Source organism: Mirounga leonina, unplaced genomic scaffold (genome assembly GCF_011800145.1).
Source record: "Mirounga leonina isolate KUSES-001 unplaced genomic scaffold, KU_Mleo_1.0 Mir_108, whole genome shotgun sequence".
NCBI lineage: Eukaryota > Metazoa > Chordata > Mammalia > Carnivora > Phocidae > Mirounga > Mirounga leonina.
Window position 1 is genome coordinate 1,658,871 of NW_023270237.1, and position 72,089 is coordinate 1,730,959.

At 40.6% G+C, this 72,089-nt stretch overlaps 2 protein-coding genes across 7 annotated transcripts in view; both read right to left on the reverse strand.

Moving 5' to 3' along the window:
* Positions 1–1,129: 1,129 nt before the first annotated feature.
* On the reverse strand, positions 1,130–52,802 carry LOC118019473 (monocarboxylate transporter 9). 6 transcript variants are annotated; one of them, XM_035018683.1, is made up of 6 exons: positions 52,432–52,802; positions 29,586–29,818; positions 18,070–18,213; positions 7,026–7,121; positions 3,596–4,513; positions 1,130–3,182 (listed from the first exon to the last, which is right to left on the reverse strand). In XM_035018683.1, the coding sequence occupies exons 2-6, from the start codon at positions 29,779–29,781 to the stop codon at positions 3,004–3,006; spliced, it is 1,533 nt and encodes a 510-aa protein (XP_034874574.1). In that variant the 5' UTR covers positions 29,782–29,818; positions 52,432–52,802; the 3' UTR covers positions 1,130–3,003. The 6 variants fall into 6 exon arrangements, with proteins under 6 accessions (XP_034874574.1, XP_034874583.1, XP_034874617.1 ...); XM_035018692.1 differs by lacking the exon at positions 52,432–52,802 and adding an exon at positions 40,115–40,227; XM_035018726.1 differs by lacking the exon at positions 52,432–52,802 and having other exon boundaries at positions 3,899–4,513; positions 29,586–32,261.
* A 16,565-nt stretch (positions 52,803–69,367) lies between these two features.
* LOC118019292 (myoregulin-like) overlaps positions 69,368–72,089 on the reverse strand; it is an 11,906-nt gene continuing 9,184 nt past the window's right edge. The window contains exon 2 of the mRNA XM_035018311.1: positions 69,368–69,559. Coding sequence (XP_034874202.1) covers positions 69,399–69,539 — 141 coding nt within the window. The 5' untranslated portion in view covers positions 69,540–69,559 and the 3' untranslated portion in view covers positions 69,368–69,398. The remainder of the gene's footprint in view (positions 69,560–72,089) is intronic.

Below are 72,089 nucleotides of genomic sequence, written 5' to 3' on the forward strand. Positions count from 1 at the left end.
AGAGAAAAAATGAGGCATTCTTTCCTTCAAAAGAGAGCTCTCCTTTATTTCCCAGAACGTTGCGAGTTAAGATAATCCCAGATTGATTGCTAGAAGTTGAGGCTCTCTGAGGTCAGGGGACTTTTCCAGCCAGCACAACATAACTGACAGCCCCCACGGTCATGACCTCCCAGTGCTGCGACTCCTGGTTCCTGGGAACGGTTCCTCACGGGGCTTTTAAAAGGTGGTGGCTGAAACTTCTCTCCTGATGACATGGTCACCCTAGAGAAAATTAATTCAGCAACTGGCTCCTGGGAGGCTTATCAGAGACAGAGTGAAGGAGAAGGCTGAAAGGAGGAAGCAGGGGCGCTAACAAAGTCCCAGGCACTTGGAAGGTTACAAAATACCATTTGAGTCGCAAAAGAAAGATTATGTTCTAGTCAATTATAATTTCAGTAAGTGTGTTTTTAAATGTTAATTCTTGGGTGCCTGGCAGGCTCAGTCGGAAGAGCAGGTGACTCTTGATCCCGGGTTCATGAGTTCAACCCCTGACACAGATACATAAACTTTTTTTAAAAAATGTTAATTCTTAGGAAATGGGCAAATCTTGAATAATTATTTACATAAACATGCCTTGTCTATTCACTAAAGGATTGGCTTTATAGCAGCCCTCCCACCCAAGCCCCATTTCCTAGCCATGTTAGAAATCAGAGGGTTTACTAGAAACTTTCTTCATTTTGCTTTTGGAAGCTACTTATATATGTTGTCCATATCATGACAATTATGTTTTGTACCATACAATGAAGACTATAATCCTCACCTCACAGGGCTATAATGAAAGATATATAATATAATGTGCCTAGAACATATTAAGAATTCCATTAATGACTGCCAACATCATTATTAAAAATCTCAAAGAGAAACCTATCCCCTTTTCCTCAAAAGGATTCTCTAGGATTGACATGTTAGCTTTTTGGAAGGCAATGGTCAAAATAGTTTAGCAGACTGACTTGAATATGTTGAGGTCCAGTCACCAAATTCTGGGGTCTGAAGTGAACATGTGGTAATTAAATTTTTTTACATTCAAGTGAAATGTCACTGCAATTTGGGGGCGGAGGATGGCTAAGAAGAGAAAAAGCAACCAAACCAGTGCAAAACAAACCAAAAAAATATTTTATTGTAACATAAAATTCATTCCCTAGACAACGGAAAATGCACACACTGGATGACATTAGTAGACAGAGTGAAGATGCATTTGGACAATTATCAACATTGACGAATGTGGGGATGTTGTAAAGTTAAATTTTTCAGGTTATAGGATTTCCTGAATATAATATTGGCAAAAAGGAACTTTCAACACAAAAACATTTAGTTTAAATTTTTAAAATGTCACTTCTTTTATTTACTAACCTTGACAGTAACTAAAGAATGAGGTACAGAAAACTTTCCAGAAGTCTGAGTATGGAGTAGAAGTCCAAGGCACTTTGAGCCCCATTATTGCATTATTGAGTAGGATTAACTCCGTTATGAAATTCCCCCACACTCCAGGTTTACTCCATAGAAAAATAGTACTTAACCTACTTCACTGAGGTGTGGTGGGGCTTCATGCTTATAAAGTGCTTTAGGCGCCTTCCAAGAAAGGCAACATAGAAGTATAAAATCTTACATATTTCAAAAGAAATGAAAAGAAAATTTTGGCACAATAAGAGTGCGTCCTATTTAAAGAACCACAGTTGGCTATTTCTAAAAACACCTCACCTCAATGGTTTATTGCTTTTTTGTTTTTTATTTAAGAGAATGACTCTTTCTCTATTGCCAGTCTTATAACAGCCATTCTCGACGGCTCTGTTGTCAGAATTCCTTGAAGAGCTCACTAAAAATATTGAGGCTTGGCCCACAGCCTACACCTACAGAATTAAAATCTCTAAGAGTAGTGCTCAGGCAACTATATTTTTTAAAAGATCTAGCGGATTCTATCATAGAGCAAAGTCAAAAAATATTTCTTTAGGAAAATGTCCATTTATTAAACATTGATTTTCTTCCAAAAATTTTTATAAGATTGAATAAACTTGGATCAGGGTATGAATTTCTTATTGCCTTTTTCTCTTTCCATGTCCCACACAGACTTGGAGTACACACACACACGTTTTAGTTCTACCCTTGAATTAAAATTTGATAGTGGTAAAATCTGATAGTAGCAAATAAACGGTTCATTGAGAAGTTATGCAAGGATTTGCAATTCATTCCCACTGTGCCCGAAGCAAATGGATGTTGCCCATTTGCCAGAGCGGAATGGTTTACGCATTTCCAATTTGGAAACAGGTAAAATCAGCACTTCCTGGGAAACATCAGTTGACTGGATGCTGACAGAGAAGAGTGAGCGTGGTTATGGCAGCCGACCATGAGCAAGGCTGTGGGGAGTGCCCCCGTTTGGAGACTGCCTGCCTCTCAGCAAACAACTTAGGAAATGAAACGATTTAAGCGCAGTGGGTCCGAACATGGGGTGCTGCCTCAAGGGAAATAAAATCAAACAGTGAAAACTAGTGACTGTAATTCAAAATAGCTTTGAGAAAAAAAAGATCGGCTTGCTCCACTGCAATTCTTAAGGCCATTTTAGTAACTGTTTTCATGTACCAGCCAGTCTAACGTAGAGAAGAGAGTGATTTAGCCCCTAGTGGCCTTCACATAGAGCTCATCATGCTGCCTGCATCAGGTTTAAAATAGAAGAGCCCCCTCCGGGTGCCTTGCAGTGGAACTAATGGAGCCTACAGAGAAATTATATTTCTTTACGCAGAGAAAGCCTTCCGAGGCAGGCCAAAATTTTTACATCATCAAGAACTCATGAGTAATGAGTCCCACTTCTTGGAAAAAGAAAAAAAGGGAAAAAATATATACGGGAGATAGAAGCTACATATACAGTACATAGAGAATAGGGTTTGTTAAAAAAAAAAAAAATTTTCATTCAGAGTCAGCCACAGTGAAATTCTGCTATGAGAAAAGTCTGTAGCACCTTCCAATATTCCTCTAAACATTAGAGGTAACTTTGTACAGAAAGGTTGTTGGAGCCGGCCTGGGCAGCAGCTTGTTGCATGTGTCCCAGGAGGGCAAGGCGGCCAGCAGCAGGATGAAGCCTCCCAGCAGGACGCAGAAGCCACTGAAATAAAACGCCGTGTCATAGGTCTGGGTCCAGTCATAAAACCAACCTGAAAAGAGAGTAAGAAATAAGTGAATTTGATAGAAATTGTATGAAAGGGAAGCCCATCCTCCATTAAGTTCATCAATCTTCGATACAGTAAGGATCGGGATATATATTAATTACCCCATGTACTCTATAGCAGACCACTGGGAGTCAGCAGAGAAGAACTTCCCAAATAATTTGGACAAGGATAAACAGGCATTTTGAGTTTCTCCCAAATAAAAAATGAACACAACTCCCTGAGCAAGTATACTGGCCTTTTCAACTATATCAAAGTGATTATGAATAAATCATTACCAGGAGACATCTATGCAGATTTATTTTGTGCTAATCTGTGCTACTATTACAATCTGGATTTCTATATCCAGGGATGTTACAAAGAAGAACAGTAAAATAGACTGACTTTAAGAAACATCTTACCAACAATTGGTGGTCCAAGGCTATTTCCAAGTCCAGCAAAGAACATTAATATCCCATAGGCATGGGCTAATTTTTCAATTCCCACAGTCTTTGTGGTCACATATGGGAAGATGGACCAATTACCAGTCAGAAACCCTAGAATCCCAGAAAGTATTGCCAATGTGACATAACTTTTGGCAAATGGAATTGCACACAAGGCCAGGCCCATGATTACTAAGGTAGCCACGTAAAGATGTAAGGTATTAATCCACTTAAAGTCAGCCAGTATCCCTAAAAGGAGTTTACCCACTGCTGTCATAATACCAATAATGGAAATGAGAGGCATAATAAGCTCTTCTTCTTTCACATTTGAACTTCTTGCCACATCTTCCATAAGTAAAGAAGGTGGAAATCCCCCGATGTCAAAAAGGAAGATCGCAATGAAGAGGGCTGAGAATACTTTGTTTTTAAAAAGAGCCACAGTTTCTCCACAGTAGTCTTTATATAATTGCCACTTCCTCTTGGCAAGCTGTTTGCAAAAATATGTCTGTTCTGCGACTTTCTTTTTGTATGTTTCAGCCTCTTTTGCGTGCGCCACTGTTGCTGGGTTTTTATGAAGTAGACTCTCCTGTTTGCGGCCACCACTGGCCAAGGTGCTCTTGCGTGTTTCCTCAGCACCATAGCTCTTTCCAAGAATGTTTGTGTTCTCTTCCAGGTCCTTTCCTTTCTCACTGTAAATGGAGTATCGATCTGGTACACTTTCCAGAGCTGTTTTTTCAGGCAAAGGGCAATCAGAAGACTCAAGGGGTCTCATCAGGCTGCCACAGGCTAATATATTTAAAGCTAAGGCACCCACAATCAGCAGGCATCCATCCAGCCCATAGAACTCAATCAGCAACCTCTGCAGAGCAGCGTATATAAAAAGTCCAACACTTGAACCTAAAAAGGAAATGAGAGCTGTTCAATCTTAATCTCTTATAAATTTGGGACTCTCAGAACAACCATTATTAATATCGGCCAAATAAGATTGGTAAAGGAAGGAGCATGATTATATTCCAGTAAACCTTTATCTATGGACATTGAATTTTTAATTGCACATAATTTTCATATGCCCTGGAACATCCTTATTCTGATTTTTGTATTGACTATACAAAAATGTAAAAATCATTCTTAGCTCATGAGCTCTCCAAAAACAGGCAGTAGACCAGATCTGGCCTGTGGACATTAGTTACCAACCCCTGTTTACCAGGGAACAAGATCACTTCCCTAAAATCTTTGTTTCATGCCCATGTTCCTTTCTTTCAGTGAGGTCACATATTTCACATATTTTGATTTTGGGTTTCTTTTCAATTTTTAAAAAATTCTGCTGTGAGTTTTGTTTTGCTTGTCATCTTTCACTGAATGTGGATGCTATGGGCTGAATGTCTGTGCCCCCACCCCAATTCATATGTTGAAATCCTAACCTCTAACATGATGGTATTAGGAAGTGGGGCCTTTGGGGGGTGATGAAGTCATGAGCCCATGGAGCACTCATGAATGGGACTAGCACCCATATCAAAGAGACCCCTGAGAGACCCCCTTCCCTTCCACCATGTGAGGAAACAGCAAGAAAATGGCAATCTGCAGCCTGGAAGAGGTCTGTCACCAGAACCCCACCATGCTGGCATCCTGATGTTGGATTCCCAGGCTCCAGAACAGAGAAATACACTTCTGTTGTAGATAAGCCACCTAGTCTATGGTACTTTGTTATCACAGCCCAAAAGGACTAACTAGATCCATGATTCTACCTAATTTTGCCTCACTGAGCTCCCTGTGAGTTGAAACTAAAAACTCCTTAATTCTGCCAAATCTTAACTGTCCAGAGTCGATCCATTTTTACTTCAGTGTGCCATGGCCCAGGCCCTCATGCCCTCCTTTCTAGACTGAGTGAAAGCACACAGCATACAATTTCTGGCACCATCAGCATACATGAATTTGGACATTACGGGAAACCTAGGTCATAATTACGATAGTCCATGTTTTAGAGTCCTTGCTATGTGCCTTACACATATGTTCCTTTAATATTCCCAATAACTTGATGTGATGAGTACTATTATCCCCATTTTACAGTTCAGAAAACTGAGGCTTAACTCACAGTTAACTGAACAGAACGGTTACATAACTTGTCTGTCACCAGACAGCAAGTGAGTGACACAGGTAGGATTCAAAACCAGGTCTTCTGGGTCCGGGGTCTGTGTTTGTTGCTACATTACAATGCCTCTACCAAAATAGAGTGCACGTAAGACCTATTGTCCTTTAAGCTCATGCCCACCCTCACGCTTTCTCCCACACTTGCAGGAGATCCTGTAAGGTTCTTTGAACAAAATTCCAACTGCTTTGGGTTCTCTGTCTTCTGTTTTTGCTATTTCTTCTCCCAGTTCTGCCTCAGCCTAGCCGTGTCCTCAGACTCTGGCCCTGTCCTGTCCCCTCTTAGACCATAATTCACATTTCTCACCTGGCAATGCTTCCTTTAACCACCTTTGGTAAATATCCCGCTCCATTTAATTCAATCTGGAATCACTTTGTTGCCACTGGGTTGGCCTCAGGAATAAAACATTAGTTTGGATTCTGTTGCCAGAAAGATCATTGAACTTATTCGGTTTCTCTGGAAATCTGACCTCCCAGGACCCCGTGCTCATTAACGAGTAAGTAGCATATGTAAACGTACAACTTTTACTCAACTTGACATCTCTGTCTCCTAAGCAAACTCATAAAATATTGGCCACAGAAAATTTTGATAAGTTCCCTAAACAGCTTAGGAAAAACCAACTGAAAAGTGCAAGGCCATGTTAAAACATCAGAGGAAGTCCAGAAGGCTTTTTTATTTACATTTCCCCCCAGTGATCATCTCTTGATTATTAAAGGAAGAACAAGAGTCAACAGCTGTCATGTGGATATGCACATGGCCAGGGAGATGCATTCATAAATCAGGACTTTAGAAAAAACTGTACACTCAGCAGTAAATGGAGATGGCGAGATGTCGGCATCAAGCTTCCTGATGGAGCCCTGGGGTCCCCACTTTCCTGGCATTTTTCCTACCTCTCCCAGAGAGAAGGTGACTCACATAAGTGCACTCTGCTTCTTTAGTAAAGCTCTCACCAGCTTGTGACTCTCACTTGACTGGGCCCATAAGCTTCTCCTTCCTTTATTATATTGGTCATCAAATGCCCCAGATTTTTCGTATATGTATCCTAGGATTTTCTGGAAGCTACACCCTTATTCACAGTGGAAAATAACATTTCCTTCTCGGGCTAGTGTAAAAACTTCCTTCTGGGGCTAGAGTAAAAAACTCGAGTAAAAACTCCCTAAGTGGGAGCTGGGAAGTGGTAGGTTAAACATCTGTGTTTGGTAACTTTTGACTTTGATTAGAAGGCTGGATAGTGACAATGCTATACTTATTTTGAAAATGTACCTGTTGAAATCAGGCCAAGGGCAAGGCCTCGGTGGCTGTCAAAATACTGGCACGTAATGGTCACTGTTGCCGTGTATAATAAACCACATCCGAGTCCTAAACATAAGAAGACATTGCATAAATAAGACAGACTTAGTACTTCAATGCAAAAACGAAAAAGACTAAGTATCTCCAGTGGGCCGTTCTGTTTCTGACTGGCTAAAACTCTTCAGAGCATGGATTCCTGGATCCTTTAGATGTCAGTGGTGCAGCTCCAATGAACATATTTGGGTAGGCTCAGCTCTCACTCCACACCCATCCTAAGGTTGGGCTCAAGTCAAAAAAAAAAAGTCCAGGGCACCTGGGTGGCTCAGTCTTTAAGCGTCTGCCTTCGGCTCAGGTCATGATCCCAGGGTCCTGGGATCGAGCCCCACATCGGGCTCCCTGCTCGGCAGGAAGCCTGCTTCTCCCTCACCCACTCCCCCTGCTTGTGTTCCTGCTCTCGCTGTCTCTCTCTGTCAAATAAATAAAATCTTTAAAAAAAAAAAAGTCCAATTTCTGAAGCATGAATGAATAATGCAAATTTAAATCAAGACATTGCGGGCAGATAAAGACAATGGTTAAGTCACCAAACAGTAAAATTTAATCAAACATGCCTTTCTGTCTCTATTCCAAGTCCTTGCCCTGAACTCACTGTCCCTTCCTCCTCAAAGTGCTCTAAACAATTTGAGAAAGTTCCCTTCACTGGTCCAAGCTATTTTGTGAGAGGTTATAGTTTGCACACCCCAGTCTACAAAACAAAGGACCCCCCCCACAAGTCCTCTGGGGTTCTCAGATCATCCCATCTCAGTAAAATATAGATTTGTAAGTTTTTTTCTTTCAGAGATGCAAACTACCCTATTTAGGAGTAAAATGTCTTTAATTTAGTTTAAAATATCTACACAAAAACAAAAAAGGAAGCAAATACAATAAAATATTAACAACTGTTAAGTTTAAGTGGAACATACAGCTTTTGCTATATGATTCTCTATTTTTCTGTAGATTTGAAATTCTCTTATAATTAAAAAAAAAGGTACATTACTAAATTTCCCTTTCTTGAGACCCAAGGACAATATTTATCTCCAGATCTTCTCCAAGGCTTTTATTAGCTTAAATCTTTTCTTTCCTATTTAGCACCTGATAAACCCAGTTTGTTTTTCATAAAATTTTCCTCTGGCTTCTAAATCATGGCTTTTTGCCTTTCCTCTGCAACATTATCTGCTCTTGAGGATCATTCTATAACAAACACATAGCTATAGTTTAAAAACTGGATTTTAACCATGGTCCATTAAATGAGTTAAGATCATTTTCATTACTTTTAATTGGTACCTAAACTATGATTAGAAAGAATACATGGGCTTTACGAATATACTGCATAACTATTTTAGGAAATTAACATTTTAAACAACTTAAGACCCAGAGGATCATCTGTGATTCCATAAAAAGTCTTCTTAAAGAAATGAGATAGACTAAAACAATTACGCTTTAAGCAAACTTTTTAACATAAAGTGCCCTTTTTATATGATTTAAGGGGAAAAAATATCTCATCAACTAAAACATGAGTTGGATTGATTTATACAGTTACTATGTGTATATAGTTACTAGTATATATATGTATATAGACTATACATCAGAAAGCCTTTGGAGGACGAATGAATTTACTTTTCTGTGATTTGGTTGTCAGGGCTCTGTCAAATGTTAGGCATTAGAGACAAGAAAAAAAAAAGACATTTCGGATTGCTAAATGTCAGTGTCAGAAAAGTTGAAACAACAACTTTTAAACTTTTAGCCTGAGACCAAAAAAAAGGCATTTTTAAGAATTATTTCAAGGCCATGGGTTTCCGTTAAGTTTATTTCACTTTTTTTTAATGTCACAGAAACTTGAAATGCTTTCTCCTTAAATTTTTGAAAAAGTTAGCATGATGCCTTCCTACGTCTGTATCAGGCTGACCTTAAACTGGAAGTTATTACAGAGGGGTCCCTAGAATCTCCAAGATCTTTCCTAGAGTCCATAAAGTCACAACTATTTTCCTCATAGTCTTAACTAGTCTCCCACTTATCCGCAGTTTTGCTTTCCATCGTTTCAGTTACCTGCAGTCAACTGCAGTCCAGAAGCAGATGATACTCCTGACATATGGTCCGAAGGTCAGTAGTAGCCTAACGTTAGGTCACAGCGCCTACGTCGTTCACCTCACTTTGTGTCATCACTCAGGCATTTTACCATCTTGCATCATCACAAGAAGGGTGAGTACGGTACAACAAGGTATTCTGAGAGAGAGACCACTTCACTAAACTTTTATTACAGTATATTGTTATAATTGTTCTATTTTATTATTAACTATTGTTGTTAATCTCTTACTGTGCCTAATTTATAAATTAAACTTTATCATAGGTGTGTACATATAGGAGAAAACATAGGGTTCATTACTATGCATGTTCAGACATTCATTGGACTTGGACTGTATCTCCCATGGGTAAGGGGGGACTACTGTAACACTAACATGATCTCTGCTTTTTTTCACTGTGTTTACATTTACACTGAGGGAGCAAAAGAGATGGTGAGTAAAACCACAAGGGCCTTAGCACAAATCAAGGTATTGGTACCAAACTTTGGTATCAAGTTATGCTACATAACCACCTACTCACAATAAAAACAAAATTTTTTAAAAATGCTTCATTTGGATGACAACAATTGTTACAAGGAAAAGCCCTTATGCAATTGTTTTAGTAGCCAGCTCAAATAGCCCCTCTTCTCCTGTGTAACCCTGTTTGTATTTGAAAGAATATCAGACAAACTACAGTTACTCAGACTTGGGTATTAGGCAGACATCTTTTTGAAAACAAACTAAGAAGGGAGACAACTGGCAATAATTGTTACCAATGATAAAATCCAAACATTACAGAAAAAATAGAATTTTAGAAAACTTGTATCCATGACCATGAATTTGGACAGCTTCCTAACATATAAAGGTTTTCTGATGAGTCTGCTGGTGGTAGTAACAAAAGTGATTTTTGATGTTGTATAATGAAATTTAACAATATTTATAAGTTCTTTCATAACTCAGTGAACCAATATTTTTCAAATAACCAATTCATGATATTACAAAATCAGGCTTGAATGAAGATCTATTCAAAGTGCAGAATATGTCATTTGCAACGATGTAGATGGAGCTAGAGAGTATTATGCTAAGTGAAATAAGTCAGTCAGAGAAAGACAAATACCATATGATCTCACTCATATGTGGAATTTAAGAAAGTAAACAGATGAACATATGGGAAGGGGGAAAAGAAAAAATGGAGAGAGGAAAACAAGCCATAAGAGACTCTTAACTCTAGAGAACAAACTGAGGGTTGATAGAAGGAGGTGGGTGGAGGATGGCTAGATGGGTGATGGGTAGGGCACTTGTGATGAGCACTGGGTGTTGTATGTAAGTGATGAATCACTGAATTCTACTCCAGAAACCAATATTGCACTGTATGTTCACTAACCAGAATTTAAATAAAAATTTGAAAAACATAAAGGTTAGGTATTATAATAAATTAAAAAAAAGACATGAAAAAAAGAAAAAGCAAAGTGCAGAATAAATAATTGGGTTTAATATAACAGAGTATGAAAAGTATATTGATGTGGTACCAGGTTTCATATTACAATTAATGGTGGAAAATCATCACTCATCAAGTTTTGGTGTAGTATCAAAGAAGAATATCTACAATTACATGAAAAGGCTATTAAAAACTCCTCCCTTTTCCAACTACATCTTTGTGTGTGACAAGATTTACCTCATACACTTCAATCAAAAAAACAGATCGCAACAGACTGCATACGGAGCCGATATGAGAATCCAGAAGTCTTCTAAGAAGCCAAACATTAAAGAGATTTGCAAAACTGTGAAATAATGCAGCTCTTTTCACTAAATTCTGTTTTTCTTTTAGAAAATAGAGTTATGGGCGCCTGGGTGGCTCAGTTGGTTAAGCAACTGCCTTCGGCTCAGGTCATGATCCCGGCGTCCTGGGATCGAGTCCCGCATCGGGCTCCCTGCTCGGCAGGGAGTCTGCTTCTCCCTCTGACCCTCCCCCCTCTCATGTGCTCTCTCTCATTCTCTCTCTCTCAAATAAATAAAATCTTTAAAAAAAAAAAAAGAAAATAGAGTTATTTTTCATAAGTTCATTATTTATGTTATCATGTACTGGGTTTGTTATTATCTTTAAATGCATTACTAACCAAATATTTTCAAATTTCTCAGCTTTTAATACAGTTAATTTTAACAGAATAAATATCTATAAGTATAATCCATATATTCAAAAGCTCCTTGGGGTCCTACATAAAAGAATGTAAAAAGTCCCAAGACTATAAAGTTTGGAAACCACTGTCTTTAAGCATCCCTTGGTCTCCAATCACTTTTAATCAGACTCCTATCAGTGAAAAAAATTCACTGATTCACATCAGCCTGCAGTATAATTTTTAAACTAAATACCTATATTACTAGGAATTCAAAGCAAAAACATTAGTAAAATGTTATTGTTTCCTTTACTTAAATAGGTAAAAGCTAAATTTATTTACGTGTTCTGACATTTCCTTTCCACACCTTATGTTCCATTTCACACACCTCTGGACAAGACCACGAGTTCAGAGGCCTCTTTTCCCTCATCTCTTCCCATCAAACCAGACAGAAGCTCTTTAGTATACCCACTACCTAAATTATTAACCTCCCTCTCTCTCTGCCCCGCCTGGCTCTGTTCACCACCTCATCTTTTCTGAGATGAATTCTGCCTTCCTGATCACTGTCTCAAGCCTCCAGTACTTTTCCCACCAATCTGTCTTCCTTTTTTTTTTCCATCAATCTATCTTCTAAGCTGCTGTCATACAATTCTCATTATGTCACACTCCAACAGTCAAGTCCATATAGAAACATTTTGTCATCCGGTCTTCGGTGCACACCATGCTTTGAGGTATTTGCACCCATCCACGTGACTTCGGCAGTCCTTAAACAAGTATCTGTAAAAACACTTTTTTTTTTAAAGATTTTATTTATTTATCTGAGAGAGAGAATGGGAGACAGAGAGCATGAGAGAGGAAGGGTCAGAGGGAGAAGCAGACTCCCCGCTGAGCAGGGAGCCCGATGCGGGACTCGATCCTGGGACTCCAGAATCATGACCTGAGCCGAAGGCAGTTGCTTAACCAACTGAGCCACCCAGGCGCCCCTTGTAAAAACACTTTTATCCACGGTCTATCACACCTCTGAGCATTTGAGCTCCTGCAGTGTCCTCCTTCCACCCCCCTCACTCCCCTTCGAAACCCATGCCTACCTGACCACATCCTACCTGTCCTTCCAGACTCAGCTCAAGCATGAACTGCATGAAGCCTGCTTCAGCACCCCCTCCCCCACAGGTACATTTACATCTACACGGAATGTTGGTTTCATTTTATTATTGCACTTATTTTGCTGTGCTACAAGTTGCAAATTTACAAGTTTATTCCCCCAACTAGGCAATGAGCTATCTGAAGGTAGGCTGTGCCTTATTCATCCAAGTATCTTGGTTCCAGGTCCGAGCCTGGCACAGAGTGTTTCTAAAATCTGTTGAATCAACTCCCCACAGAAGTTAGTCTACTACCTTTTCCCATAAATCTCATTTGAGTTTTTGCATCTTTTCTCTTCCTGTCTGTGTCTCTATACATATAACAAACACAATCAATCTGTATGTATGTGTGTGTACATGTATTTTTAAATAATTTCTTTATATCTGTTCCCCACTTCAATGATGCTGATTTTTTTTACTTTTTACTTTAGTCAGAAACTAAATCTTACCTCAAAAAATATTAAATATTTTTTTCTTTCACAATAATTAATTTATTAGGATAGTATCAGTGGAAAGACGGAATTAGAATTATATGGTTTGAAAAAAGATAGAACTAATATCCTACTTCTATGCCTTCTAAGATGATACTTTGGGCAAATCACACTAAACTTCCTCATTTTCTCATTTTTCTCAATCCTTACCTATAAATCAAAAAAATACCTAGATCAATTAAACTGATAAGAGAGTTAAGAGAAGAAAATATAATTGAAGTAAAACACTCTGATATTATAAAATGCTTCAAATTTAGAATAAATAAAGCAAGCATTTCTAAAGAACTAGCATGTGAATAAAAGCATGCAAAGTGGAAGTCTGATCTATTTTAGGAAGACAAGCAATAGAACATCTGAAATCGTGTATGTATTTTTGAAAACGTCTATGAATTTTTTTAAATATCCTTCCATTATATACATATTTTTGCATGTAACTGAATAGATATATATCAAGCCCCTGCATTTATATATGAAAACTTCCCCCTGCAGTATTACTTTTACGAAAAGGAAACATTTTAGTAACAGTACATTTCAACGTGGCAATCTTAAGAAGCAATATGGGTGAGGCTACAGAATCCAAATACTGTGTGGGGTCGGGGGAAGGGCCAGTGCCCAGGACATTCCCGGTTTGGCTACTAGAAGTCTCATATCCTAGAAAACCCATTAGTCCTGGGCAAACCAGGACAGACCACTGTAGTGTGAGGACCTGTCTCTCAGTTATTTGGGAGAATTCCCCTTCTGTATATTTTAAAGCAAGTATTTGAACCACCTCTTAGAATAGTTGAGCCAAGACGATTTATTATCCTGACCAAAGGTTAGGATAAGCAATTACATATAGTGTTCTAGAAATACCTACTTCTAGAAATGAAACTGTGGGAAGGTAACTTAAGGCACCGAATAAGATAAATAAGTTTAGCATATCCAAATGCAGGTACTTTTATGCTGCTAGGTTCAAACATCTGCATGAAGAGTTTAAAAGTGCAAGCGATTGGCTAGCGTTTTTAATAAACTGTCTCTGACTTTTGTACCTTAGCATGAATACTCTGAACATGACATTGACTAGTTATGAGAACAGGCTTGGCAATCAGGCAGGCTTGGATTCAAATCCCAGCTCTATCTCTTACTGGCTGGGCGACTTGGGGGACTTGAGAATTTACTTAAACTCTCTTAGTTCCTTTATCTTTAAAACAATCTTATGAGATAGCTGTAAAGATTAAGAGACATAAAAAATGTAAAAGATTGGGGCGCCTGGGTAGCTCAGATGGTTGAGCGTCTGCCTTTGGCTCAGATCATGATCCCAGGATCCTGGGATCGAGCCCAGCATCGGGCTCCCTGCTTAGCAGGGAGCCTGCTTCTCCCTCTATCTCTCTGCTGTTCCCCCTGTTTGTGCTCTCTCACTCTCTCTGGCAATAAATAAATAAAATCTTTAAAAAAAATGTAAAAGATTTCCTGTGCCTGGAATATAACAAGTACTAAAAAGTAACCATTAACCAACTTTTTACCTGAGTATTACAGCATTATGTCGATAACAGCCTCAGACTAATTAGAAAATCATAGTTCTTTATTACAACTGAGCATCAGTGAGATATAAAAGGACTATCTTTAATGATATAACCATTAAAAACAAAACAAAACAAAAAGGCTTATAAAACTCTAACTGCTAAAATGAACTTCAGGAAATGACCTTGATCTCATTTGCCGTAATTGAGCAGGAGAATCAGACTGTCTGCAAACATGGTCTTTTCCCTCCCCGATCTCAATAAGCTGAGCAGATTCACTACATACACAGATATTACCATGAAAATGAAGAAAGAGAAAACTGAATTTTTCCAAAGACCAAGAAGGAATAGTAAGAAAACACTAACTAGGTAGCTAAAAAACAATATACTCTGAAGGAAAGAGACAAAAGACATTGATTTTGAGTTGTGGCTTTTCAGAAAAGCAAAAAGAAATTATTGGGGAGACACTTGAGCAACTCATTCCGCACATATTTCCCACCCCCACCCTGCACCCCACTTTCTTTTTCCTGACTTAATAAAGTAATTGAGAAAATAGAAGTCTGAATCCCCAGGTTTGGCAGTGTGGCTTGCAGTCACTTGAAAAGGGGGAAACGGCCATTTTATGTTAGCTACAAAAACTGAACAAGATAACATCGTATTTTCAAGATGATCCTTTTAAAACATCAATTAAGTGGTCAAACAGAATTATGCCCATTGATACACTTTGGTATCCTTTTTGATATTGTGTATTATAATTACACATATGAAAAAGCTTTAATTTCTTTTTCTATCTTCTTAAGCTGTTATACAAATATCGCTGATTCAATAAAGCTTCCTCGGTAGCAAAAAACTACTGCTGTGGTCTTGAACTAAGTGTTCAGAAAGGAATTTAAGGGAAGGGATGTATGAAACACCTCCTTGTGCTTCTCACAAATAGGCGCAATAGCTTCGTGCAGTCATTCAATAAAAAGAAAAAGAGAAGTTCAGAGAGATTAAATAATTTTCCAAGGTCACAAAACTAATATTAACGGTTGTGCTAACTAACGTTTATTGCATTACCTCCTCAATTCACAAAACCCGAAGGTGGATGTCATTATTACATTCAGTTTTAAAAATGAGAAAATAGAAGCTAAGTAACTTGCCTGAAGTCAATAGACCTGGCAAGTGAATAACATAAGGTAAACCCACATAGTTGGTCCCCAGAGCCTGCCTCTCAGTGTTTGCTCCTTCCCTCCACATACTGTCGCTCTTAAGAGACCATCTAGTTCATCCTAGGCAAATGAAAATGCTCAGTATACAATTCTGCACAGAACTAGTGCTCAATTAATATTATCATTAAAGTGAATCTTTCTTATTTTTTCTAAGGAACTCAATACAGAAAGGAAAATGAGTTTAGACTGTAATAATTTCTTGTCACTTCCTTTTCAACTGGCTATTCTAAATGATGATAGAATGGAAGTATCACTGTTCAGTATTATCTCATTTATTTATCCTAGAAATATTCAATGAGCCCTGGAGTATGAGCCTACTGATGAAAGAAAAGAAAGAAAGAAACACAAAGACGTCAAACATGGTAATAAGTATTAATTATCTGCTGGCTAGGAGTAGTTAACAAGGCCCCAATAATTACCAGGGAGAGCGATCTTTTTATTAATTGAAATCCAACTCAATTCTTTTATTTGTTTTATTTTTATTTATATGTCACTTGACTTTATTTGGTCTTCACAAAACCTGTGTGAGGTAGGTTTCCCAGCCTGCCTTCACAGATAAGGGACAGCCATTTGTCATCAAGCTTGTTCAGGCTCACAGAATCTCTGTCTCCTGACCTTAAACCCCGCACTCTCTCCACAAGCTGACAATTGCTTCTTAGTTGCAGGGATTCAGAACCTATTGCCAAATCAGAGTCTTCAGACCTGAGCCTGTTTTCTGACCCAGAATCATTAAGTGAAGGAGAGACCGGGATTCCAGGAGGAAGGACATTACAATAAACTCTATGACAAGTATGTATATAACAATACCCGAAATGCAACAACTTCGTATGCCTCGATTAACCTTGAAACCATGTGGAAGAGGAAAATCCCATGAAACTTTAAATGTGTAGTCCAGAGTTTGGGGGAAATGCCCAAATCATATCAATGGCATAATGATTCAATTTTCTATGTAAAAAGGGATTTGTCCTAAAAGGAATAATCCAATATTCATGCATAAACACAGATACCTACATTTTTATTTTTATGCCTTTAGACAATAATGCAAAATGATTATTCAGTGGAGACTCTCAAATTTTACACAAGAGATTAATGTATTTGTACCCACATTCCAAAACTGTATTAAACACTATAGGAAATATAAAATCCCAAAAATGTACTGCATGTTCTCAAAGAACTAACAAGGGATTCAGGTCTCAGCAGTATTAGAATATGTAGTTAAATTTAAAATAGACTTCAAGGGTTTGAAAAGCACCAAAAATAGTTATAAAATGTGAAAGAGGTCAGGACCTGGTGTCAGACTGAGTGGATTCAACCCCAAATCTCCTACTTATATAGCTTCAGTTAGTAATTTCCCTTCTCTGAGCTTCACTTTCCCTCTCTGTAATGTGAGTTCTTGTGAAGATTCACTGAGGTCAGATAAAGAATTCAGCACAGAGCCAAGCACATAGGAAGTACCCAGTGCATATTAGCTGTTCTTATTTCTATTATGTATTCTTCGGGAAACAGTCCCAAGTAAAAAAGAGGAATATCACTAGTCAACAAAATTAGGTTCTTTCAGACACTAAGAAAAACTTTGACAGCTGCAATCATCTTTTTCAAATTCTCTACCAACAGCCCCTAGGACTAGTCTGATGATGTTGAACGTTGAATACAATTAGTATAATACATCACAAAGGCATCTGCCCCAAAACTGTCCTCTCAGGCCAAGAGCCCTCTACTTTCCCTCTCCTATAATCAATATCATCATCAATTATCCCCACCACTCAGTTTTTCTTCACTCTTGCCTTATCTTAAAATAATAATAATAATAATTATGTGTTTTAAAATCTACTTTTTACTTCTGCTGTAACTTTGTGATGTGGGCCCTAGAAGCGCAGGATGTTTAGAACACAAGCAACTCAACAGAGCCCTGCTTAACCGGCCATATGAAAGGGACCACTTCCTAAGTCAGTGAGAAGTGCTATCAGTCTCATGCTCCCCCCTCTCTCTTTGCCTTTTTTGTGCAGTGCTGAAATGAAAAACTTTCTTGTGCCTTGCAAGAGAACATAATGTGCATTGATAAAACATGTTTATTCTTTCAAATATTTGGATTCATTGGGCGGACATGTTACTAAGGCAGTAATTTTTGGTGAAGTGGTCATTGAAAGTAAATTATTTTTGATCATTTTCATGCCGTATATTAACTGAATAATAAAGCTGAACTTGGTAAAATGACGTCTAACTCTTGAAGCTTAGAAAAATTATAGTTCCTTCTGTAGTTCGGGAGAGCACCCCTCCGCCCCCACCTGCTCGAAATACCCCAGAATCTCTGTGCTCTCGCTGCAGTTCTGCGGGCTCCATGGTTCCTTATCCCCAGGTCTAGCTGGATTGCAGAGTTCAGTTTATGATGATGAAATAAAACCTAAACCACAAAAAAAAAAAAAGAAAAGAAAAGAAAAAGAAAAATTATAGTGACCAGGTTTCTTACCTACAACAATGCCATAGGAAAAAAACAGAAAGTAGATATTGGGGGCAAAACTGCTCAACATCAGGCCTCCAGCTACCATGAAGCCACTGAAGATTGTCACAGGTCTTGCTCCAAAAGAGGAGACACAGAGGCTGCAGACAGGACCTAAAATAATAAATGAAACCTTCACTTATTCAACAGTAACCTCCTTCGCACAATCAGAGGATCCATCCCATCATAAATTTAAAATGATTCTTTCCATCATACAATAACAACACTAACAATAAACATCTACTGTGTATTTACTATGTGCTGGACACTCTGTGACATACTTCCTATAAACAATCACATTTCATTTTAATCTCACTGCAGCTACTATTGGTAGGTAGATACTATTGTTCACCTCATTTTTTGATAAGGAAATTAAAGTTTCCGGATGATAAGGCCACCTAGTTAAGAAATGGCGTTCTGGAGTCTGACCTTATTCAAAGTGGAGCTCTACTACTTGCTGGCAATTTGATCTCAGGCAACTTTTCTGATCTCTCTGTGCCTCAGTTTCCTCATCTGACGACTGTAATAATAGTACCACCTCATAGGGTTGCCGTGAAGACAAATGAGAGCACAGAAGTCAAGCTGATTCCAAGGCCTGACACAAGGAAATTCACAGTCAATGCTAGGTCTTCAGTGATGACAATGGCAGCCGCCGCCAGAGTAGTAACAGAGGAAGAAGTAAAAACCCAGGCAGTCTGAGTCCTGAGCCCAGCATCTTAACCATCATACTATGCTGAGGATTTTGCCTCCTGCATGTTCCATGCATTTTTTCCTACCCAGCGCTCCTTTCCAGCACAAGGGTGATCATCAATATGACCATATAGAGGGATGGAGGGGTGGTTATTCATTTCCTAGAGAATATTCTGGCAGGTGAGGCCAAATGGAGAAGCACCCCACCTGTTCCGGTATGAAACCGTCAGTACCACTGTCCTACATTCTATGTGTAACCTGGAATTTGTGGGAAGAAGTACACTGTTGAGTAACAGGTAACAGTGACACTGCCCGGATTTGTGCTATGGATAAGTGGGCAACATGGATAACTATGGATAAGTAATGGGATTTAAGTGATGGTGAAATTCTTTCCCACTAGCCGTGTACCTAGAAAGCCCCTACAACGACAGAGCTAAGCTTATCAGAAATGAAAGGACATTAAGGATTATTCAGCCCATTAGTCTATTTACATGGAAGGAAACTGAAGCTCAGAGAGGTTGTCCAAGCCCATGGCAGAAGAAAGAGCCCAGGACTTGAAAGCAAAGAGAAACACATCTTAATTAAGTTGACAACAACCTTTCAAGGTACAAATTATTATTCCCAATTTTTAAAAAGTGCAATCACCAGGATGGCTAAAGATAGACAACAGTGTTAGCAAGGATAGGAAGCAATCAGAACCCTCATAAACTGCTGGCCTTGTCTCCTAAAGCTGAACATGACACATGGTATAGCTCAGAAATTCTGCTTCTATGTATACACTCAATAGAAATACCTGTACTAAAAGTATATAATGTTCACAGCAGAACTATGTATAGTAGCCTAGAAACCCAGATTGTTCATCAGCAATAGAAAACATAAGTGAATTCTGGTATAGTCATACAATGGACTATTATATGGCAACGAGAATGAATGATCTGTAGCTACACATGCAGAAGTATCTCATAAACATATGTGGTATGAAAGACACTCAACACAAGAAAGAATACGTTGCATAATTGCAATTATAGAAAGTACAAACACAGGCAAAATTGATCTATGATAGAAGTCAGGATAATGGTTATCTTTGGTAATGGGTAGGGAGTTATAATCAGAAAGGAGCATGGCCCCACTTCTAGGGTACTACCAATGTTCTGTTTCTTGATGTGAATATTCACATTATTACATGGCTGTAATTTGGTTTGTGAAAAGTTCATCAAGCTGTACTCAGAATATGCACACTTTTCTGTATGTATCTTTCGTTCAGTAACCTCAAACAAAGAAATGAGTTACACTGTTTATAAGTGATAGAGCCAGGATCCAGCCACTCCAAGTCCAGCATTCCTGCCAATACCAGAGAATCTCTCAAGTGCCTACTTAAGACCAGGATATGACCACTGAGATACCACATAGCTCTCAACACATACAGCTCTCCCACATTTCTCCCTGGTCATGAACTGGCCCCTGACATTTCAGGCCTTCTATGTGAGCCAGTTCAGAAGAGGAGACTGATATATTTGTATGATAAACAGAGGGGAATAATCTGTGCCTGTGTTTTAAAAGGAAAATCCATTTGAAAGACCAAACTTATCATCCGTAGTTGAGCTGTCTGTATACCCAATGAGAAATACTTAGACACTTCAAAAATAGAAATGATTTTAAGGGTCAAATTTCATAAATGGGTGTGTGATATCATAAAAGCATGATCCTTCTGTGTTGTTTACCAAACATTGACATTGACATTGAGAGTCAGTGTCAACAAATTTAACAAGCCGAATGGAATTAAAACACAGAGATGATTATTACTGGCATACCTGAAAAGTTTCAAGTTCCATCCTCAAAGTAGGACTTTAAATCTATGCTCCTTAATACATGATAACTCCACAAGGAGATGCAGAGTATGGGAAACTAGGGGTGCGGATGAAGGGTAATAATTTTCATAGCATGTACAATTACACTGTAACTATTACATGCTAATAAGTACATAATTATTATCAACTATGTGATAAGTTCATAAATCATTTTGGTCAAATACATGATTATTTGAAAAAAATTAAGCTCAGGAAAGAAATGAGCAAAAATTCTTTGACTGACAAAACAGTAAACTGAAACTCTTTTTTAAAATTTCTCTACTTTCATACTGCCATCTGCTGTTTACTTAGAAAAATATCTTGATGTCAGAGATATAAACAGAATTTTAGAGCTGAAAGAGGCCTTGGAAAGAGTCCAAACACCTCATTTTTAAAATGATAAAACTGGCACTCAGAAAGATCCCTTAATTTGACCAAGAAGCCATAGCCAACCAATGAAAAGGCTAAGGCCAAAGTCAGCTTAGCATTCTTCCCAACTGGGAAGTATTTCAACTGACACCTTAATTTTTTCCTAAAAATCAAAATATTAGTAAAGAACACCAATGTACTTTTGTTAATATCTTATAGCTTAAGTAGTTCTATGAATCGATGGCAGATGAAAATGTAACATTCATGTCATTTTGGTGTTTAAAAGTTCAGAGCAAATTATTTTATTCTAATCCTTAAAACTAGAGTATTTCTAGATTCTATTTACATAGATTTAAACCACAGTAGCCCCATATTTCATCGATAACAATCAGGGTGAAGTATAACTGGAATTGACCATTAAGTCACATCTGCAAGACGTGACACATTTACATGCTTAGCTCTTGGTAATAGCAGGCAAGTTTCCCAAGATGAGAAACCATAGAGTACTCCTCAGTGCTGGACTAGTTTCAAGAGATAAACTGAATGAAAGGATGACTCTCTGGGGGAAATTTCTTACAATGTTTCAAGTCTTGTACTTTGCAGAAGGGGCCTTTGGAACAAAAGTTAGTTAACTCAATATGAGCCAGTGATTCCACTTATGGAAAGCTGTAAAACTTTAGAAAAAAGGAAGAAGAAAGCTTCATCATCTTTTTATTTTAACAAGTCATTTTTTAAATGTAATCACCATCCATTATCGCTGCCATTTCATTTAGGAGGAAGAAGGAATCTTTTAATAAGGAAATAGTGAGAAGGATACATCATTTGAGAATAAAATGTAAGATAGAAAGAAGATAGTGGGAACCTAATACACACACACAGAGGATCAGTGCCTTTATATTCATTTCGCCTTCAGTGAAAATGTTTCTTGAAACTAAAATTGTCTGTCAGTTGGTGTTTGGGAGCCATTATTACTATTACTACATTCCGTCTGGGAGATGAAAGTTGACGAGCTGGTTGAGCTGAAAGTCCTTGGCTAAATGTTCAGTAGTAGGCAGCTGGCTCAGAATGGTCTAAGGACGGTAGATGGCAGGGTGGGGCACCAAGAGGGGAACAGCTCTCTCCTTCCCAGCGTACGGTATTCAGGGTTCTTACAAGATATTCTATTCTCCCAGCCACAGTTTTGGCACAATGGGAACACATTCACTCAAAAAAATGTAAGAACCTGTTTATTAGTGAATAGCCCTACAAACCAAAGTAAGGAGCAAAGAAAGTAAGGAAGATAAGGTTGGGATTTTGAGTACTGCAACCTCGTAAGTACAAAATGAAACAAAAAATATAAAATAATGTGTTAATAGCCATCCGCAAATCAGACCGATTGAGGTAATTTTCAGCCAATAAAGGGAATAAAAAGGGAAATGAAAATGAAAGTTCTAACTGAAAAAGTGTTTTGTTATGATCACGGGTGAATTAAGAAAATGACAAGAATGAGTTGTTATAAGGAGTCAGAAAGATCTACAAGTAGGTGATGAAATTGTTTCCTTCATCCCTCAGGGTGATTTAGGAAGAAACAAGAGAGCTAAATTTTTGCTGGCTGTTCAAATTAGCATGGAGGAAGAATACACTTCTTAAAATTTTAAAGTACGTTGGTAACATTATACTTAGGTCTGCATTCATCAAACAAAAACCTAAATATGTGACCACTGTCGTTCCTTCACTATTTACCCCTTGTCCCCTAGAGCAACACTGCACAATAGAAATACAAGGAGTCACACGTGTGAGCCACATATGGAATTCTAAACTCCCTAAGTAGGCACATTAGAAAAACAAAAAGAAGTAAAATTAATTTTAGCAATACATTTTATCTGACTCAATACATCTAAAACACTATCATTTCAACATTTCAATATCATTAATGAGACATTTTATAGTCTTTTGTTTTGTAGTAAGGCTTTGAAATCCAGTATGAATTTGTTACACTTCTAGCACATCTCAACTTGAACTAGTCACATTTCAAGTGCTCAAGAGCCACATGGGGCTGGGGGTTGCTTTGTTGGACAGCATGGCACTGGTGTCTCATACCATGGTAGAAGACACAGAGAGGATGACACACAATCCAAGAGCCAAACCAGAAGACAAAATAAACACACAAGAGTTCAATTAAAATCCAAGGTCACGGACAAGAGGCACCAAAAGAAAAGCTCAAATCATGTGTTGGGGATTTCAGAAAAAGGAGGGCACCATGGGCCAAAACAACTGAGCCTTGAACTGGGCCCTAAGTATGATTATATCAACAAAAGAGATGAAAATTCTAAATGGAGGAAATGGAAACATAATGTGGTTTTCCAATTTATCATTATTATAAGATAGCTTTGAGAAAGAAATCATGCCTTTTGGGAAACAAATCAACTTCCATGCACTTATTTCTCCTAAAAAGTTTCAGGATCCCAAGAGTGGTAGGATGGCCAGGCCCACTGCACTGAAGCCGTAAGTAGGCTGACAGTGCAGTGAGAAGAAAAAAAAAAAAAAAAAGAATAGAACAGTAACCAGGTTGTATGCCTGCAGCACAGCAAGCATTTCCTAACAGAGCAGATGACTGGGCCATGAGAGTCTTACCCCTCTACCCACAATGCAGGGAGCCCAGCAAACTCTTATAGGTTTCTCACCCCTTCCTCCTGCTGAGACCAGAATTTCAAGTTCATCTCCCTAAAGGAAGAGAAAGGCACTAAGGAGCCAAACCCACTCTAACCCTTGATCTCTTGCGTACTGACTGCCTTACTGGTTGGTTGGCTTGCTGATCTACAGAGAGTACGGAAAGCTGAAGCAAAACCCGGAGTTATTCTCACCAAATCCTGGAAATGCCTAGCATCCTGGGAACTGGCCAATGCGACAGAATCCTTGTAAGAGGCAGAAATTCAGTCCTACTGGAAGGAGTTAACAGTGCTTGGGAGTAAAATCATCCAGAGAGCCTCCAAAGCAACTCTGCCAGCCCTCACAACTCATTTAGCAAGCCCAGCTGGCAGTAGTGACTCACCGTATTAACCTGAGGGCGGATTTATTGACTCATTATCAGTTTGCAGGCCTTTGGAGGAATTAAGGAGAAAAGGGAGGGGAGAGACTGTTGACTCTGCTTTGAGTACAAAAATAGGGAACAAAAGGTCTCCCTGCTGTTTCAGCAACTCTGTTGTCTGAAAAATGGCCCCGCCCTTCTTGAATTTGAAGAATGACATCTAACCGAAAAGTGTTTTAGCTCATCCAAAAACAATGCAGGGCCACGAACAGCCCTTGAGTTCAGTTCCATCCCTCCTATATCAGGCATGTTTCAACCAGAGAAACAGAACCAGAAGATATGTGTTAAGAGATTTATTGCAAGGAACTGGCTTATGCAATTGCGAGACCCAGCTAGGCAAGTACAAAACCCATAGGGCAGGCCATCAGGAAGGGCAGCTTGAAACTCTCTGGCACAGGCTGAAGCTATAGTCCAAAGATGGAATTTCTTCTTCTGGGAAAGTTCATTTCTGCTCTTAAGTCTTTTTAAATGGAGTGAATCAAGTTCACCTAAATTATCTAGGATAATCTCCCTTACTTAAAGTCCATTGATGACGGACTTTGAGCACAACTATAAAATACCTTTACAGCGGGGCGCCTGGGTGGCTCAGTCGTTAAGCGTCTGCCTTTGGCTCAGGTCATGATCCCGGGGTCCTGGGATGGAGCCCCCTGGAGCGTCGGGCTCCCTGCTCAGCGGGAAGCCTGTTCTCCCTCTACCCCTCCCCCTGCTTGTGTTCCCTCTCTCACTGTGTCTCTCTCTGTCAAAAAAATAAATAAAATCTTTAAAAAAATTTTTTTAATTTAAAAAATTAAAAAGTAAAATACCTTTACAGCAACACCTACACTGGTGTTTGACTAACGGGAATATAGCCTAACCAAGTGGACATTGACCATCACATCTCCCAACGCAATGCCTCCTTCTGCAGCCAGATTTACTCTACCAGAATGCATCCCGAGGTGCACGCTGCAGGCCTTTGCACGGAGGGACTCCGTGTGGATGGCCTGCTCCCTGATGGCCCACCATGCACAGCCCATCCGCCCATCTGGCCCACCTCACAACCCATCTCTATAAAACTCCAGACATTGCTTTGCTTTTGCACTTTTGAAGCCTCAAATTGTCAGTAAGCCTTTTTTCTTTCTCTTCCCTGAAACTAAAATCCCTTATCAGCACAGGGGATGTCTTCTGTCTTGGAATCCTGAGCATGGAGGAGACTCTATGGATGTGTGTAATGGAGGTGAGCTCATTTACTATGTATAACCCAAATTCCCAGCTTTATTCATCCCAAGGATCATCTGGACAAGCAAATAATTCAGATGAGAGGAAGAAGTATTTTCTCCCCGATTATTCAAGTTTCAAAGAGAAGGAATGAAAAAGATGATAAAGAGTGTAAAGAAGTGCATGTCTTGCACTGTTCGGATATGCTACTGTGAGCTACCGTCCAAGTCTAGGTTTGCCAGAGAAAAGGGGTAGGCCTTTAAATTTGAGATGTTCAGACACAATCTTCCCAAAGTTCCAGTTCTCCCTCCAGCCCATTGCCCCAGAAATATCTTTGTCTCTCATTCTGAAGGGTCCCTTTCTTTTGCAGCTTCCACAGTTTGGTTGGAACTGCTTGCAAAAGTAATTTTATTTGCAGCTGATTCTTGTCCTCTAATAGCTAATATATGTTGAGCACCTGCCATATACCAAACCCCATCTCAATTATTCTACACAACAATCATATAAGGTAGTACTTTTATTGTCCCCAATTTAAAGACGAAGAAAAAGGCTGAACAGATGCCACTATTCGTCATAGAGAATGTGCTTTATCTTGGGCTTCATCTTCATGTGGGCATCTTGAGCACTAAAATTTAAGGACAATAATGCCTACCTCAGTGCAATGTGGTGAGGATCAATTAAGATCAAGTAAGTGAAAGTGGCTGGTATTGAGACAGGCATACAAGGGGCGGTTAGTGAACGTAAGGGACAAGCACAAGAACGGTAGAATATAGATGTTGCTTGACAAATGTACTTATTCTTCTCTGCCTTGCTCAGTTATAAAACTCCAGGCATTGGATCACAGAACTGAGGATGACACCTACTATGTTTTCTCTGGACAAAACTGGGTAAAGACAATAACTCATGTTTCTCAGATATAATAGGGTCTGCCTGCATCATAATCATCTGGGGAGTTAATTAAAATGAAGACGCCCAGAACCGCTCCCCATCCCCACCCCACTGCACTGATCGGTAGGCAATTGTCTTTTTAGACAAGCTTGAGTAATTCATACATACTCCTGAATTTAAGAGCAAATACAGGGGCACCTGGGTGGCTCAGCTGGTTAAGCATCTGCCTTCGGCTCAGGTCATGATCCCGGGGTCCTGGGATCGAGCCCCGCGTCGGGCTCCCTGCTCGGCGGGGAGTCTGCTTCTCCCTCTCCCTCTGCCCCTGCTCCCCCTGCTAGTGCTCTCTCTGTCAAATAAATAAATAAAATCTTTAAAAAAAAAAAGAGCAAATACACACACACACACATATATATGTATGTATAAAGCCCATCTTTATCAAAAAGTGTATGAATCTATATACACATATGTATATATTATATTTTATCAAAAAGACACAAAGATGTCCATTTATGTGTTTTTTTCACCAGAATCAGAGTCAGTGGACACTATTTTTCATCTTTTACATAGCATGAGCAGTGCTACCACCAAGCAGAAACCTACAGTAGCTCCCTTTACAAAGTCAAAGCAAATCATACATTGGAGAATTATCAAAAAGTGCAAGGTTGAAATCTAAGTCAAGAGGGCTTAAGCCAGTGGTAGTTCCCAACTGAAAATCACTTTTTGGGCTTACAAAAATTCACATATGTGGGCCCCATTATAGACTGACTGAATTAGAATGTCTGAGGGTCGAATAGTGGCCTTTACATGCTTAACCATTTCTATAGATGATTCTAGCTACCTCCCTGGTTCAGGAGGAGGTGCTGCTGATAACCATTTGGGTTACCAACACGAGCTATACTTTTCCCATTTCCAAGGTAGTATTAATTTGTTTATTTCTCTGTAGAACAAAGTTGTCAACAAAGGGCTGATATGGTTCACACACTGCTAGACACCTCTTGCTAATACTTCGTTATCATGGTTTCCAGGACCTGTCCTTTAATTTATGCTCTGAAGAGCCAAGGGAGGCTCTTCATGTTCAGCAGACACAGACTAAAGTGCTCACACCTGTGCACACACACACACCTATCAGCAGTAGCTCTTCAGCCATCATTTTTTTCCTACCACTCCCTCATTCTTAAACCCTTTGGTCTCTTTATTCTATGTTCACCTTCAAAGGGTATGATTAGCTGATCCAAGTGCCTCCTCATCTAGCTGATGAGCCTGAAGTTAAGTGGGACTTATACAAGGTAACTCAGCTAAATAATCTTAGTACCAGGACTTGAACTAGCATTTGGCTTCAATTCAACGGTCCCCCCAGTACTTGTTTTCTCCCCTGACCTTTGGAGGTATGCTCTATTTTTGTAACCCCTCCGTGCAGGGCTGGTTTCGTGGCCTTAAGACCACTGTGGCTGCACAGAGCTCAGCTCTTACAAGGGTCATGCACTTGATTTACTGCTCTGCTGTTGCTGTCTTGAAATTCTTAATTTTTAACAAAGGGCCTTGCATTTTTATTTTGCAGTGGGGCCTGCAAATTACATAGCTGGTCCTGCCTACAAGTTAAGGGGGCCGCTCATGGCCCTTGAAGCAGAGGGAGCTTGGAGAAAGTGCAGAGCTGCAGTTCAGTTTCAGAGTCTCAGCCTGAGTTCTGACCACCAGGGCCCCACCCATCCCTAAGGAGCTCTCAGCTTCTCTGAACCCTCAACTCCTACCTGGACAGAGTTAGTGAAAAAACTTGCTCTCTGAGTATGTGCTAACTGAGATATCATTTCCATTATCCCTGACCCTTGCTGGAAGATGAGGTAATGACATTTCTGTTTAACTTAGTATTTGTGAGGCGCCGGGGTGGCTCAGTCGTTAAGCGTCTGCCTTCGGCTCAGGTCATGATCCCAGGGTCCTGGGATCGAGTCCCTCTCCCACTCTCCCTGCTTGTGTTCCCTGTCTCGCTGTGTCTCTGTCAAATAAATAAATAAAATCTTATAAAAAAATGTAACTTAGTATTTGCTAATAGAAATGGTGACCAATTGGAGAACATTAAAAAATTCTGTCCTCTTCATACCAGATCATTTTCTAGAAATCAATACCTGCAAACCCCTATATTAACATATCAGTTATCATCCATTTGTACTTTGCAAACAACCTGCATTTTGAAAAACTCTCTCAAACAAATCTTGAGCAAACTCTTCCTGTTTCTCTTGAGTTCATAATGACAGTATTATTTTCATTTGTTAGTTATGTTTAGTTATCTTATCTGGCATGACCAGATGATCCAGCATTGTTTTTCAAGTCTTGCTTTTAATTTAACAAGGTAATACATTAATTGGAAGCAAATGTTTATGTTTTGTTTTAAGAAGTCCCCTTTAGTGATCAGGAAAGACACTATGTTCAAATGAAGGTACGGCTAGTGCATTTTGTTTTCATGAAATCATTTCAGAGCTGAAAAGTACCTTACAAATCACCACATTCAATGTCCTTATTTTCTCTGTATATTCCCATAGAACAGAGATTGTGATTTGCTCAATGAACCATGTCAACTTCATAGTACACAGGAAGAGACTCCAGGGCAACTGACTCCAAACCATCCTGGCATACCTGTGCTTAAATAGTTCCAAGTAAATTATGTGATCATTAAATACTGCTGCAGAGTTCAAACTATTACTTCAGAAACTGAAGTGCCATATGATTTTCATCCTTTAAAGGTAAATGAAAATCTTCTACTGTTCTAAAGATGATAGGAATCATTATTACATCATATATAAATGTTTATGAAGAACATCTCTCTTGGAGACAAAATACATCACATCTATGTCATGCATAACACTGCATTAGAATTCTGAATAGAATCGCCATTGTGAGATGGGACTACCCCTTGCCATGTCACACTTCTCTTATGAAGGGGACACAAATGATGTTCATACAATTTGATTGCAATGTACCTAAATTGCAGAGGAGTAATTTTGAATCATACAGGAACTGTTTATGACTGCCTGACATCATGTGGCCCTTTGGTCACCAGCATTCACTGGACATGCCTGGATCTATGCCATCATGTTCATGTGTCATTCGTACTCATGGAAGTATGTGTGTCTCTCACTAAACTGTGAGTCCCTTAAGGGCAGGAACAGTGTGTTTACTATCCATCTTTTTATAAGCATCTAGTACACTGACTGGCACATAACAGCAAATAAATGGATAAAGAGATGAATGAAGATCTTATGGAACCCTGTATTTTCACATAGATTTATTATAGTGAAAGGGTACTACAATCTCAATGAAGGCAGGGAAATATGTTATACTTAAAAAAAAATCCTCCTATGCCTTGCACAGTGTTAGTGATGCAACAAAACTAATTAAATGATAAAGGAGTGAGGAGAAGCATAAATTTATCCACTTACTTGCAAGCAAGCCAACTCCACTTGCAAGGGATCCGACCCAGGCTGTTTTTCCTTTCCCTTCACCAAAGGTGTCCAGCCATTCTATGTACAAGACTCCAACAGCCAATGGAGATCCGTAACACAAAAACTGAGTGAAAAAGGAGACAAGCACAATCACCCAGCCCCATCCACCATCAGGTGACTTTTTAAATTCCATCGTAAGGTCAGATCAAAGAGGTGTTCCTCTGTAGGTCCTAAGCAAAAACAAAAAGGAAAGAAAAGCATATTTAGAGTATAGTAGGGCACAGTATTTTGGATTAAAAATATCTCCTCCTAAATTAAGTCATAAAAAGCTTCTCTAAAAATACACATGGAAAAGCATAAAATATCACTGACATATCAACTTTAAAATTTTCACTGATGATTTGAGTAAAGAATACATCCACATGGTTCAAAAAAATTTTTTTAATTATAAAAAGGCACAGAGTGAAAACTTTGTCCCCATTCACCAGGTTTGGTCTTTTGTCACATGTTGGCTTCTCCAGGAAGCAGACTCTTAGTAAGAAGAAGGTTTTTGGAAACTGTTTTATTCCTATGGAAGGTAACAGGCAGGAGAGGAAAAAGGTAAGCTGCCATGCAGTGTCAAGGAAGGGAACTTCTAAAGAGTTGCTCTGACTTAGGCACGGAGAGTTGGCCCATCACACCCCCATGTTGATCATTCACCAGATTCAGGCCGTCCAGGGAGTGGGCATGACCATAGGTCTCCCTTCAAATGAGGCAGTCATTCCAGTAGGGCTGTCAGCTGAAGGCACCCTGCCAACAGTACTGTGAGCAGCTAGGGCAAGGAATCTCTCAGTCCCAAAGAGAGTCTGGAGGGGAATTGGCAGCACATCACAACATCCACCAACTCGAGTCTCCTCCCAGAATTTCTTCATGAATATACAAGGAATTTTCCTCTTTTTTGACAAAAAGCAGCACATTGTACATTCTATTCCAAACCTTGTCTCATGCCCGTAACATCCCCAGGATTTTTCCCTATCAGTACATAGACAGCATCCTTAGTCATTTTTTTCTTAACAAGCATGAAGTATCTCACTATATGACTGCACACTTATTTATTTACCAAATAGGCAAAACATTACAAGAGCCTTTTAGTCCCTTTAGATGTTTGGCTATTGCTATCACATGTTATCTAGTTTATTATCTAGATTATTATCTAGTTCAAGAATGAAAAAGAGGGACCAAAAGTATGTAGCCCACACCTAACTATTTCCCACCTAACTCCCATATCCTCCACAAGAAACCAATGCTTCTTGTTTCTTTTATATCCTTCTAGAGTTTGTTTATGCAAACATTGCTAACTCAAATATAGATTTCCTCTATTTTTTACACAAAAATAGCATGATATATACATATGTATCTGTATATGTCTTGCTTTTTTTCACTTGACAAACATCCTGAAGATCTTTCCCATCGATACATAGCGACCTTCCTTATTCTCTTCTTTGTGCTGCCTTGTGTTTCAGTACAGAGCTTTCTCTTAATTCAACCAGTTCCTTGTGATTTACAATGAAAACAACTCTGCAGTGAATAACCTTACATATACATACATCTTTTTCCATATATGCACATGTTAGGTAAAACCCAAAAGAGGAATCGCTGAGTCAAAAGGTATGTACATTGTAATTGTAACTAGAATTACAAAATTGGCTTCAAGGGAGTAAACCAACTTATGTCATCCCCAGCAATTTGTGGTGTGTCATAAAACTTTTGGATTTTTGCCAATTTGGTAACAGTAAAACAGTATTTCGTTATAGATTGAACTTGCATTTTCCAGCATTCCCTGAATATAGTATGTCATTTCATAGATGAAAAGCCATTTGTAATTCCTATCTAATTCTTGGGTATGTATATATGGGTATATTTCTGGATTTTCCATTCTGCTCCATCAGTCTGCCTATTCACTCACCATTACCACATTAGTTTAAAGTTTAAGGTAAATTTGTAAATTGATTTAAGGCAAACTGATCCTTTTATGATGTTGAGTCTTTCTATCAAAGAACATGGTATGCCTTTGTGTTTGTTCAAGTCTCCTATTGTGTTCTTAATGTTTAAAGTTTTCCCTAACATTTTTTTATTTTAAATATTCTATTCTTTTTGCTAATATTATAATTGGGGTTATTTCTTTGTCTTTTGTTTGTGTGTATAAAAGTTATTGATGTCTATATGTTAATTTTGTGTCTCACTACCTTACCAAATTCTCTTGTTTGCAGTAGATTTTTGGACAATTCCCTTGGGTATATACAATATATAATACAATAAAGTTACACAATCAACTAAAAACAGTGATAGTTTTACATTTTTATTTTGAATTTTTATACTTCAGATTTCCTTCTTTTGCCTTTGCTTCGAACAGGGTATACAGGATGATGTTAAATAATAAGGGTATGTGTCTCTGTCTGGTTCCTAACTTAGTGGGAACACTTCCAAATGCCAAGGTGCTACCTCTGGGGCTTAAATCAATTTATTTCACAAATTAAGAAAACAGTTATATTTCTCTATCTTTGAGTGTTATTATAAAGGATGCTTACTATGTTTTATCAAATGCATTTCTGGTGCACAGGGAGATATTTATGATCTCCTCCATAAAACTTTTAATGTAATAAAATCTGTATTTTCTTTTTTTTTTTAGATTATTTATTTATTTGTCAGAAAGAGAGAGATAGAGAGAGCACAAGCAGTGGGGAGCAGCAAGCAGAGAGAGAAGCAGCCTCCCCGTTGAGCAGGGAGCCTGATGTGGGGCTCGATCCCAGGAGTCCAGGATCATGACCTGAGCCGAACGAAGGCATACGCTTAACTGACTGAGCCACTCAGGCGCCCTCAAAATGATATTTTAAAAGAATTTGAAAATATTACTTCTTTCAAAGTTCTAAAACAGTTTACATGGCATGGATTAGGAGGCCCAAGCCTCGACCTCCCTGCCCCCACAGGGCTTCCCACTTAATCTACACCTCCTATGTCTCTGCACCATGTCAGGTTTACAGTTTCAACAGAGTCTTCTTTGACCACAGATTTTTCTAAGCCATTCCCTTGGCTGTGGTTTCATCAGATAATAGCTAAAGACAGTGGAAAATATCATTCATCCATTCATGCATGTCCCTAATTAGATGGTGGAGCATTTGGCTACCTTAAGAGAGTCATAGTTACACCCATCAATTTATCTGGGCTTCAGTGAATTTCTTCACTTTGACATTCAGAACACTAGGCAAAAATCATGTCACCACCCACCACAGGCCTTTGTATAAATTAACTTTCAGTATTTCATAACTGAAAACTGGAAGATGTTACAATTTGCGCACAAGACTGTAGAGTCCAAAAGCCAGCCTCTCAGACCAAATGATTGTGTTAGCAGACAGAATACTGCAAACTTCCAAATATCTAAATCCTTTGAAGTAATCAGATATGTCCCTTCATCAGAAATTAACTCTTTCTAGGGTCCTGGGATCGAGTCCCGCATCGGGCTCCCTGCTCCTTGGGAGCCTGCTTCTCCCTCTGCCTCTCTGTCTCTCATGAATAAATAAATAAAATTTAAAAAAAAAAAAAGAAATTAACTCTTTCTAGTAAAAGCAAACAACATAATTCTGGTCCTTCTAATGACAATTTGGTACTTTGCAATTTTTCTTGGTCAAAATCCCTTTTAAAGAAAATATACTCTTGATTCCCTAAACTAGATACTATATAATAACAATAGCCAAAACTCTAAAGAGACTAAAGGGCTGTATGAGAACAAATGCATAAGAGACTGTCCTTCATTTAAATCTTAAAGTTACAGCACTTCAGGAAAAGTACACAATTACATAGGCAAAGCACCAGAATCATGAAGAAAGCTAGTATTTTCTGGAGGGTGGGAAGAGTGAACGGGTGAGGAGTATCTCCCTTGCCCCAGTGTACAGACTTAAGTAGACAGAAATGCCTTTATACACAAAATACCTTGGCCTTGCTTTACTTTGCCTTGCCTTGGGTGACATTTCAACACAAAGGACAAGAGCCAGAGAATTCTTCTCACCGTAAATATTTGGGAGAACAACCTTTGAAATATAAAGCTCCCGTGTATATCAACTCTGACTAGAAAGACAAGTTTTTATAAAGAGTTGGCCAACAGCTTCTGACCTTTAATTGTCTCATGGTTTGATATACATGTGATCTCTATAGAACATGCTGAAAAATACCATTTCATGATTTCTTGTTTTCTGTCAGGGTAACAAATACATTTCTCCTATAGTTTCCTCTATTCCTTAGGTGTTTCTCACCTAAGGAATTATATATTCTGCAAGGTGATTTCACGAATAGACTAATCTTTATTTTCCCCCCTTTTGTAATGGCTCCCAATTTCCTTTGGGGGACTTAGGTCTTCTCTGTGGGTAGACAGCTGGTAGGACTGTTGATCAAGATTCCTTGATCTTGATCTATAGAATGGCACCTGACCCCAGCAAGGGCAGCAGACCCTCTCTCCCAGGTTTCTGAATCTTAGGTGAAATGCCATAAGGAAAAAAAATGGACATTTGAAGTTTATTGATTGCAAAGGTAGCACATTGAAGAGACCCTCTGTCAGTTCCTACTACTTTGACTACCTAGGGGATACCCAAGATTGGCTTCTCCAGCTTTTCATTTCACTCTATGAGCAAACCCAATAAATTAATTTTGTTAAGTTACCTGGTGTTTTTTCTTTTACTTAGAACAGAATAAACAAATTTGAGTATGCAGTGATTTCAAGTTGGATTATATTAACTTTCTATACCCCACTTGTTTCCATTTGGGCCAAAGGGTAAGCTTAGGAATATAGTCTATGGCCGCGTATTATAGGAAATATAGATATGCCATAACTTTTTTCTGAAATTTCTTTATTATCCTTCCTATTCATATCTTATGATTCAATGTGATAAAAATCTCTCCTCTGGAATTTTTTTTTAAATAAAAACTTCAAATTAACTGAAATTTCCACTAAGCACACTTATACTAACGTCTACAGAAATACAGCATTATAAAAGTGATCTTTATTCAACAGGTTTTTTGATCACTTGCAAATTAAATTATATTGCACTAGATACCAAGGTAAATCAGAAGAAATATGACATGGCCTTTGCCCTCTAGGAGCTTACACCCCAGTTAGGAAGGTAAGATAGCATGTGATCTTTGAGTGCCAAAGAGGTGGCCAGCTATTAAACGTTTGGGAGTCAGAAGGAAATGAAAGTGGGAGTGGAAGGCCTTATAAAGTAGGTTGGTCCTAAAGAACAATGGAGAGATTCAGGAAAGCGTGGCGCTGGCAAGAAAACAACATGAACTTGGGTGTGGAATCAGGATAGGCCTGCTACATTTGGTGGAAAGTAAAGAAGGCAGGTCTTAGAGGGCTCAAGGAGGAAAACAAGAGTAGAAAGGTAGCACCCTCCGTTGAAATTTAAGAAGAACATGTATCAGGAAGCCTATACTTACAACCCCAAGATAGGATTTTTTTTCATACTTTACATGATATATGCTGGCATTAATAACCCACTTATATTATCTAAGTGATGGATTTTTTTGTCCTAAAAAATAACAAGATCTGTAAACATCAGAGAGTGTTGTTTTATTTGGACTAGTGTTCCATGAGTATATTCCAAGTTTGGGGCTCTTACTCATTTAACTGTATGAAATTATGCTTCTAGGAAACAATACATTGTAGCATATTCTAGTACATTCTTTGAAAATTTAGAATCTTTTTAAATCAGAGTGTTCACAGACCCAGACTTTGCATGACAAGACACCTTATAAAACTCAAAATTATAAGCCATTTTGAGAAGACCATTCTTTGTCACACTACGATCTAAGGGAACATCACAAAATTAACATTAACTTATCATTTAAGTGTACTTCTTATTTTTAGTTTAAACATTAAATATGTTCTACATATTATAAACCTTGTTTGGAGTGCAGAGAGAGGACAGCATAAATAAAACTCACCATAACAAGATATTATTACTCAAGAAAATCAGATTATCATAGTATAAAGGACAGTATATCTCTTTTTAAAGACGCTAGAATTTGTTTTGTCAGAGGGCAAATTCCAAGCTACTTTCTTTGGAAAATGAAAGGGACTGTCTATGAAAATCTACATTTTACTCATGATTATTAAGTTCTAGTACCTTAGATTGCATTTAGTTCTGTGCAAATAATGCCAATCCTTTGTTATTTCCTTAAGCCTACACTGGCTGAAAATGTTTATTCTCCATATATAGGATCCCAGAATTACATATTTGACATTTATAAACATTCACTGTTAACACAGAAGCTTTCTGTTCCTGAAGTGTATACATACATAGTATACCATTTTTTGCCAAATTGGGAGTGATTTATAATTGATCTTATTTTGAGTTGATGGTCCCTCTTGGCCTTTGTTACCCCCCACAATAATCATTCTCTAATAACCCCTTTTTTACTGTGACCTACATCTCGGTAAAGATTCCTGATACATTTTTTGCTCAAATCATAGGCAGTAAAATCAGAACTTTTTTTTTTTTTAATCTCAATCACTGCCAAATTAGCTGGTGCTGAAGCTTTTTTTTTTTTTTTTTTTTTGAATTAGGAGCCTAGGATCATGTGACTATGTCCTTGGTGGGCGAAATGGTTGATTCCAGGTTGGTTTTGTCTTGACCTGGTCATCCATCAGCTGTGTCAAAAGTCTAAGTCATCCTGGGCTTCGTGACCTTCCTCAGTTACATTGATGTTACTCTTGTTAAATGAAAGGCTCTAAACCACAGGCCAAGATGAAACACTGCCCTGTCAAGGTTGGGCACATGGTTTCTTTTTGGGGTAATGAAAATGTTTTCAAATTATTTTAAAATGTTTTTAAAGTAGATTATGGTACAGCTTGCACAACTCATGAGTAAAATCTTATTTCGACGCATAGCTCCTCGAACAAAAGAGTAAAAGAAAGCAAAGCTGCTTTCTGTTCAGGTGCAGGAATGACCACACATCATAAAAGAAGAATCTAAGCAATGAAAATGAAACATAAGTTCAGGGTTTCCGAAGTACATCAGTGGTGTTTGGATGTTTTATGTAGACACACAAGAAAGACATAAAGAAAATGATAAGAAGTGTGTTAACATTTTCAATTGCTTAATAGCTTCTCTTTATTCCTCTTAATTTTACCATAAAGATGGGGTAGAGAGGAAGAGGGAAATTTTCCTAGTATGTGGTTCCAGAATTTTAGGAGCTTTGTTATTACATATATATATTTGGCTTGCAATCTAGTCTATGCTACTTACCATGTTTTTGAGCCAATTACTTAATGTCTTTGAGCCATACTTTTCTAGTCTTAAAATGGGATTAACAGGGAATTTCAAGCAAAGCTCAGTGCCTAGCACACAGTAAAAAGTTTTAATAAATGTTAGCTATTATTTTAAAAACCATAAAGAATTCCTGGTCACTTGATAGCCTCCTTAAAGAGTAGTTACTAGTTACGTGAGAGAGTTTTATAGCAACTAGTTACTGAATCATATTTAAATCTAGGGCTTCTAAGACTTTTTAATCTTTAGTTATCTCTTTTTTTTTTTTTAAGATTTTATTTATTTATTTGACAGAGAAAGACACAGTGAGAGAGGGAACACAAGCAGGGGGAGTGGGAGAGGGAGAAGCAGACTCCCTGCCGAGCAGGGAGCCCGATGCGGGACTCGATCCAGGGACTCCAGGATCATGACCTGAGCCGAAGGCAGTCGCTCAACCAACTGAGCCACCCAGGCACCCTAGTTATCTCTTGATATTTAGAAAATTTAAACCAAGATCTGGATATTGCCAGATTCCAACTTGGAATAATTTTAAAATCATATTTACCACCAGATTGTTTCCTTTTATTGCAGGTTCAAGTCCTAAGCATTTTTAGTGTGTTAGAACCTCAGAAATTGCATTTTTTAAAAATCACTCTGTGATTCTGACGGAGGTCACCCACAGATGCATTCTGAAAACGGTTGCCCAGTCCCAGTGGCTCTTGACGGGAATCATCTGGGGAGCTTAAAATATCTGTGATGGACAGCCCACCCCGCCCTGATCTGGGGTAGGCCCCGACCCTCTCTGTCAGTCTAATGTGCAGCCAGGGTTGAGAATCACTGTCCTATAGGAGAGAACAACCTCTGACCAAACGTCACATCTTCTTTCCCAGTGGAGAAAGGATACGGGCGAGCGAGAGAGAGAGAGAGAGAGAGAGAGAAGAGGTTAAGAGCTGGGGATGAAGAGGGAGACTGGAACATGTGGAAACTGGTACCTGAGCCCACCCACCCCAGTGCGGCAGCCAGCACTTGGTTGTTCTTTTAGCTCAACCTCATCATTTATAAGATGGTCAAGGACAAAGCTTATTTACCCCCAAATCTCCATTGATCAAAAGCAAAAATTCCTATAGGAGTGAGGACCATGACGAAGTTATTTTCTTGATTTTCTATCAACATTTGAGAAAATGCAAAAGGGGATCATTGTCTATGATACAAAATTTTAAAAGATGATTACATCCATTTATCTGAAGATTTGCAAAAGGTTTTTTTAATGAAAATAGGAGAAAATAGTGTCAGAAAGTGTATCAACTCAAAAAACAACCTCCAGGGGCGCCTGGGTGGCTCAGTCGTTAAGCATCTGCCTTCGGCTCAGGTCACGATCCCAGGGTCCTGGGATCGAGTCCCACATCGGGCTCCCTGCTCGGCAGGAAGCCTGCTTGTCCCTCTCCCACTCCCCCTGCTTGTGTTCCCTCTCTCCCTGTCTCTCTCTCTGTCAAATAAATAAATAAAATCTTTAAAAAAAAAAAACCCTCCAACATGTTAATGTGCCCTAGTGAATTGGAAGGCTATAGACAAGTAAGCATCTCTCTCCAAAGAATCCTAACTTTACAAAACAAGAGAGCAGAATAATTGGACCTTCCCAGGAGAGCACGGCTTTTATTTTTCTAGCCACCCCAGTGCACAGAGGGAGAACAAAGGAATGGATGGTTGCCTGCTCACTCTTCATTTGTGACATTTGGCTCTGTCCCCACTGGTAGTGGCAATGCAATATATTAACCCCACACTTTGATGTGGCAACTCCCCAAAATCTGTTGGCTGGTTTCCAGGCTGGAAAATGAGCAGAGTCCACCCTTGTGTCTCCAAAGAGAGCAAATACACACCATTGCCAGCCAAAAGAGAGAAAAATCTTCCTGTCTCTTTCCCTCTGTCCCAAATGGCCAAGCCTGGGCACACTACTTCTAGAGAACCATTCGATGACCCATAATGCCACCCTTCTGCAGTACAGCAGCCCAGGAAAAACCTGCGAAGAAGCAACTCCAAAGCTCTCCTGGCAGTTGGTGCAAAAATGGACCCACTTCTCTGGGTCCAAGTCACATGCCCCAACAGAGGGCATCTGCAGTCCCCAGCCTCTGCCGTCCCCAACAGAGCAGGCCTGCGGTTGGCAGGTAAAACTAAGCAGATTCTAATGATGATGATAATGCTGCGGCTGATGGTGATAATTCTAAAAAAGCTGTCAGCAGAATGATGCAGTCACCTATTAATTGGTTCACATTAGCCAAGCAGTCTCTCAGTTTGAGGAAGGCAGTGGGAGGGAAGCTGGGATCTTCTAGTAATGGTATTATGTGGTCCCAAGAATGGTTAGTAGGATTCCCACTTTTCTGTTATGTCAGTAGCCATAGCTTCATACAAGTACATACACAGATATTTCCATCTATAAATACAGGAAGATATATATTCTAGAAAATTTAGCATAAGGAATAAGAGTGTGGGCTTGGGTCCTAGACAACCTGGGTGCATCTCCCATCTCTGATACGAGCCAAGAGTGTGACTTTCAGCAAGTTACTGTGGTATCTCTGTGCCTCACTTTCTCCATCCCTAAGAGGGGGGGTGATAGTACTTACTTCATCAGACTATTGTGATGATGAAATGAGTTAGTTTACGTAAAGCACTTAGCACAGTGCCTGGTACACAGTACTTTCAATGTAAATTATTATTTCTTGTCCTTTTAAACATAATTGTTTGTCATAAAAATATTATTTTTTATCTTGGCAGAGATCCTCTCAAAATCTGAAAGTACTATCACTACAAATACCACCGGCCAGAACAACCACGGCCCCCTCCCCCTTCCCTGTCACAACAGCGCGCACGCACACACACACACTCACACTCACTCCACTACCAAATTCCTCCCTCCAGAAAAAAAAAAAAAAAAAGGATATAGAAATAACATTTTCCACATCTCGGATAATTTCCTGACAGTAAGAAAAAGTCAGCAAATGGGAAGAGGGAAGTCTCAGTGCGGAAAGAACACAAGGACAAGGACCCTCTGCTCTTAGGTCACCAACAGCCAAGAAAAGACAAAACAAAGAGGTGCTGAAGTCCAAACGAGGTTTGCTTTCATCTTCTTTCTTTTGTTCTCTTTCTCCCTTTTCATTTCCTTCCTTCTTTTCCTTCCCAACTCAGGAAGCCACACAGCTTCCCAGCAACTTTCCCAGCCGCTGCCGTACTTGTGGGTAGAGTGGAGATGAGCACCTTTCAGCAGAGTTGACAAGCGACTTTTAAAATCAGCTCCTTCGGGCGCCTGGGTGGCTCAGATGGTTAAGTGTCTGCCTTCGGCTCAGGTCATGATCTCAGGGTCCTGGGATCGAGTCCCGCATCGGGCTCCCTGCTCCTTGGGAGCCTGCTTCTCCCTCTGCCTTTCTCTCTCGCTCTGTCTCTCATGAATAAAAAAAAAAAAAAAAAAAAATCAGCTCCTTCGCCTCTTAAAGCACCACATGAACTCGAGCTTCTCTTTGTATTCTTCATACCCCAGTTTTCTATTCTTCCCAGTTCAAAAAACCACTTTCTTATTCCAAAGACTCCTAAGATCTTCCTTTCTAAACCAGTTCTCCAGATAAGTGGTAACTCTTTGTGCATCAAAGGGGCAAATGAAGAACCCCATATTAAGGTTGTATCTCCACTTGAGCTTGTTTCTAATCATCAAAGCATCCTAAGCACGCTTACTAAGCACGTACTTACACACTAAGCATTAAGATCTGTAGGGGACTGCAAACCTGACTACACAGCAGAATCACCTTGGGAGCTTAAGAATGACCCATGCCTGGGCCCACCCTCCAGCAATGAAAACAGGATCTCTGGAGGGGAGCCAGGTTGTTAGAGAGCTCCAGGTGATTTTAACATGTGGTTGCTGAGGAAAAGAAGGGGGCAACAGCAGTATAAGCCATCTTAAATAATTGCACATCCTAATGTACAATCATAAAATGAAAGACTTGGGTGCTTTTAGTTATTTAAATTGATTTTTTTTTTTTTTACCCACTTCAATCATGGCTATGGAAAAATATTTCAAAATGTCCTTAAATCCCAAAAATGATACCAAACTTTCTTAGGTATTCCCTAAACAGTGGACTTAAGAAAAATTTCTAAGGTTTAAATGTACTACTACTTAGTCATATCATGGAATAACTTCTAATTACCATTTTCTATTAATATTTTCTGTATATCAGACACAGTGCCAAGGACTTTCAAATGTTATCCTTTTTTTTTTAAGATTTTATTTATTTATTTGAGAGAGCGGGAGAGTGAGAGAGAGAGAGAGAGAGCATGAGCGCAAGAGCACAAGTGGGGGCAGGTGCACAGGGGGGAAAAGTAGACTTCCCACTGAGCAGGGAGCCCATCACCGTCACCGGGGTCTTGATCCCAGGACCTTGGGATCAGGACCTGATCTGAAGGCAGACACTTAACTGACTAAGCCAGCTAGGCACCACTCAACAGTTGTCTTTTTAATCTGTGTACAACTCTACATAAAACTTAGGTCGGTATTAATAATCCTCATTCTACGCCACTGTCCCTTGGCTTTTTGTCAAATTCTGTTTAAAGGTCTCTCCATTTAACCTGGGGAGTTATCACCTAATATAGATTCATAAAGTAGTCTGTACAGTTGCATTCTTTTACTTCAGGAAGTTGATGGTAAACTTTTTTTTAATGGATATTCTTGGATTTTAAAACTTTTTAATGGATATACTTTATTTTTTTAAAGATTTTATTTACTTTGAGAGAGAGAGAGAGAGAGCGTACAAGCTAGGGGTGGAGGCGCAGAGGCAGAGGGAGAGAATCTCAAGCTGACTCCACGCTGATATGGGTCTCAGTCTCATGACCCAGAGATCATGACCTGAGCCGAAACCAAGAGTTGGATGTTTAACTGACTGAGCCACCCAGGCACCCCTTTAATGGATATACTTTAATATGACTAAATTTGCTAACATCATCCAGGGGCTTACAATGAACAAACTGATGTCTAAATAATAATAATATTTTGACTACTTCAGGACCTTTGAGAAAAATACACAGAATATCATGGTCTTCAAATCTCCCTTGGCGTTTATTCTTAAAAGTCTTTACCAAAGACACTTCTATTAATTTCATAAAAGTTTTTAATACTTTCATAGCACAAAAAAAACACTAAACACTACTAGTCAAATCAATATACATTTAGAACCAGCATTAATCACCCTATACTCCCATGCTACGTTGCTTACACCTCTCTTTTCTTCTTATTTCATTCTGGCGTGCATTATAATTAGCCATTTACTCGCCTTCTTCCCTTTCTCTTCACTAACAAAAAATTCCTGCACTCAGGGCACATCTTACATTCTTTAGGTTCTTTCTGCATCTACGCATAAAATAGGCACTCAATCAATATTTGTGGAATGTAATAGAAAAGAGTATTAAGCTACAGTTTGGGAAGCAATGCCAAGAGGTGGGCTGGAGCAGTGCTGTCCATACTGCAACGCATCCCAGGTCATGAAATCAACTGTGGATTGTGAGTACAATTTTTTTTAAATTGGAATTTAGAATAGAACAAAATAGGTAAGAATCGGAAATGTAAGAAAGCTCCTACATGGTGGTGAGGGCTCAGTGGCAGTTTGGGAGACCGTGCCTCAGTGTTTGTGCCCGTGAGTGTGTGCAGGGCTGGGCCCACAAACACATTCCACTGAAGTTCAAGGTCAAAACCGCCGCAAGTCCCTGCGCTAGAACACGGACCCTGGAGTCATTTCTCTGGGGTTTGTGGTTGAACTCGGCCATTAGCCGCGTGACTCACAGCGAGTTCACAACCTTCCCAGTTTCTTCATCTATAGAATGGAAATAGTAAGAACTCCATCCTCCTAGGATTTTTAGGACGAATATAGGAAAGAATCCCTACGAAACACGAGGCCCGGGGCTTGGCAGAGAGTGAGTGCTTACAGTTCTCATTACTGTTGTTGCACTTTTCACAGGTTTTCTTAGAAAAACTTGAAAGAACAGGCTCCCTGCCTCTGCTTTCTCACCTCCTGATGATTCCTCAACTGTTCTCTGGTTCCCACGTGTCCACACAAGAGAAATGTTCTGGCTGCGGAGCCCCCAGCGCCTCAGCCCAGGGTCAGGTCAGGCTTGCACTCCACCACCCTCCTGACAGTGCCCCCCATCTCTTCTTCACTGCAAACCAGGGCCCCCCTGGCTTTCCAGACCCACCTGACCCTACAAGCTCTCTAGCCTCACCGAGGGACCGCATGTCAGCAAAGGGTGGAGTCCCAAGTCTCCGTCCCCAAGTCTGCCCTCTCTTCAGAACTCCAAACCCACGTGTCCAACCCATTTCTTACCATTTTCTCCATCAAGATCCCACCTGGCTGTGCTCAGGCCCCATTCAACACAGCCATAATTCCTCCTCCTCCTCCTCCTGAATTTCATCTGGAAAACCAACACAGGCCAGGCTTTCCTTTGCCCAAGCAGAAATCCCCGTCTTCATCCCCCCCGCCCCTCCTCCCCGGTTTCCCATGTCAGCCAGGACCGGCCTGCCGACCACGAGCTCTGCAGGCGGACTCTTCCTCTACTTCTTCTTTGCAAACCCCTCACGGCCACCTACTCATGGACCCTTCTGCCCTCTCCCCACTGCAGTGCATCTGGCAGGCTGCTGCCAAACCAGGCTTCTCACTCATCATCTCAAGTTCTGCCTCCAACTTCTCAAATCTCTCAGCGGTACCTCACCACCCACAGTCTGTCCATAGCAGAGCACAAGTTTTCTGCTTAATTCGTGAGTATAAGCACATAAGAAAATCCAAGATTTTTCCTTCCTTCATGGAGCTTACAGCCCCATCAATGAATAACATTATTCAAAACTTATAAAGGAAAATGAAAAATTGGTTTTACAAATCCATGTTTTGTCCATACATTAGATATTTACATCTTTAAATACCCAGCAAGTTACTAGATTCCTTTTGTTTTCCTCTAATGATTTGCAACAATCCAGCCCCCAACTACACCCCTCTAGGATATCCCACAAACCTGTGGTCCCAAGCCATTGTCATAATGCAGCACTTGGGCCACGCTCCGTCCCTCCTCAAGAGAGGGGCCCGAGTGCCTCTCTCCAACTTGCCTACCGACAAACTCCTGCTTTTCCTTTAAGACTTAGCCTAAAATGTCTCCTCCTACTGTTGTCATCCTGACTCTCCAACAGTCAGTCTTTCCTCCTCTAAGATCTCACACCAGTTTGGACAATCTTGCTATTATAACATTCATCCCAATATACCCAATATATTGTTATTATTTGTTACTATTTGATAACCTACAAGCCTGTCTCACATCCCAAGCACTAAGAATTGTGTTGGGCCCATAGGAAAAGCTCAATAAATCTTTATGAAATTAATGAATGCTAGAAAACCTACTTACCTAACTCTCCTGTATATTAAAATGATTAATCAAACATCTCTCATTCAACAAAATGAATTAAGTGCATTTAGAAGATATCGTGCATTTATTTAGAAGAAAATGAATTAGAAGGCATGGTGGAACCAAGACCATGTGGTCCCTGCCTCTATGGAGCTTAGAGGCTGCTTCCCGTCATTGATTCTGAAGGACTAGCTAAATACGTGGGTAAATATAAAGAAATTGTGGGGGGTTTTTTAATTCAAATTTTTTTTACCAATATAACATCAAATGGTATGTCTTTAATAGTCAGACAGTTACCTGATTCTCTCAGATGTGGTTTTAAATGTTGAACATGCTTGACAAACTGAAGTGCACCAGGGGGCGGGAAGGGGGAGGGGGGGAAGGGTGACACATTTCTGGAGCCAGAACTAGGACAAACTGTGGCTCAGAACTATCATCCAGAGCCTTCAGTTCGTCCTCTTGAAATCAGCTCCGTCTCAAGAAGATATGTGGTTTCTCTAAACATGTCATTCTTGTTTTGTTTACTCAAATGCTTCCTTCTCATTGTCAACATCTGCTCTGAACTTTTCAGTTAGAGTCAGACTCTCTTGTTTGTAAAACAGCTCATTGACATAAAGTGAGGAACACATCTTAGCCAGTCAAATCCAAGACTGAGCTTTAAAATAATTGTATTAAGGAATTTTCACTGCAGAGGATCCAGAGTTATTAAAAATAATTTGGGATTGGAATCATACACAAATCCATTACTTTTTGTTTTCACTTTTACTTTGCGGTCCATATAGATATGTTTTTTTTAAAAAAAAAAAAAAACCTAAACTGCTGTATTAACACAACTCAAAAGCCAAACCCTTAATTCAGTTTGCAATTCAAGAGCATTCCCAAATACTTCCAAGTTTAAAAAAGAGAGGCAGACTACATGGTGAAATTTTGCCAGGGTAAAGACAATGAAGATTTCTTTGTCCAAGCACCTTAAGCCAGGCTACAAATACAACTTGCCCTAGGGGGAACCAGGATCAATTTCCCAACTGGTTATTATCTCACACTGGAGTGAGAAGGAAGAGCAGGAGAAATAGCTCTGGGCCCTGGAATTAAATCACATTAATCGTCCCCAAAAGGGATAATTAACACAAGTAATTAACTGCTGGAGCCTCTGAATTATGAAAACAGTATGACCATCAAAAAAGGACATCCTTTGACTCTTTCAGGCCTTACAAATCAATCACAGCCCAGCACTTAGCAAAGAGCTCCTCCAAAGCTAAGTTATCCTCCAAAGCATGACTTAGATATGGTGAGTACTGGGCTCTGTTTTAGCAAAGTGGAAGAAATAGGTTAGAGATAACATGGATTGAGTGTAGGATCATGGAAGCCTGAAGCCAGAAGGAGCCTTAGGAATCATTTGGCAAATTGACCGCCCTCAGGCCAGATCTGATCCCTAGATCTCCAGAGGCATCTTGTTGGCCTGCACAATTTTTATTTTATTTTATTTTATTTATTTTATTTTTATTTTTGTTTTACTTTTGGCAATTGCCAATGTTTTAAAACCGGAAGATTTCACCTAAAAATCTGAATTTTTGGATTCTCTTGAAAATCCATCAGAAGATCTGGCAACACGGGCCCTTATTCCCAAATAACAGCTGGCTGAAACTGAGTAGCTTTCACCTTCATTGAATGGACATGTTCCCTCCAGTTCCTTCCACTCTCTAACATCTCCCTGACGCAGGACCAAGGCTGACCTGCATTTAGAGTTGCACCTGTGTTCTCTCCACCCTCTACCCATCACCTGCTTTGCCTGTCTCCCCTGGGTGAACCCTATGAACTTGCTACCACCAATCTAGGGATAGCGTGGCTAAAGGAGAGGCCAGTACCATGGTCCCTCACTGACCAATCCAGTGAACAGTCACCTATTTTCAGTCCTGCTCTCAGGTTCAGAAGAGAAAATGGCCGAATTTGTAAACCACTCAGAGCCTGAGAAAAGATGAAAAGATCTAGATTTAACAGAGTTAAGAACAGGCAAAATGAGAGCCAGACACTTATATACAGTTGGTATAATCATTTCCCTGCATCCCATACTCTTATCATGCTCCCTATGCTACTGGGCTCTTGTTTCAGCTTTTCTCTGCAGTAGTAGTTACTACTTGGGCCACACTTTGAGTGATATGGTTCGTGTCATGATGATATCTACATGATACGGTTTGTGCGATGAGGATATCTACACTCGTGTGTGCTTTTGCTTCGTATATGTTCTGCATAATTTGCACGATTATGTAGAGTTGTATCTGTTGTCTGAGAGCACTTGAGTATGTCACGTACAAATTAGTGTATTTGCTGTATCACTTTCAGAATAAAAGCTCAAGACACAAGGCAACATATATGGGATGTTGAAATACAAAGAGATCTGGTACATTTGGGAGGGTTATTGGGAATAATGAGAAGAATATTTGAAATTGACACTCTTCCAGAGAATCTGGCAGATCTGGTCTTTGTGTTTAAGGTTGTCACATTCGCTAATGTTTTTCTCATCCATATCTTATCTCTTCTCAAAGTGCTGAAGAGTTTCTTATGAGTGCGTCATAAAAGCACAAGATCATAGAACAGTTTGAAGATGTGTTAAAACATTTAAATGTCTCATCATGAATTTGTAAAGTAAAATTAATCAAATGATGAGTAATGTACAATATGATGACTATAGGTAACATATTATATCATATATTTGAAAGTTGCTGAGAGAGTAGTCCTTAAAAGTTCTCATCACCAAAAAAACTGTATGTGTGGAGAGGCTGCTGGGAAGATGATGGAGTAGGACGTCCCTGGGCTGACCTTTTGCCGTGTGGCCGCCTAGAGAGCACCCACGTCGGCATAAATAACCCGGAAAGCAGCCCGAAAACTGGCAGAACAGACTCTCCGCAGCCCGGCATAGACAAGAGGCCACAGTGAAGCAGATCCACCCCCTCCGATCGCTCTTGGCAAGATCCCGTCAAAGCGGAGCCACAAGCCTGGCAGTGTGTGTGTGGCCCAGACAAGTCAGCACCACTCCAAAATGAGTCCTGCCCCAGGGAGAGGGGAAGATAACCACACACCTGTCTGACTGTGACCCCAGCAGTGGGCTGAGGGCAGGCACTGGGTCTGACTGCAGGCCCCACCCACCAGCAGAAGCTTCTCTGGGAATGACCCAGGGACAGTGCCTGCAGTCTGGTGCTACTTCATCTCTGGCCAACACCTGGTCTGACTCAACTCAAGCCCAAGGCAGCCCTGGAACAGCCCACTAACACCACGGGCACCAGACTCCGCCCACAACAGGCAGGGAGCCATCGCAGACAACAGGACTGAAGGCAAACACATCCCAGCCACAATGGTAGGACCCCGCTGGAGCAACACACATAGGAGACACCCCCTGAAGCACCAGGTTCTGGGGAACAGACACGGCACTGCAGGACCTCTTCTTCATAAAGCCACTACTTTCAAGTGCAGGGGACGTAGCTGACTTTCCTAACACAGAAAAACAGACAACGCAAGAGACAGAATGAGGAGACAGAGGAATATGTCCCAAATCAAAGAACAGGACAAAATCAGAGCAGGAGACCTAAGTGAAACGGAGATAAGTAATATGTCTGATAGCGAATTTAAAGTAACACTCATAAAGATGCTTGCTAGAATTGAGGAAGGACTGCAGGACCTCCATGAGACCCTCTACCAAGAGCTAGAAGACATAAAAAAGAACCAATTAGAGCTATTGGACTCACTAAATGGAAATAAAAATAGACCATCTGGAATAAATAGCAAGCAAGAGGAAGTAGAAGAAAGGATCAGCCACCTGGAGGACAGAGTCATGGAAAGCAATCAAGCCGAGCAGATGAGAGGGGGAAAAAATACACAAAATGAAAATAGACCCAGGGAACTCAGCAACACTGTCAGGTGTAACAGTCGCATGATAGGGATCCCAGAAGGAGAAGAGCGAGGAAAGGGGGCAGAAGATTTGTCTGAAGAAATAATAGCTAAAAACTTCCTGAATCTGGGCAAGGAAAGAGAAATCCAGATCCAGGAGGCACAGAGAGCCCCCAGCACAACCAACCCAAAGAGGTCTGCGCCAAGACACAAAGTAAATAAGATGGCCAAAAGTAGTGATAAAGAGAGAATTTTAAAAGCAGCAAGAGAAAGGAAAGCAAGTACATACAAGGGAAACCCCATACGGCTATCAGTGGGTTTTTCAGCAGAAGCTCTGCAGGCCAGAAGAAAGTGGCATGATAAATTCCAACTGCTAAAAGGAAAAAATCTACAGCCAAGAATACTCTATCCAGCAAGGCTTTCATTTAGAATAGAGGGAGAGATCAAGTTTCCCAGAAAAACAAAAATTAAAAGCAAAACCAGCCACAACCCTGTCACACACGATGCCATCAGCCTGTGGGTCCCAAATTCACGGTCCAGCCGCCCTCCTGCCCGAGTCAGCGTGCACGGCCTGCCACCTGCTAAATGCCAAGTCAACATGCCTTCACCTCAGATTGCCAAGGGCTCAAACTGACACTGTTCCCCTCAACTTTCAGCCCCTGTGCCCAAGTTTGTGCACAAAAGTGGGAATAATTATAACAGCAGAATGAAGCAACCCAAACATCTATTTCTGTGGAATATAAAATGGATAAAAGGAGTGTGCTAGGCTGAGAACATCTCCAAAAAGCACATGGACAATACATACAGCATGATTCTGGTTAGTAAAAAACAAACAAACAAAAAACCTGGGAAGAATAAAACAAGATGAAACCGGAGAGGGAGAAAAACCGTAAGAGACTTCTTAAGCATAGGAAAGAAACTGAGGCTTGCTGGAGGGGAGGGGAGGGGGGGATGGGGTGACTGGGTGGTGGGCATGAAGGAGGGCACGTGATGGAATGAGCACTGGGTGTTGTATGCAACTGATGAATCACTGAACTCTACCTCTAAAACTGATAATACACTATATTGTTAATTAATTGAACTTAAAATTTAAAAACAAGAAACCCTCCCCTCCAAAAAAAAACTGTATGTGTGATGGTGATGTTAACTAAACTTACTGTGGTAATCACTTCACAATATATACATATTTCAAATCATTATGCTGTACATGTAAAAGTAATACAATGCTGTATGTCAATTATAACTCAATTAAAAAATAAAATCAGAATGATGGGAATGAGGATGCAAATTTAAAAACAGAGAAACACTTCTACAGGTAGCAGGCTCAGTTTCTAACTTCTTTTAACAAGCTATCCTGTATGATTTCCTTCTTACCTGATAGTTCAACAATAGTTCAAAGGATGGGCTTTTGAGAGACATTTCTTGGCTTCAAATCCTGGCCCCATCATCTATTTAGCTGAGTGACCTTTTTAAAATTATCAGCCTAAGATCAAAATTATGCCTTCTTCCTTAATGAAATAAGGTATGTGACTCACATGACACATCATGTTTAATAAACATTAATAATAATTATTATTATTGGCAGTTGAAACAGAGAATAGACAGTGGCTCTACTCTGCATATTGCCCAGGAAAGTGGAGGTGTCTTCCTATCCAGAGTTTTCATCAAACCAAGAGTCGGTATACCATAAGACTGCAGATTTGGGGGAAAAACTGTCGGAATTATATAAAGCATTAGAGGCTATTTGAAACACATTACTCTTTTATAGTAATGTCAATAGGAAGCAAATACCATTGAGATTTTATCCACTTATTTATTTTAGGGTATAAACAAAACTGAACTTCAAGGTATAAACTACAGTTAAGGATGGTATAACTACATTGCTGGTATAAATAGTAATAACAATAATGATGATGTTCAATGATTTTTAATTTCTTCACATGGCTTGTCATATTCTCCCCAATCTAGCCCCATCCTACCTCCCAGCCTTATCTATCTTAAATTCCAGGCTCCAATCACTCCAAACTACTCTGCTTCCTTTGGACACACTGGACTTCCAGAAGTCTGTGCTATTTGCTTGTTCCAGCAAGGCTCCTTTCAATGGAGGAAATCCTCTTCCTTCTTCAAATACCAGCTCAAATGCTACACCTGCTATGTAACTTTTTTTAGTTCTTAACCTTGAATGAACCTTCCCTTTTCTCTGCCATTCAATAGCACACTAATGATGTTCCTGCCATATGACTCCATTTATACTACCTTGTATTGTAGATATTTGTAAACATACCCATTTTTCCCACTAGACTAAACTCTTTGAAGGCAGGGACCATGTGTTCTTTGCTTGAACTCGGTTGTTAAGTTCTAGTTCAATCTCATTATCTACAGGGAATACTTTGGTATCTGCAAAGAACCTCCCAAAGAAAAGGCCAACTAGCTCAAAATATATGCACTCTTGCAATCTTTAACTAAAACTTAAGTCATTAGGTGAAACTTTCTTGAAAAGCTATACTTAACACAAGCAAGACATTGTGGTTTTTTGCACCTTCCCACTGGCTTTCTATACTCAACTGTTGTCTATAAATTAAAGTCAAGAGATATCTCACTTGAGTAAAAGACCACAAAAACTGGGGGTTCAAAAGATTGGGGTGAGGAAATGAAGCTTGAAAATCTGGCCACATCTTTCTAATTGTCCTCCTCTAGCTCCTGTTTCACGACCAGATCCAATCCGAAGCACCATGCTCTGGTCTGTCTTGGTAGTTTCAGACCTCAACCAAGACACACCCTCACCTCAGTCCCTTCAGAGTCACAGCCAGAAGTTGGGAGAGATTCCTAGCGTCCTTCCCCTTATCACCTGTCCTTCCCTAGATTCATCCGATTAATATGAAGGGTCCTTGTTCCCCCACTGGCCTACACACAAAAGGGAAGCAACAGAGAAGGATGTTCTTAATGGAGCTAAAATTATGAATTGTCCCAAATGTTCAGGTTGAACTATTTTATTATGTAATTTCCATTTCCCAGGGCCTTAAAAAAAAAAAAAAAAACATTTCTAGCAATGATATCAGTACTAACCCTGCTAGTGACATGTTATTTAAAAGAAGGTGTGATCATGTAATGAATATCGATACTTTCACTTCGGAATCTTCCCCAGCTTCCTCAGTCTTCTGCCTGAACCAGCCAGAACCATTTCTCAGAGCTAAAACAAACCTGAATCTAAGAAACTGTCAGGACATACCAAATTAACACAATTTGATGGAACAACTAAATAACCTACTGGCGGGGAGGATCCATCTGCAATCTGAACTACTATACAGATAATTCGAGATTAAAAAAAAAAAAAATACACCCAAACTAATTGTGACCCAGGAAATTGATCCCAAAAGTGTTATATTAAATAACTTACTGTATAAGTATATTATTTAGTGTAAATCCCGCCTAAACAGCCCGGATGCATTGACCTGTGCTGAATTAGAACTGGCAACCGAAGAAGCATTGATTTGGTTTTGATGACCAAGTTTTTAAATAGTTGTCAGCTCTTTCCAAAGCCTCTGGCGCTTCTGAAGCCAGAGTAGGTTACCCGGGGCGAGCCACAGATGGAGCGGTAAGCACCAAGTCCTCCCAAGTTCCCGCTCGGTGTCCCGGCGGCCGAGGTGCCCGTACCTCCCGCGGCGGTCGCCCGGATTGACCCGGTGGTGCTGAACCTGGCGCGGCGGCGTGGACTCCGCCAACCCGCGCGCCGCCTTCCTCCCAGCCCCGGAGCACCCGGGGGCGGCGGCGTGCACCAGCGCCCCGGCGGGGTACCTGGAGGCCTCGCTGCCCTCTGAGAAACAGGGGGCCACCTGGTCGCATTCCCCCCAGCCCCCGCTCTGCCACCAGCAGCTGTCTCAGGAGTTCCGGGACAGACCGCGGCCCTGAGCCCGGTCCGTAGGCACCGTCCTTCCTCCAGGACGCTTTTCTGGCGGTCCTTCTATCTCTGTCTCTGTCTTCCACCTCCGTGCAAAATGCGACCCTCAGATTGCTGGGGAAACCTGCCCACCGCGGAGAAGCACCCCATCCGCAGGGGCGGGTATCAAGGGCCGGGCGCAGCGAGGACACTCAGCCCCCGGCACACACCCCAAACCAGAAAGCTGTTCCAAAGTGCTTGCCCGCGGGTGACAGCGTCGCCGCCGCCGCCGCCTGCTGCCCCGAGCCAGAGGAGTTACTTCTCGCCTTGGGAGGCGAGGCGGCGCGGGCGGCCGCCGAGCACCCTCCCGCGAGCTCGGGCCCTTTACCTGGGTAGCGGCCTCGGGGCGCAGAGCCCCGGGCGAGCCGGGCGGGTGGTGCGGCGAGGACCGCGGCCGCCGCTCTCGCCTGCTGCTCCGGGCCGGCCGGGCGGTATTTATCCGGGGGCCCGGGCCCCTGCGGGAGTACTGGGCAATCGGTCCCGCTACGCGCGGCCCCGGGAGCCGCCGCCCTCTGCCCTCGCCGAGCCCTGCGGCGGCGGCGGCGGCCGCGTGCAGGGAGAGAGGAAGCCGGCCCCCTCCTCTGGGCTCCACCTTCTCTTTCTCCGCCTCCTCCTTCCCGGCAAGTTCTTCCCCGCTGTTTGCCCCCTGTCCCTCTCCTTTGCGGGGCACCCTGGCCAGTCTGAACCGGTTGTGACTGCGCGGGTGGCTGGGGGAAGGAGGAGGAGGCGGAGGAGATGGAGGCGGAAAAGCGGGCGGTAGGGGCGCTGCTCCAGCTCTCTCGGCTCCGGCCCGGCTCGGGCCGGCCAGGCGGAGAGAGGGCACCGCCGGGACCGCGGCCCCCGCCCGGCCCGGGGCCACCAAGGCCTCGGGAGAGCCTGGCACCGCCGGCCAGGCGCCCTGTCGGTGCGCACACGCGCGCGTCCCCCGGCGCCTCTGCGCCCCCGCCGCCCTCCGCGTGCCCGCAGCGGCTCGCCAAAGACCCAGTGCTTTCGGGGGAAGCCGGGGTCTAGGGATGAGGGCGAGTGGCCCCGGGTCTCCCAGGCTCCTGGGGCCGCCGGGCGCCCTCCAGGCCGGAGCTGTATACCCAGCTGGCAGTGATCCCAGAGAACCGGGCACCAGAACTTTGTGGGGCCGGTGCTCCTGGGCAGTGAGGAGTGAGGATGCCAAGGGCTGTCCTTTGTGACAGCTCCATGGGAAAGGAGGGCGAACCGCAGTGCACACAGCGTGCTGGGAGAGAGGACCCCCTAAAGTGATATGCATTTTCAGTGTATGCGTATTTCTGGGAAGAGGCACCATACCTTCTACCAGCTTCTCAAAGAGGCCCGGGGCCACCACCCATTACAGGGCTGAGAATTCCCTTTATAGCCTGAAGCCTCTGGTTCTGACCTAGACACAGGCACCACACTTTGCAAAGGTTCGTTTTCTGAAATCCAGATTAAGCTGCCTCACCTTGCTGAGCCTCTGTTTTCTCATCTTGGCTGCATGGTGCAGTCTACCTGAAATGAGAGCTCCAAAAATCCTGAGGACCTTGACCATATATATCAAGTTTTCATACAGATATGAAAACAGTGGTTCATCCCTTTTGCCCCACACCATTCCTTTCCACCCAATTTACTGACTTTCGGGTTATAGGGAAAAGAATGGCCAGTGCTAGTTGATATTTCGTATTTTGTTTTGTCCTGAGAAGGAGAAAGATTGGGGGCGGGGAATGAAGTAACAGTGAGAATGAGAGGGAGGTGGTCCCAGGAATGGTTCTGGAAGGGAACATAGAGAGGTGATGCTGTCAACACCATCAAAAATGTATTTCTGAGAAGGAGAGAGCATAGAATAAGGGCTTATCACTCTGTGCTATTTTTGAGCTGGTTTGTGGTTACTCAATGTGTTCACGTTATAAGAATGCATTGACCTGCCCACTGATAGCGTGTGTACTTTTCTCCATATATTTTGATAAAAGATATTTTAGAAAGTTTTTTCTTTGATTCAAGTACCCTCTAACCACCAAAGCAAGTGTCATCTTGATAGTTAGTTGGTTGAACAAATCCATGTATATAAAATTATATTTTGAGGACAAGGAAACCCTGCTTGAAAAATATTTGTGTTCCCCAATTGGTTTCTAAAGGTGCCTTGTCCCTGTTCTCATCTCCACCAAGTTTTCCCAGGTTTTTTTTAAAGATTTAATTATTTATTTTTACAGAGAGAGCACCAGCAGGAGGGGCAGAGGGAGAGGGAGAGAATTCCAAGCAGACCCTGTGCTGAGCACGGAGCCTGAAGCAGGGCTCGATCCCAGAACCCTGAGATCATGACCAAGAGTCGGTCGCTTAACCACCCAGGTGCCCCTCCCAGATTTCTTTTACAGAGAGTTTATGACCAGCACTCCCATGTCTGCTCAGGCCAGTCTGCACCGATCCACTAAGAACTGAAAATGAGCTCATTCTTACACACGGGAGCATGGTCCCGACGTTAGCGTAAGACTGGATCCCAGGGGTCAAAAACTCAAAGGGCTGGGGGTCCAGACTCATACTGCAATGAATGGAGTGGGCAGAGGCAGCCCGGAGGACTTACGGAGTGTGGAAGGTGGCTCTGGTTGCCGTGGCCGCTGCCTTAGGGAATTGCTGCCGTTGCTAGAATGTGAGAATTGCACCACCCCTGTGAAGGTTCATTGTTCAATCACACCTCAGCAGAGCAATCAGACGTGCAGGAGAACTCAAGAAATCTAGTCCAACCCTGACACTTTACCCATGAGTGGAATTTGACCCAGAGAAGCTAGGGATGTTCTGATCACACACCCTCTCCCACTGCCCCCCACAGTGCAGAGGGGCTGGAGAGCAGGTTGGTGGAGACAGGACCGAAACCACCTCCCTACCATCTGGAATTTTTGTCCCCAATGACTGGAAGATGCAAGATTTGCGAACGAGGTGAGGGTCAGATAAGTTTCAGTATTGCTGGCTTTACAGCTCTGTGCAGCCCTTGCCCTTTGGGCCTCTCTTGGGCCCAAAAGCGTATGTACTTGCAAGACAGAGTGAGAGAAAAAGACAGGTCATCAAATAAGCTGGATTTAATAAAACTCCCTTGGGAAGAATGAACGCTGAATGTGCATTTAAAAAAAATTTGGTATAGAAGTGATGCCCTGGACGAAGAAGTTGGTCCTTTGCCTTGTATTATTTTTATTGTTTGGGGCATTTATTAAGAAGTTTGTGATTTGTGAGATTTGCTAAAGCCCACGCCCCCTTAGACCTTTGCTGATTCAATCTTTTAGAGAAAAGACAGAGAAATTAACCTGAAATTGCTCGGCAGACCTCACGCCAGCCAGGAAACCAGAAACATGGAGGGCAGATGAAGGCAAAAGTTGGCCAGGGGAGGGTGGGACATTTACACAGACGTGAGTCACCCATCCAGTGCCTGCCCAGCTGAGCAGACTTTCCTTCCTGACTTACTACACCAGGACATGTTTCTTTTGTACACGCTGCTCTTCCCCTGTTTATGAATGACGGCATAGCTACATAGACACTACACTTGAAAATAAAAATAAAGAAAATAGAACTTAGAGTTTTTATAGCAGTTGGCTCAGATCTAGAGATCCATTCTATGAATTCCATTTCATTCACTCACACTTTAACAGATAAAAAAAAAAAAAAACTAGAGGTGGATAAGCCATTCTCTCACATACTTAGAGATTTGTTTAGAAGGACAAAGTTTCAAATGTTAAAAATGACCTTAAAAACATACTACATCGTATTTTTACTTGTAATTCTCCAGAATATTATTTCTTCTTTTTCTTGCCTTTACTTTCATCACATTATTGGGCTCAAGCGGTTTTTAATCTTAGGGGAAGGGAAAAGAGGGATAAATGCTATTCTTTGAGTACCTGGTAATTGCCAAGAACTATGCAATCTCATGGGGTTACGTATTGTTATCTTCATTTTACAGAAGAGAAAACTGGAATTCAGAGGTTAAGTTACTTGCTTGGTTGATAAGTAATGGAGTAGGACTCAGGCTCTGGTCTGGCTGGTTGCTAAGCCTGTGCCCTCCCCACTCTACCTTAGGAAAATGATCCAAGGCTGGTAAGAGCTAACACTGAGGACTGCCAGCTCACTAAGCTTACTACAACGCACCATAAACCTAAGAAGTAGGTGCTATTATAATCATCCACTTTGGCTGCTAATGAAAATGAACTAGAGAGAAGTTAAGCAGTTTGCCCCCAGTCCACAGTTAATGACAGGTAGGCTGGAGTTTTAATCTAGGCATCGTGCTCTGAACCACTACTCTACATCCTCATGAAAGTGGAAACCAGAAACACAAAACTACATAGAATGTGCGTCCTTCAGCGTGTGTGTGTGTGTGTGTGCATGTGTGCGTACACATATATACACTTTCCACTTCACATCCTTCTGACTTGCATTGCATGGTTTCAAGACCATAATCAAAATAATTACGTTTTTGTGTGTATCAGTTTCCAAAGCACCCAGCATATATCTACATGTAGGACTCCCAACATCTATAATGTCCTCGTTGTTTGCACAGAGAAACTGTAAAATCCTGAAAGCAGGTACCTGGTCTCCTGGTCATCACTGCTCCCTAGAGCACAGTGACAGGAATAATAGGGTAGCTCTTTGCTTAATGAACTTTGGTTGAATGAATGAATGGCCAAATAGCAATGAATGCATGAAAGCATGCTCAAACTGTTAGTGACTTTTGCTGCAACAGTGGTCTTACTCTGCCACACTCTATTATTTTTTTTAACTGAAGAACAGTTGACATGCAATATTGTATTAGTTTCAGGCTAGTGATTCAGTATTTATACGCATTATGAAAGGGTCACCACAGTAAGTCTAGTTACTGTCTGTCACTATATGAAGATGTTACAATATTGTAACAAATGTGCTGTACATTATATCCCCATGTCTTATTTATTTTATAACTGGAAGATTGCACTTCTGAATCCCCTTCACCTATTTCGTCCACCACCCACCTCCCCTCTGGCAACCATCAGTTTGTTCTTTGTATCTATGAGTCTGTTACTGTTTTGTTTTGTCTGTTTTGTTTTTAGAGTCCACATATAAGCCAAGTCATATGGTATTTGGTTTTTTTCCGTATAACTTCTTTCACTTAGCACAATACCCTCTGGTTTTTTCCATGCGGTCACAAATGGCAAGGTCTCATTCTTTTTTATGGCTTGGTAGTATTCCATTGTGTATATATACCTCATCTTCTTGATCCATTCATCTATCGATGGACACTTAGGTTACCTCTATAGCTTGGCTACTGTAAATAATACTGTGATGAACACAGGGATATGTATATTTTTTTCAAATTAAAGTTTCCATTTTACAGATGGGAAACTAAGGCCCCAGGAGGTTCAGGGAGCTGCCCAAAGTCAGAGGGCAACAAAGCTGCAGAGATGGAAGCAGACGGGCAGGTGAGTGCAGGGGCCACGCTGGTGAGACGAGGCTGGCTGTCCTCTGCTTGTCCCTGTTCACAGTGGTATCTCAGGATTCTGTACAGGGCTTGCGTGAAGGAGGGTCTCCGGAAGTGTATTGAAGGAGGGAAGGAGAAAATTCCCTCGTGTGTCCAGGACCATCTCAGACCATTTCTCACATGTTAATTCACTCATGGAATCGTGTCCGTTACAAATTCAGCTCATATGATCTATGATGTAATCATATTGGATAATAGATCATGGGAGAAGGCTTTAATCCCAAAGGCAGGCTGTCAGGTTCAAATGTACCAATGAATTCAATGTCTTTTTCTGAAAATACAGGTGGAATTGATTAATGTTGTTTTAAAATAAACATAAGACCACTGAACTGGACCTTTCTGTGAAACCGTGCCAATTTTGTTCACGGGCCTCCACCTGAGCGTCTGACTTATGGGCTCTACATAACAAAGTTTCAGACAGCCCCAAACAACATCTCAGCTCCAGATGGGAAGTTTTAGCCTTCTCTTCTCCACCACATGATGTAGGTGCACAGGGTCTATGCAGTCCAAATCGTGGACAATCCAAATAGTTTACCACATGGTTTCAGCAAATAAATATTTGGGTTTTTTGAGGTTGAAAATATGGACGCCCGAGAGCGAGGCAACATGCTGCTCCTTTGGCTTGTTGAGCCTGATTTCGAACATGGTAGCTACCTATGAAACTAGAACTTATAAAGAAAAAAGTACACCCTTGAGGGACGAAAGTGTGCAGTCAAGCGTGTTCTGTAAGAGTATGGACACAGGCGGGAAAAGTGCAGACAGAATCAGCCTGACAGTGCGAGCAGGTTGCTCCCGCCCCCGCGGGTGCGCTCAGTGGAAAGGTGTGCCCGGCCTTCTCGCTCTGACCCACACGCTGTACAGCTTCTTCAACTTTCCACCCAAGTACGTGGCAGTTATTCCAAACCACAGGCAAAACAACCAGCTGTAAAATTGAAATGTGCTTGAAGTCCTCTGCTTTACTTTAAAGGTGGATGTGAATCCTGCTTTCTACTCAATAGCCATAAATGTTTTAATATCATAACAATATTTAATATTTACAATGATCTATTTATTTTAATTTAAATATGTTCCATTAATGGTGTTTGATGTTCATTTTTAAATTTAATAATTAAACATTTAATATTAATAATTAAATATAGTAATAGCTCACATTTTTAAGCAATTTGTATATACAGTGTATTAGTCAAGGTCCTGGCAGGAAACAGAAGACATCCCAGAGAGTCAAGTGAAGGAATCTTAAGGTAAATAATTTTAGCACTGTGGGCACGGTTAAAAGCCTGAGACCAGACAGTGGGATGTGATTGCTGCTGCTGGGCCTTACCTAACAAACGGAAGACCTAGTGTTACCAGTACCTAGGAAAACAGAGCCTGCAAAGGAGGGACCCCCTCCCCCCGCCCCAGAGGGAGCTGGAATTGGGAAGAGACCTAGTTTGAGTGTCAGAGACAAAGTGCCAAAATGAGTGTGGAAAGAATACCCCTGCCTCTCTCTCTGCTCTCACACCTCTTGATGGTGCTTACCATTGGCCAAAGACAAGCAGAAGCTAGGCACTGAGAGGCCCACAAGTGGTCAGCCTCCTGGGCACAGAGCAGGACAAAGAAGGGCAGAAATTGAACTGAGTGGGAGACAGTGGCAAATAGAGATGACCAGAACCACTAGGCTCTGTGCTAAGCACTTAAGAATACTATTTCCCCCATTTTACATATGAAAAGACAGAGATACAGAGTTTAAACCCAGGCTATCTGACTCTGGAATCTGTGCTCTTAACTACTACAATATTTCACTAAGCTGTATTTAAAATAATGTTTTAAAATTACTTACCTAGTTTAAAAAAAAAATTAGCTAGTAAAACAAATGCTATGTATTTGTCACAAGACTTAGTGATCATCACCACCCTTATTCAGATAAATTTGCCTTAATCGCATCAGCAATTTTCTTTATGGTTAGTCTCATGCAATTTATGTTGATTCTATGATCTACAGCTTGCAACCCATTTTCTGAAATCTGTTGTCTATAACACAAATCCTCATGCATGAACTACGAAATATACTGTCAATTCTTATTTATTCTTATTTACTCATTCATCAAATAATTCTTAATCATTCATTTTGTGCCAGGCATTATATGAAAACAAGGGGTCCTACAACCTAAGAGGGAATACTGACAGGTAAATAGTTATGAGAATGTGGTAAGTATCTCGGTCAAGATACTCATGCTGCATTAAGGGAACACAGAAAGAGAAACACAGCTTGGGTTGAGAGGGGGGCAGCCCAAGACAGAGGGAAGAGCATTTGCAAAGTCTTAATGGCATGAAAGCCTCTTATGTTAGGGACTACATTGAGAACTACAATGGATAATCACAAAGGATTGGGATAAACGTGTTTGTGGGAAGTAGAAGGTAAACAGGAATAGAGCTTTTGATTGAAAGCAATGGTTCCCATCTCATGGCAGGATTGCTTAAATGGAGAACCCAAGAGGACATGAGTCCACTTAGAGACCTAGTTGGCAGGGACTCATAGTCTCATCAGCAAATGAACGGGCTCTAACTGTTTTCTCTGTCCTTGCAATATTTTGTTCAAGATTCAGAGTCCCAGAGGAAAGGGTATTACTGACCTGGCTTGGGCAAGATAACCATCTCTCAATTAGGGCAACATGAAGCATGTTGAGAGTACCCATTGGAGAAGAGGTAATTCTCCAAAAGCAAATTGGATTGCTGACTAGCTAAAGCATAATAAATGTCTTCTCCAATGGGTTAGACCATGTGAGTTCTTGTCGCCATATGAGGGCTTTACCCAGGAAGCAAAGAGGAAGCATTGAAGGTTCTAAACAGCAGGGTGACACGGTTGGATTTGTGTTTCAAAATGATCAATCTCTGAAACCACATCAGAGGATAGACTGGGAGGGAGACTATTTAGGAGGCTGATTAAACAGCCAAGGAAAAAACTTATGAAAGCGTAAAACCTATGAAATTATGAACAGATAAGGGGACCAATTTGAGAGATTAAGAAGTACCATATGAGGATTGGTAAAAAAAAAAAAAAAAAAAAAGTTTATGATCGCCACCAGGTTTCCCCTAAGAGCTTTATAGGGAATTGTTGGAAAGTTAGGGAAGTGTGCCTCACATCACAGGACCCTCTACCATAGTCCAAATTTCGAATATTATATTCATTATTCCAATAAAACACACAAGATTTCTAAAAAACTCCAAATCTAAAATATATCTCCGAGATTCATTTTGCAGTTTGAAATGGTACAAAATTCTTTTGTCAGATTCCAGTTTTCTGATTCTTGGTTTGGGTAACATGGTCATAGATGGGTAAACATATGCAACAGGGACAGAAAGCGAGGAGCCTATTCAGAACCAGTACAGTGAGTAATGGTGCCTGCAGAGAAAATGCTCAAGTTTCACTGGAAATAGGCCTGATTTGAGCAAGAAGAATCAGGGTTGATTATTAAGCTAAAGAGACCTGAGAGGAAGGCCCGATCCTTTGGCAGTAATAAGCACACATCGGTCAAACCCCGGGTGTACGGCTGGCCCAGACCGAGGCATCCAGCAGCCCTATTACCCACAAATCCAGCACCCTGTACTTAGAGAAAAACCATTACATCTCTAAACCTAGAGTGCTATGGCCTACAATACAAATACTTGGACTGATCACACAGACTTTGGCACCCACCAAGGAAAAGCTGAATGAACTCTCAACATTATGCACAATGGTAATTATGGGCATTTCCTTCCATTGAACCAGGTCCTCCAAACATCCTCAGAGGCTTGAAGAGGCTCCTTCAGAGTATTATCACATTCCCAGGATACTTTGTGGCTTGACTATTTCTCTTAGCCACCCATGGTCGTAAGTGCTCCTTTTGAGACTGTTAAATCTAAACCAGAGTCTTAGAACTGGGATGGGCCTTGGAGATTCGCAGGTACAACTTCACACTCAACAATCTACTAATTATTCAGATGAAGAAACAGAAGCTCCAAGGGGTTGGATAATAAGAGGCAGAGGGAATAGAGAATAGGAGCAAGCCAAGATTCCCTATTAGGTTTGTAACCTTGATGAGGTTCCTTATCCTTCCTGTGCCTGTTCCTCATCTGCAAAATGAGGAGAATAATCTCATATGGTAGCTGTGAAGATTCAGTGAATGAAACCAAATAAAATGCTTAGAATAAGCCTAACACATAGTAACTGCTATATGAGTTCTTGTTCTCATGTATAGACCAAAGAAACCCAGCTAGGGTTCTAATCCTACCTCCCCTGAACATAGTTAGAAGAGGGACCTTCTATCCACTGACAAATTTACAATGATTACGAATGGTTGTCATGGATAATATCTTTTAAGGATGCTTCATCAAAACCTGCATCTGAGCTCTTGAAATTCATTTAAAAAGAGTTTCTGTAGTGGTAGTCAGTTATGATAACCAGTCCAAGAAATCAACAAAGTCCAGCAACAAAGTCTGAAAATTAGCCTTTTAACCAAGAAGACTCGAGTCGTTCCTCAGGTGTCAACTTGGGTCCATTCTCTGTCAACTATGGTCTTAATGAACTCAAGGGTTGAATTCTGGCTTAGATGTAATTCTTGGAAAGGTTGTTGGTTCAACTTTTCTTTGGCTGGTCAAGATTATTTTCCAACAGATTCTTTAGCCAATAGTGTTGTAATATAGCACCAGATGAATCAAGGAATGAATATTGCTGTGGGGTGGATAAAGAAACACCTACTGGAACTCTCATCATGCTGACAACAATAATCTGCAGTAAATTTGACTCATTATGTGCAGCCCGAATAGTATATGTTACAGGAAGTATGCAGCTAATGAATACCAAAAGCCAAAAATTCAATCTGAAAAGAGTCTGCTTATGGAAAATGCACTATAAGAATAATTTGTGGGGTGCCTGGGTGGCTCAGTCAGTTAAGCATCTGCCTTCAACTCAGGTAGTGATCCCAGGGTCCTGGGATCGAGCCCCGCTTCGGGGTCCCTGCTCAGTGGGGAGTCGGTTTCTCCCTCTCCCTCTGCCCTTCCTCCCTGCCATGCTCAATGTCTCTCTTGCACACTCTCTCTCTCAAATAAATAAATAAAATCTTTTTAAAAAAAAGAATCATTTGTACTACACAGTATTCCTCCAACTACATAACTACTAAAGTGAACCTTCTGAAGTAGAAAGCAGAGAGGAAAATATCCAGCACCTTGAACATGCCTGGCTTAGAGTAGGTATCCAATGCATAGTAATCAAATAAATCTAAACTCCATCAATGAAAAAGTATCTCATGTTAGCTTGGATGTTTTTTATTGGACCTAACATACTTGAAGGAAATGTCAGGTATTTTTAAATTTTTTATGTAATTAACTTTTTGAAATGAAATGGGTAATAAAGAACCCAAAATAATAAGTTGTGTTTGTTAGATAGCATAAATTAGAGATTTAAAGAAAATAATTAAACGTTTTAAAACTCAAATCAAATCTAGAGGAAGGGGTAGATGCTTTCATCTTTAGCCTTTATTTCATGATCTCCCTATTTAATATTTGAAATCCTGAGGATCATCAAGGTGACAAAAACATTCTCTAGGGGCACGTGGATGGCTCAGTCGGTTAAGTGTCTGACTCTTGATTTGGGTTCTGGTCATGATCTCAAAGTTATGGGATGGAGCCCTGCATGGATTCCCTCCTTCTCCCTCTGCTCCTCCCCCCCCCACCCACCGCTCACACTCTCTCCCTCAAATAAAATTTTAAAAAATATGTATATTTTTTAAATGTTCTTTTTCCCCCTGGAAATTAAAAGAAAACCTTTTCAAAAACTATAGATGTGGGGCAGCTTCTTTGTAAAATAGCCTGGCAGTTCCTCAAAGGTTTAAAAGTAAAAAAAAAAAAAAAAAAAGTTTAAAAGTAGAGTTATCATACTACCCAATAATTCCACTAACTGGTAAATATCCAAAATAAATGAAAACATATGCCTTCACAAAAAATGTATACATAAGTGTTCCTATTCATCACTGCCAAAAAGTGGAAACAATCCAAATGTCCATCAACTGATGAGTGGATAACTAAACCCTGATGTATCCATGTAATGGAGTATTATTTGGCCATAAAGAAGCCAAATACAAAATATTATATATTGGATGATTCTATTCATATTAAATGCCCCAAATAGGAGATCTATAGAGACAGAGAGTGGGCCTGGGGCTGCTGGGGGAGGGGTCATCGGGAGCAGATGGGAAAAATTGCTCCTGATGGCTACTAATGGGGTTTCTCTTTAGGGTGGTTAACACATTCTAAAATTAATTGTGCTAATGGTTGCATGACTCAGTAAATATACTAAAAATCACAGAATTGTACACTTATTGATAAATTGTATGGTATATGAATTATAATAATAAAGCTGTTATTTAAAAAACTACAGCAGATACAATTTTTGCTCTGCGTATGGTTTTTAAAAAGCTGTCCTAAAAACACGGCTTTTAAAATTAACGAGTGGGGCGATGAAGTTGCCTCACGTTGCGATGAATTAGGGGCTACATACGGTCAGCCTAGAGTAACCATGGAAAAATCACAATCCCCAGAGAGTGCCCATTGTCTGTAGTATGTGTCAGTACAAAGGACAGAGAACATGAGATATGCTCACATTCTTCCTACAGTTTGCCATGAGAAAGTTTCAGTAACTACCCAGGTTGTGCAACAAATATTAAAGAAGTTATATAGAAGCTGATTTTCATCAGTGCTGAAACACTAACTCCCTATTTGTTCACTAAGCTGTAGTCACACTGGCCTTCCTAATGTTTTGCTGAGCTCGGCCTACCTCAGGGCCTTTGTACCTACTGTTCTCCGTACCTTAAGTCTTTACCCTGAGGTCTCCATTTTGCTGGCTGCTCATCAATCGAGGCTCTACTCCAAGGTTGCTTTCTCAGGAAACATTTCTTAGATCCCCCTAGCTAAAATAGTCTTACCCCACATAAACTCTCTCTCTCGTTGCTTTGTTTTACTTTCTTCACAACATTTAGAACTATCTGAATTTCTCATGAGGGTATCAGTTTGTTGTCTGTCTCCCCTACCAGAAGGCAAGCTCTCTGAGGACAGGGCCCACAATCTTTCCCTCTGCATACAGCACTACCAGACAGGCAATGAGTGCTTGCTAAATATTTATTGAGCAAACGATCTCCACAGTGCAAGTCATAATCAACTTCGTAAACAACACACAAAGGTCAGTCTCTGTACCTTGAGATCACACCAGTCCAGGGACACTGACCATCCAGAAAACAGTCTGTAGCCAGCTCCTGGCTGAAAGGGCAGATGGTTCAGGCTGGAAACCCAGTTGGCCCTCAAGGACTTCCCGTGCTCTCTCACTAATCTTCTCTCACCATCATTCTGAGTCAGAAGGCAGAGTACACTCAAGGGGCCTTTCCTGTAGGTTTATAAATAAGTCTGGGCTCATGGCTGATCCCAGACTAGCCTACATGGCAACTTGCCCTCCTCTCGCTCAGTTAGTAGGACGGCTCCCTGCAAGGTTAGCAAATAACCGTGGTGCAGAGAGCAACCCAGAACAAAAACCTGTTCTACATGCTCACACAAACACCACATAAACTCTCTCTCTCGTTGCTTTGTTTTACTTTCTTCAAACCTCGATCCCAGTCTTTACAGAAGCAGTTCAGCCCAGTCCTACCCCAGAGTTAGCAACTGTCCATTTTTTTAAAAGATTTTATTTATTTATTTGACAGAGAGAGACACAGCGAGAGAGGGAACACAAGCAGGGGGAGTGGGAGAGGGAGAAGCAGGCTTCCCGCGGAGCAGGGAGCTCGATGTGGGACTCGATCCCAGGACCCTGGGACCATGACCTGAGCTGAAGGCAGAAACTTAACGACTGAGCCACCTAGGCGTCCCATGTCCATTCTAATTCAGAACGACTGCCTGGTTTATTTTTTTTGTAAGTCATTTCATTCAAGTAAACACTGAAGTAATGCATCAACCATAGAATGCTTGTCACTTGAAAGATGTTATTACTAAGCCCACGCCATTGGCATGTTTACCAAGATGTCACTTGTGAGTTCTTTGGGAACAAATTGCTCAAAATGGTATTTGAGATTTTTTTAATTATTAAAAAATTGACATGAAATGATTTTATGGACACGACTTATATTTCTTTGTATATTGAATGCAACACAATAATCCAAGACTTCTTTTTATAAAGACTGACTTGGTATTTGATAACATGAAACAACAGGGCTCAATGACTGGAGACTATATATGCCATTTTATTACAGACAGAAGTCTTAGAAAAGATAGGTGCCTCTAAGGTGGACAGTCAACACATTGCAAGGTTTCACAACACAATAGGTTATATGCCACAGCCTGCATTTTACTCGTTGCATCCCTCGGCGTAGGATTAGGCTGCTTCAGTTAGTGCAAACTCCTTGCCCTTGGGAGTGAAGAGCCAGTGAGGTAATTAACCTCTCTGGCTTGACATGAGGATAACTGAACAGTCAGGAACAGGGTTCTAAAGGCAGATCATTTGGAGTCAAGGGTCTTGGTTCTCTCACTTTCAGCTGTCAGGATATCCTGCATGAACTTGGGCATTGTACTTAATTCCTTCAGAGCCTGCATCTCTTCATCTGCAAAGTGGAAACATCTCCTAGATCTGTTAGTACAGATTAAATTGCATAATGTATGCAAAACATTTAGCACAGCCCATTCCAGCTTCAGCTGTTGCCATTTATGAATTAGGAGGATTCTAGCAGGCAACTTCTGACCTCTCTTCTGAAAGTCTTCAAGGACTGCAGAACTGGGAAGGATGCAAGGCCACTTGAGTTGATACCGAGATTATGAAATTAACAGCATGTAGACACATGAGCTCAGGCATGGCCAGACAATTCATATGTATTAGTGGCATGCTGAAAAAAACACCATCCAGTTCAGCTGGAGGGTTGACTATAACAGTGCTTGTGGACATTAAGTTCTATGAAACTGCACAGAAAACACGTGTTACCTAGTCCAGGCTGCAGACATGCATCCACACAGTGGATATTATTACCATTTATGAGAACAATCCTTTTCCAGTTCTCCTAAAGGAGGTCACGGGTCCCTTACCTCCCAGAGTTACTCCTGTCTTCTTGATGTTTAGGACAGCTTAGATTTATATAACTGTTTTCTGTTATGCATTTCTATGTGTTTTGGTTCAGTTCGTTTAAAATTCACAATATTTCTATGCAATATGCAAAGGAGGTAATGCTAATGCCATTTTTGGTTTTTATTCATTCTGTTCTATTTTAATGCAGGAGGAGTGTGAGACCCAGAGAGGTTAAGCAACTTGCCCAGAGGTCACGTATCTGTCCACTAGCCAGACAGTAGGAACACTTAGTTCAGTGAGCTTCCTTCCACATAAATGTTTCTCAAACTGTAGCATGCATATGAATCACGGGATCTGATTACAGTGCAGCTTCTGAGTTCAGTAGGCCTGCGGGGGAAGTTAAGGTTCTGCATGTCCAACAGGATCCCAGGACTTGCTGCTCCTGGCAGCCTCCAGAACATCCTCCACAACACCACACCCTCCATAACACGCCAGGCATGTCCTGTCTGCTACTTTACCCAATAGCAATTGTACCCTTTGGGTCATTCATTTTCCCCCACTGGACTGTGAGCTCCACGGCAGCAGGAAAACTATGCTTTCTTCACTACTTTGACCTGGTTGTTCAGCACCATGCCTGGCAAAAAGGAACTAAAGGCATATTTTTGAACAGTGAAAAAAAAGCAATATATTTCTAATTATAAAGCCAAGACTCTGATTACTTATTGCAAAAAGATATTTTTCAATGTTCCTGTGTTGTCGCAAGTCATATTGTATTTAGTTGTAATTGCCAGGTCCCAAAATAACATCACCAAAAGACCCCTCCTGTGTCAAAGGGTTTAGATCTACACCTCGCCCAGAACTATGCCCGGGCCCAGTGGCAAACAGTCACACTCGCAGGCCAAGGGCATGGGTTATGCGAGGTCATTCTAAGGGTGAGGGGGAAGTGTAGGACAGGTAGGTGACTGAGACCCTCTAACACTCAGCGTGAAGGAAGTCAAGTCTCTTGTGCTCCCACCTAAGGATGCTGATAACACCAATCTATCGCGGCTTCAGTTTTTCCATAAGCCAAGAACTGTGCTACACGCTTTGCATGGTCATCTCATTTCATCCTCTCTACAAACCTATGATACAAGCACTTGTTTTTACAGGTAAGGGAGGGGAGACACAGGGCTCTTAAACTGTAAGAGGCAAAGCCCAGATTTGGATGCAGGTAGTCTGGCTTCAGAGTCAATGCTTCTAACCACATTGTCTACTGCCTGGAAGCAGACAGGGGGAAAGAAAAACAATTTCCAGAAGATGGAGTGACTTTACTCTCCTGTCAGTAACTGATAATAGGTCCCAACAAATCCCAAATAGAGGGAAGTGGGGAGAAACCCATTACATCAACAGGACGTGACCCTTGTATCCAAAGGGAAGGGGGTGAATGTATAGTGTAGAAGTAGGATTTTCTGTTACAGCAAATGTTTAAATGGTTTAACTCTGTTTGGCTTATGGTTAAATACACAACACCACTGAAAGGTTAAGTAAGAGTCAGTTAAGTAATAAGTCTCAAAGGTCCCAGATTCCTTTCACACTTCATTAGGCCTCTTATGAAATCTTGCATTAATGATTGGGCCAAATCTGAGAAAATGGTCATCACATGGAAGAAATCAGAATTTTGTGAAGCATGTGTGTCCAACGTAAAAAGCCAGAAAGTCTAAAGGACAGAGTGACCTTTGCTTTTCAGACACTTAAAAAGCCGAAGTTCAACAGTTATATTTTAACACTGTCAGAAAATGAGGAAATGAAGAAAACAAGTAAAGAGAAGGCACTGTCAAGCAGGGTAAATGATCTCTCTTTTTCATAAAAGATTTTTAAATGTGGAATAAGAAAATAAATAGGGGCAATGCAAAAATACAGCCCTAGGACCTTGAATAAAACATTATTGTGAAAAAAAGCTAAGCTCTGCAGATTGGTTCTTAATCACACTCGTCTTATTATTATTTATATTTGGTGGCAACATAATGTGGATTGCCACTGCCCAAGACCTGGTTCTGCCGCTTCCTCGTTTTGGTCTCAAGCTAGCATAATCCTCCCAACATCCCATTTTTCCTTCTGTAAAATGAGGGCAACAAACCTGCCTCTTAGAATTATTGTGAGCCTTACATTAAATGACATAGTGGGAGCATTTAGACCCAAATAGAAAATTGACACACACTGCACCTGTTTTCTCTCCTCTCATGTAAGTTCTATTCTCTATACTCTCTTTACAGTATTTCTATTCCTAACTCTTAAGTTTTTGTTGGTAGAAACATAAAATTGTCCAGGGTTCAAAAAAACATACCTACCTCCACACAGATGAGATAAGTGTACAAGAAAATGAGTATAAACTACTGGCATATCGTATGGAAAGATTATCATATGTTAAGCTGGGTGTGTTAAAAATAGAACCAGATAAAATTTCAGGTAGGTATGCATCCTGAAAAAAAATCACCCATAATTACACTTACAAATTTTAGTCAATCTACCAAATTACAATCGTGTTAAAAAGTCAAGAAGTTTTATGAATCAGTAGTGTAGATTTCTGGAGAAAAAAACACATTAATTTTTATGATGTTTTATAAACCTTAAGATACTAAACAATACATGATATTGTTTTGATTGTAATGTCCTTTTGGCTTCTAGAATAACTGGAGATCAAAATAAAATCACTCAACAAATGAAACTACAAATTTTTATTCAGTGCAATTAATGTGAAATTTACATGTTAAGCAAGGGAACTCAGCTCTTTAGGAAGTTATAATGACATATATAATAGACATAAAGTCAACAAAGATAACAAACAAAATTTTTAGAAGTCTTCCAACAATTTCATCTTCTGGACTTGCGGGAATAGTAGTAGACATTAATATCCAGTTTTTACACATCATATCCAGAATGTTCTTGCTCCCTAGGGGGGAAAAAAAGAGAGAAGTATCCTGAAATAAACATATTTATTATAATCCTGATTCTTTAAATTCAATAGAATATTTGTACTGTAAAGAAACAGTGATGAGGGAACATCTATACACATCTATAAACTAAAATTATTTTCCTCCTAATGAATTAAAATATTTTCCACCCACTCATTTTGACCACATTATGTCATAATCATACATTTTTCTACATGTCAAATATGCCTTTCTTTCTAAAAAGAAACAGCTTGGGACGCCTGGATGGCTGTCGGTTAAGCGTCTGCCTTCGGCTCAGGTCATGATCCCAGGGTCCTGGGATCAAGTCCCGCATCGGACTCCCTGCTCAGGGGGGAGCCTGCTTCTCCCTCTGCCTGCCGTTCCCCCTGCTTGTGCGCTTGCTCTCCCTCTGTCTCTCTCTCTGACAAATAAATAAATAAAATCTTAAAAATAAATAAATAAATAAATAAAAAGAAAGAAATAATAACCATCCAATAAAATGATGGTTATTACAACTATGAAATAATAAAAACACAGCTCAAGGAACTATCACACTGACCATCCTCTTGTCATATTATCAGTAATTAGTTTTTTATGAAATCTCATCTACAAAGTCATCATCTCTATTGGCATCCGTGAAATTGTCCTTCTTCCCACCTGTATGGGCAGCATCACGAGGAAATGAGAATTTGAAAACATGGAAAAAGGCAGGTGATAAAATGTTTTTTTAATTAAACAACAAAAGGTCTTTTTCATTGTCTTGATCTTTCCTCAAGGTTCTCTCTCATTATTTTGGTCACTGAATAAGATATTCAAACATTTAATTTCCTCCACGTTTCTGTGTTAATCAAACAGTTTTTACAAATAACAGGAATTTCATAAAGTATTATGGAATTTTAAAAGGTACTAATGTGAGCTCTGTGTAGCAACACTGTTGGAACATTCTACCGAATGCCTGTCAGGTAGGGAGTTTAGAACCATTCTGAACTCCTTTTTCAGGAATGCAAGGTCAAATAAATCCAACAATTTTCAAAGACTTGCCTCAAAGTTCCTTTTATACACTCAAAAAGGAGCGTCAATACATTTTAAAAGTGGCAGTGTTAGGGTAGAAGAATATTTTTTGCTATTTTCACTCAAAAACCAAAAAGGCAGGTTGAATTGTGAGAGAGAGGGGAAGAGATGAGGTTTGGACGGTGTTGTCTTCTCCCAATTTAGCAATCCTGGTTAAGTTCTGTAATAACTAGCCCCATTCCTGGAGGAGGGAATGGCAGGCCCCAAATTACACAGCACTCACTGGCAAAGTAAACACCTAGAATTTCCCTGACATTCAACGATTCCTTTTGCCTATGTTTCAGAAACAAGGAATGAGAATAATACATGGGTTTGCTAAGTATTTCCTTCACTCCTATGGCTGTGGCCTCCAGCTCGTGTTTCTTTAATCTGTGCTCTGAGGGGCACCTTTACTTTCCTCCAACAACAGCAAGAGACCAAAATAGGAAGTGTGGGAAAGGCCAGAGAGCTGGTAGGGACTGATGAGTGAGTAGAAACCCGTTTCCCACCTGACTTAATCCCAGTTAGTGGTAGCTAACCCTGCTCCTTAGTGTTCACTCCCTAAGCTCTTGCTAGAACAAAACGCATTCAGCACAGGTGGTCTCTTAGCAACCTTGGTCCCTGTGTCAAAGCACATTAAAAAGGTTTTATTGCATAGTGAGATAGTATACAAAGTGGAGGAGCAGAGAGGCTGCTAAAATTACTTTCAAAGAAGTCAGGAAGATGTCAAAGAGCGGACTTCTGAAAATATGACACTTTAATTTTAATTTATCACAGATTTGTGCAGCTAAACACTGAAATTTTAACAGATAGGTTAAGCTGAATTCTAGGGTTTTCCTGGTAGGGCAAACATTCATCATGTCTTTTAAACAATACTTCTCAGGGGGTGGGGGAATGGGAGAAATGTTGTTGAAAGATACATACAACTAGTAAGAAAGTTCTAAAGACCTAATACCCAGTACAGTGATTATAGACAAAAAAACTATACTATAAACATTAAACTTGCTAAGAGACTAGGTTTTAATTGTTTTCAACACGAGAAGAAATGATAATTATGTGATGTGACAGAGGTATTAGCTAATACTACTATGGCAATCATACTGCAATATAAAAGTATCAAATCAGTATGTCCTACACCTTAAACTTATGCAGTGTTATAGGTCAAACACAACTGAATCAAAAAATCCCCTAAAAATTATTTTAAATATATTTGCTTAATATCTTCTATGACAGCATACAAAACTTCACCGTCTACGAAAGACCATAGTTCATGTGATTGTATGTCTGCTATAAATTCTTTTTTTTAATAAAGATTTTATTTATTTATTTGACACAGAGAGAGAGGAAACACAAGCAAGGGGAGTGGGAGAGGGTGAAGCAAGCTTCCCACCGAGCAGGGAGCCCGATGCAGGGCTCGATCCCAGGACCCTGGGACCATGACCTGAGCCGAAGGCAGACGCTTAATGACTGAGACACCCA

Excerpts from the sequence above, each read along its gene's own strand:
- LOC118019473 (XM_035018683.1), bottom strand. The coding sequence starts at position 29,781 with ATGGAATTTAAAAAGTCACCTGATGGTGGATGGGGCTGGGTGATTGTG. Across the intron at positions 4,514-7,025 it reads CCTTGGCCTGATTTCAACAG|GTTCAAGTGTTGGACTTTTT; the intron begins GTACATTTTCAA and ends TTTCCTTTTTAG. Across the intron at positions 3,183-3,595 it reads CCTTGGACCACCAATTGTTG|GTTGGTTTTATGACTGGACC; the intron begins GTAAGATGTTTC and ends CTCTCTTTTCAG.